This window comes from Phyllostomus hastatus, unplaced genomic scaffold, assembly GCF_019186645.2.
Source record: "Phyllostomus hastatus isolate PE091 unplaced genomic scaffold, TTU_PhHast_1.1 phas_contig_965, whole genome shotgun sequence".
NCBI lineage: Eukaryota > Metazoa > Chordata > Mammalia > Chiroptera > Phyllostomidae > Phyllostomus > Phyllostomus hastatus.
In genome coordinates this window covers 4,155-74,452 of record NW_025333996.1, presented here as the reverse complement: position 1 = coordinate 74,452, position 70,298 = coordinate 4,155, and the positions used below count along the sequence as shown (strand labels likewise).

Genomic DNA, 70,298 nt, shown 5'->3' with positions numbered 1-70,298 from the left:
GACCGGCCGCAGGACGCCCCGGTACATCGTCGTCGGCTACGTGGACCACACTGAGATCCTGCGGTTCGACAGCGACATCCCGAACCCGAACCCGAGGCTGAAGCCGCCGGTGCCATGGTTGGAACAGCCGTGGGTGGAGCAGGAGCATCCACATTTTTGGGACGACTACACGCGGGACATCAAAAACCACGAAAACATGTATGGAGGGCACGTGAACAACCTGCGCGCCTACTACAACCAGAGCGAGGACGGTGAGTCACGCGCTACGGGGACCTGGGCAGGATCGCCTCCAGCCTCCGAGTTTGAGATTCACCCTGAGGTTGCTCATTTTCAGTTTAGGTTTCATGACCGCGGGTTGGGTCCGGACTAGTCGGCCCTGGGGCAGACCGTCCTCCGGGTGGGAGTAACTCGAGGGAACTGACTTTGGAGCCGGGTCAGGGTCACACACCTTCCAGGAAATGACCGGCTGCGTCCTGAGGTCGGATGGGCGCTTCCTCCGCGGGTTCAGTCAGTTCGCCTACGACGGCACCGACTACCTCGCCATGAAGAGGACCTGCGCGCCTGGACTGCAACGGACAAGGTGGCACAAACCGCCTGGCGCAAGTTGGTGCAGGTTGCTGATGTGGACTACTGGAGGGGGGAACTGGAGGACACGTGCGTGCACTGGCTCCTCCAGTTCCTGGAGAAGGGGAAGGAGACGCTGCTCCGAGCAGGTGCCAGGGTGCAGGCCTCCCCAAGGGGGGATCTGTGGGCTGGGGCGGCTTCCTACAAGGAGAGGAGGGGAATGGAGCAGTGTCAGAATGTCCCTCCTCCTTGGGAGAGAGAAGAATCCCCCAAGTCTCCTTCTTCTGTGACTCACCCGTGGGGCCAGCTTTCTCTAAAGGACAGTGAGGGACCCACCCTCTCCCTGAAATACCCGACAGTGGTTCCCTCACACCCTGCAGCACCTGGTGCACCAGGACACTTCCTGGGCTGAAACCATCTCTGGAGGCCTGACTCCTGCTTTACGGAGTCACTGGGCCTTCAATGAGTCTGTGTCTGCCCTTATAGATCTGGACACTCCTACCCTAGGTTCTCACACTGATTCTGGAACTTTCCAAGAAACAGGAGATTAACCCAGAGTCCTCTGTCCAGGCTGGTGTCTGGGTGTTGCTCTCCCTTCCCCTACTCTCACTGTCCTGTCCACTCTCAGGGTGGTCACATGAGCACTGCTGGAGTGTCTGATGACCATGCAGAGTTCCTGAATTTTCTCACCCTCCCCTCAGACCCTCCAAAGACACACGTGACCCACCACCCCATCTCTGACCATGAGGTCACCCTGAAGTGCTGAGCCCTGGGCTTCTACCCTGAGAACATCACTCTGACCTGGCAGCGTGAAGGGGAGGACCTGACCCAGGACATGGAGCTTGTGGGAGACCAGGCCTGCAGGGGACGGGACCTTCCAGACGTGGGCAGCTGTGGCAGTGCCCCCTGGAGAGGAGCAGAGATACATGTGCCATGTGCAGCACCTGGGGCTGCCTGAGCCCCTGACCCTGAGATGGGGTGAGGAGGGGGTGTGGGCACAGAGCCTCTCCTCAGGGTGTCCCTGAGCAGAGTCAGGACTCAGGCCTGAGGTTGACCTCTCACCTTCCCCTCCAGACCCCCCTCCTCAGACCACCATCACCATCGTGGGCATCACTGCTGCCCTGGGTCTCCTTGTAGCTGTGGTCACTGGAGCTGTGCTGTGGGGGAGGAAGTGCTCAGGTGGGCAAAGGGTGGAGCTGAGTTCCCTGTCCCCTGGGAGTCAAGCCCAGGTGGAAGTGTGCTCTGCCTCCTTAATGGGCATTGTGTCCTCACACGGGTGCTTGTCCATCTGGGGCCTATTTCCTAACACTGACTCTTTAGTGAGGCCCGTGGGAAAGTGAGGGACACATTTATCACCTGATGATTCTAGCGATGGGGACTGATTCCCAGCTGCACACCAGGTGTCCCAGGTCAGAAGGGAAGGTCCTTCCTGAGGACAGACATCCAGACAGGTTGTTGGTCCAGTCCTGGAACATGCACTTTTCCCATATTTCCTGATCCTATCCTGGGTGTTCAGTCACAGTTCTGGAACCTTCCCTGTGCTTTAGGAGTGTGGGAATCCTTTAGGGTCACAGGACACAGCCTTCCCCCTGACTTCTCACAAAATGTTTTCTTCCCACAGGTAGAGGCAGGGAGAGCTACGCTCAGGCTGCCTGTAAGTCTGGGTGTTGGGGAGGTGACATCTGGGACCCTTGAGAGAGTGTGGGCTGGATCTGGGGTTGGGGGGCTCTTCCACCCCATAACTCTGCTGTTGTGTCTTCTCCAGGCAGTGACAGTGCCCAGGGCATTGATGTGTCTCTCACAGCTCCTAATGGTGAGGCTCCATGGACAGGAACTGGGGATATTTGAACCAAGGGGCACAAATGCATTTTGGGGATTCTCAGAGTGGAACATTCTGACCATGCGGTGGGCTGTGGGAGAATGTGACCACTTCTGAGACTGACCTGAATTTGTTCACAATAACTTTCTTTTCAGTGTGACAGAGCTGCCTTATAGGGGACTTGGTGCTAAAGCAGTCATTGCAGCCTCCCCTTGGGACTTTCAGGATCCCTGTCTGCTGTTTCTGCAACCGGCATCGGAATGTGCCTGTGTTCTTATCAGTGTCAGTGAGGGGCTGGTGCCCAGGCCACTCTCCCCACAGGGATCTGTGTCCTCTCCTCTGGGGACTGTCCTGTCCTAGCAGAGTCCCCATCATGGTTCTCATTCCCTGTTCCACTGACTTAATGGCCTGTTTCCCAGTTGGAAATCAGTATCTGGTTATGAATTTTTTTTTAAATTTCTTGCTATGAAGGGTCAATGGGTTAAATGCAGAACAACCTACAATGCAAGAGATCAATGACTGAGAACCTGGGAACCTTCTAGAATCTGGGTACTGAGTCTGTCGCAGGTGGGGACGGGAGAGGCTGTGAGGAGCAGGGCACAGCCAGAGCCCAGTCAAACTCCATGTGTTGTGGGCTCTGACATGGTCATTCCTCGTCAGGGTCGTCTTTGTTGCTCCTTTGTCCTTGCTGCTTCAGGAGAACCTTGTCCCACCAGGACCTGGGGTCCCAGGGACTTGAGCGTCACCTGGGCCTTGTCGTGGCTCCAGGACTGTGCTCAGTGAGGGCTTCCTGTGGCCGCATCAGCTTGGGCTCTGGCTGGATCTGGCCCTCAGCCCCTGTCTTTTGTATATTTGTTCTTTGTTGGTTTTTGTAGATATTATACCTATCCTTGGTTTTTATACATTAAATTATTGCAGTGTTAAATTATTATGTTTTTTTATTAATTGTTCAATTACTGGTGTCCCACATTTACCCTCATTGTGCCCTGCCCACTCCCCTAAATTATTACTGTTAGTTTTTTATTAAGTTTATTGTGGTTGGAGCATCATCCCAATATTCCAAGATTTCAGGTTTGACCCCTTGTCAGGGGCCATACCAATGACTGTATGAATAAGTGGGACAACCAATCGACGTCTCTCTCTTTTCCCCACCCCCGTCTCCCCCCAACTTAGTCTGAAAACAATAAATTGCTCTTTGAAAAAAAATTGTAGCCCCACACAAGTTGGTGGTAGGAGGTGGGGCCCTGGCAGGTGCTCAGACCAGGAAGGCGGGGCTTTGGTGAGCAGGCTGAGAGTCTTGCAGAAGGGTTGCAGAGAGAGCCCTGGCCCTTCCCCCACGCGAGGTCTCCCTCCCCAGCCGCAGGTGCTTCCTGCTGTCCACCGCCCTTTCCCGACCCCCATATCCCTCTGCACAGGACGAGCTCAGCCTGCAGGACCATGTCCTCCTCCCAGGAGGTGGGAACTACAACCGGGCAGCTGTGCTCACCTGTGCAGAGTTACACCCTGCGTGCTTAGGTCTCCGTCAGTCCCTGGTGTCCCCACGTCACGCGTGTCACGCTGAGTCACAGTGCTGATAAGTCCCAGGTAGGATGTGGAGGCTAGTGGAGCACAAGGGCTCAGACACGAGAGGACGGGACCTCTGACACTTGTAGGACAGCAGGGCTGTGCCCAGGGTCCACCGTTCCCTTTTCTCCAGGAACCACTGGCAGAGGTGTGTCCCAGGGGCGGGGAGTGGCCTGCCCACCGGTCTCCACGCTCCACTCCGCTACGGGGGCCAGCGTAGTTGGGAGGCCCGTTCCCTGAGAGCCCAGCTCAGTCTGCCAGCGGGTTCTGACTCCCGGTGTGGCACTGTCCCAAGTGTGACCTCGCAGGGCTGCTGACCACCATCCTGTCTGTGCAGGGTGGGTGTTCATGAAGCCCCTCACCTGCGTGGTCCGTCTCTGTGCCCCACAGAAGGTTCAGCAGCTGGTGCGACCACCACGCCCACTGCAGTTGTCTCTGTGTCCCCCACCCCCACCCCTAGGGAGGCACTTGGGCCGCGCTGGTGGGAGGGGGGGTGAAGACGTTGAAGGACCTGCACACCGGAGGCAACCCCAGGAGGTGTGATTGGAGTCCGCGGGGTCTGTGGAAGGGGGTGCGCGGGTCTGTGAGGCTCACTGGGGCTATAGGCAAACGTCCCACACCGAGCCGCGCAGGTAAGCGCCCCGCACAGGAGAGATGGAGTAACTGACGTGTGCGGTTAGAGTCTGGGACAGGGCAGGTGCCTGCGGGATGTCAGCAGGGCTGCTGCACGTCACTGCTCCCCTGAACCATCAAAACGATACCAACAGCAAAGGGGAGTGTTTCGTTTCACCCTCGAAATCCAGTGCAGGCACTGCCATTTTTGTGGTCATGTCCTGATGCCACGTTCATTGTCCTTACGGCCTGGTTCAGCGTCTCCATGGTGCTTCCTCTGCACAGACACCACGAGAGTCTGCAGCACATTCACACCCCCGCAGCCACCACCAATGCGTTCTGGAGACCAGAGTCACCCACACCGTCCTGATGCTGGTGGACACCTGTGTCACCTCCTACGTGCTGAATTCCATGTTTACACTCACATCACTGCCTTTTTACACTCTCATCTGTGGTTGATGCAGAGGCTCAGGTTCTGGTTTCCTGTTTACCCAGTCAGCTCCTCCCTGCTGGTCCTCAGGTTCCTAGAACTCCTAGGTGTGCTCTTGAGCTGTCAAAACCACAGATGAGACAGTAAATATACAGAAGACGGCTTCAATAGTAACCATAACCACTCGATTCAGGAATTATGTCTTCAGTACCATTTATTATGTAAAATCTGTAATGACCTTAGAAGCTCAGTTTGAAACTGGTGCTTCACTGGAAGATCTTCAAGTCAGTCCAGAGTATGATCACCTTGATAAAGATCCATAAAATTATAGGAAATTATGTTTCCCCACTGACCAGGGCAGCTGTTGAAGGGAATCTCCTTTCTTTAGTAACATTGAACTGTTTCCATAAATTTCATTTCAATGTCAATGTGGGCAATACTTGTCCAAAAAACTATGCAAATTTTATCCCCTCGATGAAGACAATCCTAGGAATGGAGATGTGCTTTCTACATTATTTTGTGTATTTTTTCATATCTCTCCCATACTCTGGCATGCTACACATAAAATAAGGGTCATTCCAATGAGGTGCTACTTTTGACTTGGGAAGATTTTTAAAAATTCTCACTTGAAGATCTGTTTACTGATTCTAGAGAGAGAGGGAAAGGGAGAGAGACAGAGAGAGGGAGGGAGACAAACATTCACCAGTCGCCTCTTGTCTGTGCCTGGATGGAGGACCACACCCACAACCTCGTAGGTGCCCTGACTGGGACTCTGATCCACAGCCCTTTGGTGTAGGGAGGACACTCCAATAAACTGAGCCACGGAGCCAGGGTTGAAGTTTTGTTTTGTTTTACACAGTCGACCTTTTGTGAAGTTTGTTGATTGAATGGATGAGGTGCTATTAAGATGCCTCAAAGCTGCCATTTATCGATTTGTTAATAGAATTTTTAGTTTAGTTAATGAAATATAGAAGTGGGGACTTTGTTTGCTTTTTATGCTTTTTTTTTCCTTTTGTGGCAATCTGGTGTTTTTAATATCTTATGTTAGTTACTGGTGTTAAGTTATATCTTTTTCCGTGGTTGTGGTAGCCATTTAAAATGCATTTCCAAAGTAGTATAGTGTAGTTAGGACTGCTGTTGACCATTTCAAAGATTATGTAAGAATTCTACCTATTTCTGTATACCTCCTCAAATGCTTTGAGAAACTAATTTCATGTATTTTTATTCTGTTATTACCCACAACAAATATGATTTCTACCATCATGAGCTAGTGAGCTCTTCCAGAAAATAAGAAATGGAATAGAAGTGTAGATTACCCATGTATCCCCAGGATGGCTAGTTCTGTAAATTACCATATTTCATGTAAATGTGTTATTCATATATACTATAAAGAACATTCCTTAGCTTTTTTTTTTAGTGCAGGTTTTGTCTAGGTGATGTGTTTCCATGTTTATTTACATAAAATTATCTTTATTTCACCTACAGTTTCTCTTATAAAATCATACAAACTACTTTCATTTTCAAAAGAGAGTAAAATGTGACCAACAAAAAAATGTATTTAGCACCAATGAAACTCATCTTAAAAAGTAATTCAATGTCCACAAATGATTTTTACTTTTAAAATACTTGATTTGAAATCATTTCAAATATACATAATGTCCCCCTTCCCCAGATACTACAACTGGTAACGCTTTGCTGTTTTTGACTTGTCCACTGTTGTTCTGAATTGTTCTCATTATTAGTACGTTTTCATCGCGTGAGAGCACCGTGTGCGCATCTGAAGCCCAGGGCGTGGTTTCCCAGACACTGTCACACCACATCTGCACCGCCCTTCGATGTACAAAACCAGCGTCGATGCAACTCGACCGCTCTATCTACACGCTTGTTCCGATTTTCCCACTGGTTCAAAACACCTCGTCTTCTTTTCTTGTTGAGTGTTCCCACCAGGTATATATGTCACATTTCATTTTGGTGGCTCTTTCTTCTTCTTTGTGCGCTGCCCTGAGGAAGTGAGGAGGCCTCCCCACTTCCCCATCATCCACAGTCACAGATACACCAGGTGCACATGACTCTCAGTGCAAACCTTGGCTACTGGATCTTCGTCCAGGTGACAAGCCTGAGTTAGAGCAATGGGTTCAGCGTGCTGGGCAGATTTCATTTCCAGTCGGTGAGAGCTCTCAATTGCGTCCACCATGGAAGTTACTGCATGTCTCTCTCAGTAATGTCCCTGTTCATCCTTCAGATAACATCCCTCTGTAACCAGGTTAAAGCAGCAGCATCAGTAGGAATTTCCTGTACATCACTCCTAGAAACCAGTAGGTGGTCAGTCAGCACAACACACTGTCTTCATGCTGCAAAGGGGGTAACAGGTGCAGGGTTAAGGTGATCACACCCAGTTAAAGTGACATCAGGTGCAGAGATCAAACACTTTCCTAAGAAGCCAATTGACGCACAGAGACGTGTTGAGTGCAATGAAAGGTCAGTAAAGAGTCAGAGGAATGAGGAACATCAATAGATAAAGGAGAACCCATAACCACTTCCTCTGTTTACATAGCCTGACTGCAGCAGGCCGTCCAGCATAGCGTGGGGGCGGGGGGTGCGCAGAGGGTTCTTTGTGCAGGAAGAGGGCTCGTGGCAGAGTCCCGGGTCCCCAGACCTGAAGACTCAAATATTCTCGCTCCCATTGGGTAAAAGAGTTAAAGAGCAGCCAATCAGCGTCACCGTGGTTCCGGGTGTAAAACCTCACCGAGAACCGAAACTCACCTCCCTAGACGCTCCGGTTGGGGTCATGGGGGCGGGAGCCCTGCTCCTGCTGCTCTCGGGGGCCCTGGCCCTGACCGAGGCTGGGGCTGGTGAGTGCGGGGTCGGGAGGGAACGGCCTCTGTGGGGCAGGAGTGAGGGGACCCGGCGGGGGCGCGTCTGCAGAACCCCAGCCAAGAACCAGATCACCGACTCCCTCCTGGACTCACACCTGCCCCTCCCCCCCTTTTCGGTCCCGCTGTTCCCCAGCCCCTGCAGGCCCGACCTCGGACCAGAGACGCGCATCCTTCCAGTCCCCGGGCACCCACAGCCTGAGAATTCTCACCACCACCGTGTACCGCCCGGGCCGTGAGAAGAACCGCTACATGGGCGCTGGCTACGTGGACGACACCGAGATGGTGCGGTACGACAGTGACGCCAAGGGTCCCAGGCTGAAGCTGGCAGCCGCGGGGTTGGTGACGCTGTTGATGGAGTGGCGGCGCGGGGAGGCGGAGCATCGACAGTTTTGGGACGACTACATGCTCAAAATCCAGCACTACGAACAGATGAGCAGTGCGAACCTGAACAAGCTGTGCGCCCACTACAACCAGAGCGAGGACGGTGAGCAGGCGCCCCGGGTCTGGGCACCACCCCCATCCCCACGGGCCTGCCTGGGTCGCCCGGATTCCGGGTCGGAGCGCCCACACGAGGCTGCTGGACCCTCCCTGCCCCCAGTGAGGGAGGACCCCGGGAGGATGTTGATGCAGTTTCATTTTCTTGTTAGCTTCAATCACAGTTGAAGGGCACAGACGGGTCGGGTCCCCGACACACCTGTTCTCGGGGCGGGTCTAATGACCCCCGCCAACCTGGGGGCGGGGTCAGGGTCTCACACCTTCCAGGAACTGAGTGGAAGCGTGGTGGGGTCAGACGGGCGCTTCCTCCATGGGTACAATCACTTCGCCTACGACGGCGCCGACTACGTCTCCCTGACCGAGGACCTGCGCTCCTGGACTGCAGCGGCAGGAATCAGCTGGAGCAAAATTGTGCAGGTCCCCGATGTGGAACGAAGGAGAGCCTACCTGCAGGAAAAGTGCGTGCGCTGGCTCCGCCTGATCCTGGAGAAGGGGAGGGAGACTCTGCTCCTAGCAGGTACCTAGGCACAGGCCTCCCTGAAGAGGGGACCTGTGGGCTGGGGCAGCTTTCTACAAGGAGAGGAGGAAAATGGGGCAGTGTCAGAATGTCGCTCCAGCTCAGGACAGGGAAGAGTCCCCCAGGTCTCCTTCTTTTGTGACTCACCCGTGAGACCAGCTTTCGCTGAAGGACAGTAAGGGGCCCAGCCTCTCCCTGAAACACCCCACAGCAGTTCCCTCACACCCTGCAGCACCTGGTGCACCAGGACACTCTCCCTGGTTCTCAGGCTGAGACCCTCTCTGGAGGCCTGACTGTGGCTTTTCTGAGTCATCAGCTCCCACCTGAGACTGTGTCTCCCCTTAGACACCTGCACACTCCTACCCTAGGTTCTCACTCTGATTCTGGAACTTTCCAAGGAAATAGGAGATTATCCAAAAAAATAAGAGATTATTCCAGGTGCCTTTGCCCAGGCTGGTGTCTGGGTGGTGTGCTCCCTTCCCCCAACCCCATTGTTCTGTCCACTCTCAGGGTGGTCACATGAGCACTGCTGGAGTGTCCCATGAGCATGCAAAGATTCGGAATTTTCTCACCCTCCCCTCAGACCATCCAAAGACACACGTGACCCACCACCCCATCTCTGACCACGAGGTCACCCTGAAGTGCTGGGCCCTGGGCTTCTACCCTGCGGACATCACCCTGACCTGGCAGCGTGAAGGGAAAGACCTGACTGAGGACATGGAGCTAGTGGACACCAGGCCTGCAGGGGATGGAACCTTTCAGAAGTGGGCAGCTGTGGCTGTGCCCCCTGGAGAGGAGCAGAGATACACGTGCCATGTGCATCACCAGGGGCTGCCTGAGCCCCTGACCCTGAGATGGGGTGAGGAGGGGACAGAGCCTCTCCTCAGGGTGTCCCTGAGCAGGGTCAGGACTCAGGCCTGAGGTTGACTTCTCACCCTCCCCTCACAGAACCCCCTCCTCAGACCTCCATCACCATCATCTTTGTGGGCATTGCTGCTGCCCTGGGTCTCCTTGGAGCTGTGGCTGCTGGAGCTGTGCTGTGGAGGAGGAAGAGCTCAGGTGGGCAAGGGGTGGGGCTGAGTTTCCTGTCCCCCCGGGGGCCAAGCCCAAGTGGAAGTGTGCTCTGCCTCGTTAATGGGCATCGTATCCCCACACGGGTGCTTGTCCATCTGGGGCCTATTTCCTAACACTGACTCTTTAGTGAGGCCCATGGGAAAGTGAGGGACACATTTATCACCTGATGATTCTAGTGATGGGGACTGATTCCCAGGTGTCCCAGGTCAGAGGGGAAGCTCCCTGCTGAGGACAGACATCCACACAGATGGTTGGTCCATTCCTGGCACATGTATTGTCCCTATATTTCCTGATCTCAACCTGGTATTCAGTCACAGTTCTGGAAACTTCTCTGTGCTTCAGGAATGTGGGGCTCCTTTAGCGTCAAGGGACCCAGCCTTCCCCCTGACTTCTCACAGAATGTTTTCTTCCCACAGGCAGAGGCAGGGAGAACTACACTCAGACTGCCTGTAAGTCTGGGTGTTGGGGAGGTAACGTCTGGGACTCTTGGGAGAGTGTGGGCTGGAGTCTGTGAGGAGCACTCCCCACCCCCTAAGTCTGCTGTTGTGTCTTCCCCAGGCAACAACAGTGTCCAGGGCTCTGATGAGTGTCTCCCAGCTCTTAAGGGTGAAACTCTGAGGCAGGAAGTAACAGGCATTGTGACCAGGAGGCCCAGCGAAGTTTTTGGTTCTCTCAGAATGGGACATTCTGAGCATGTGGTGAGCTACAGGAAAATGTGACACTTCTGAAATTGACCTGAATTTCTTCATGACAACTTTCTTTCCCAGTGCGACAGAGCTGCCTTGTCCAGGACTTTGTACTAAATAGTCATTGCAGCTTCCCCTTGGGACTTTAAGCGACCCTGACTGCTGTTTCTGCAACTGGCATCAGAATGTGTCTTCTTATCAGCATCAGTGAGGAGCTGGTCACCATGCTACCCTCCCCATAGGGACCTGTGTCCTCTGCCCTGGGGACTACCCTGTCCTAGCAGAGGTAGGGTGAAGCCATCCCCATCCTGGTCATCCTTTGACTGGATCATCTTTGTTGCTCCTTTGTCCATGGTGCTTCCGGAGAAACTTGTCCCCCCAGGACCTGGGATTTTAGGGACTTGAGGGTCACCTGGGCCTTCTGGTGGCTCCAGGACTGTGCTCAGTGAGGACTTTCTGTGGCTGCATCAGCCTGGGCTCAGGCCTGGGTCTGGCCCACAGCCCCCATCTTTTGGGTGTTTGTTGTTTCTTTTTCTTTTTTTCTTTTATATATATTGTACCCTTGTTTTGTAAAAATTAAATTATTTTAGTTTTTAGTTAAATGATTGTGGTGTGGTTTTTAATTAAATCATTGTGCTTGGAGCATCGTCCCAATATGCCAAGGTCGCAGGGTTGATCCCAAGTCAGCAGCCCTGCAAAAGTCTACCGATGAATGTAGGAAGTAGTGGGACCACCAATCAATTTTTCTCTCTCTCTCCCTCCCCCCATCTCCCTCCATCTCTCTCTAAAATCAATCAATAAATTGATTTTTGAAAGAAAATTGTAGCCCCACCCAAGTCGGTGGTAGGAGCTGGGGCCCTGGCAGGTGCTCAGACCAGGAGGGCGGGACTTTGGTGAACAGGCTGAGTCTTACAGCAGGGTTGCAGAGAATGCCCTGGCCCTTCCCCCACGGGAGGTCTCCTTCCCCAACCCTGACTGTGTCCCCCTTTCCAGGGCCCCCCGGCCCCCATGTCCCTCCACACAGGACAAGCTCAGCTGCTGGGACCATCTCTTCCTTCTGAGAGGTGAGAACGCAGGCCCGCAGCTGTGCTCACCTGTGCAGAGTTACACACTGTGCACCTCGGCCCCCGAGTGCGTCCCCGCTGTCCCCACAGCATGGGTCACACAGCGCTGATAATCCCAGGTGAAATACAGATGCTCGTGGAGCACAAGGGGCCAGACTCAAAGGGATGGGGTCTCTGACAGTGTTGTAGGACAGCAGGGCTGTGCCCAGGGTCCTCCGTGTCCTTCGTCTCCAGGAACCACTGGCACCCACGTGTCTGAGTTGCTGGGAGTAGCCTGTCCCTGCGTAGGAAGCGGGTCGGGAGGCGGGGCTGGAAGCCGCATTCCAGGGTCACCCAAGCCCCATCTGCGGGAGGATTCTGACTCCTTTGTGGTGCTGTCCCCAAGCGTGACCATGCTGGGCTGGTGGCCACTATCCCGTCAGTGCAGGGAGGGTGTTGGTGAAGCCCCTCACAGGCGAGGTCGGACTCTGAGAGGTGTGATCGGAGCCCGCGGGGATGTGAAAGGGGGTGTGTGGGTCTCTGGGTTCAATGGGGCCAGAGCAAAGGTCCCACATGGAGCCACGCAGGTAAGCGCCCCCCACAGGAGAGATGGAGTAACTGCCATGTGCGGTTAGAGCCCTCGGACAGGGCAGGTGAGTGCAGGGTGTCAGCAGGGCTGCCGGGAAGGACGGCTATAGGATCAATCCCAGAAGGGAGACATTCATATATAAACGTGCTTAAATGCATGCACACAAACACACCGCTGTTACTTTGAACATACCAATAAAATGAAGAACAATAAACATTTCTACTTTCCCTTGCTCCTTTCTCTATTTAATTTTCTTGAATCTTCATCTAAGGATTGTTTTTCTCCCATTGTTTATAGAGACAGGATTGGAGAGAGAGAGAGAGACAAACTTCCATGGGAGAGATCAGTTGCCTCCTGCACCTGTCCCACCCAGGACTTGAACTAGCAGCCTTGGCCTATCGGAATGATGCTCTAACCAGCTGAGCTACCTAGCCAGGGTGATACATTCTCATAGTAGGCAGGGTGACCATGAACTCTAAGGGGGGGGGGTGCAGGGTGTGTCCCCTGTCACACACTCGCAGACTCAGGACCTGGTATTGAACTCCCACTGTGGGTCAACTGCATTGTTGACCATGACAGACGTGGTCCTGAATCCATGGACCCGACACTCTGGTGGGGAGTCGGAAGATAAAAGTAAATAGAATAAATACACAATAATAATGGGAAGCGGGGTACCTGGTTCAGGTGCATGTTCTCCAGGTAAAGCCATTGCAATGAAGAACTACAGTGTCTTCTGTCTCAGGAGAAGAGCGAGAGTCCGCCCCCTGGTGGTCGTGCAGGAAGACTGTGGCGTCTCCACTGGCATGGCCTCCAGCACACTGAGCAGCTGTGTCCATGTCTTTTCAGGTCAGTGTCCCAGGACCCCAGGGCAGGAGGCTCTGAAAACTATCTTCCTTTGAAGATGGGGGCTGGGGCTGTGGCCTCTGTCATTCTCTTCACTCTTACTTGGACACAGACAGAGGTCGACACACGTGATCCTCACCCACATGGCTGTGGCCAATGCCGTGGCTCCTCTCTCCCTGGGATTCCCCACACAAGACAGCTTTGGTTTTGAGGAGCCCCCATCCAGCCTGGGATGTAACTGTGTCTGATATGTACAGAGAGTGGTCTGTGGCAGCACCCTGTGCTCCACCTGAGTCCTGAGCACCTATGAGTCCTTCACACTCAACCCTGGGAGAGTGGAGTGGCCCAAGCTCAGAGGAAGAGCCCCAAGCTCCTCGGGCCTTCCTGTTGCATCTGCTGGGTGTTCGTTTCTTAATAAATATTTCAGCACCTGTGAACGTCACTGCTCCACAGAGTTGGCAAAACGATACTAACAGCAAAGGGAAATGTTTAATTTCACCCTTGAAATCCAGTGCAGGCATTGCCACCTTGTGGTCATGTCCTGTATCACATTGATTGTCCTCAGGGTCTGGTCCAGCATCTCCATGGTGCTTCACCTGCACAGACACCACCAGAGGCTGCAGCATATTCACACCCCTGCAGCCACCCCCAATGCTCTCCAGTGGCCAGAGCCACTCACACCTTCCTGATGCTGGTGGACACATGCATCACCTTCTACATGCTGAATTCCATTTCTGCTTTTTACGTCACTGTGTGAGACGACCCTCATTTTCAGTGGGTGCAGACCTCCCCTAGTTGGCTTCCTGTTCTCCTGCTCTTCACCTCCCACTGCAGATGCTCATGGATCCTAGAGTTCCTAGGGTCATGAACTGTTAGCAGTTCTAATCTGTGGATGTCAGTGTTTATAATATTTCTAACTACACTGTTCAGTGATCCTTCACTAAATGCCAAAGTTGTACATAAAATCCACCATGAACTTAATTTTTAAGTTAAAATATAACTGACACACAACCTCATGTAAGTGTAAGGTGCCCAATGTGTTTATCTGATGCACTTACATTCACTCATGTGCTGCCTAACGGTGGTGATCCACCCTGAGAAATGTGTGGTTGTGCAATGTTGTGGTTGTGAGAACAGCACAGAGGCATTCGTGCCTGGATGGTCTCCCTACTGCTCACCTGGACTGCAGGGCTCAGCCTGTTGCTCCTGGGCTGCAAGTCTGTACAGCACATTGTACAAAACAATTTGTACAATAATCAACACAGCAGAAGATGTCATCAAGAGATGTGGTAAACACAGGACTTCTGGCCAAGATGGAGGCATAGGTAGACACACTGTGCCTCCTCACACAACCAAAATAAGGACAACAACAATTTAAAAACAAAAAACAACCAGAACTGACAGAAAATTGAACTGTATGGAAGTCTGACAACCAAGGAGCTGAAGTAGACACATTCATCCAGACTGGTAGGAGGGGCGGAGTTGGGGAGCCTGGACAGAGAGGGCTTGCAGCAGGGCAGCTGGTGACCCCAGGCACACAAAGTGGCAGCTGGCAGACATACCGAGGTGGTGGATTGTGGAGGGGCACAGAGCACAAGGTGTCTGGCAGACCAGGTGGTCCCACGTTCACATGCAGATAAACAGGTAAAGCTGGGGAGTGAGACAGACCTTGCAACCCAGTGTCCCCATGTGGGGAAATAAAGTCTCAAAACACTGATTCAAAACACCTGTGGTGTTGAGGTGCCAGGAGAAACTCCCAGCCTCACAGGAGAGTTCATTGGAGAGACCCACAAGATCCCAGGATGTACACAAACCCATCCACACAAGAATCAGCACCCGAAGGGCCCAATTTGCTTGTGGGAGACAGGGGAAGTGACTGAGATCTGGAAGAGAGCAGAGCAAGTGCCATTGTTCCCTCTTGGACCCCTGCCCCACATACAGTGTCAAAACACAGCAATGTGGGTTGACCTGCCCTAGTGAACACCTAAGGCTCCATTCCTTACTACATAACAGGCACATCAAGACAAAAAAAAAATGGCCCAAATGAAAGAACAGATCAAAGCTCCAGAAAAAATATAACTAACCATTGAAGAGATAGCCAACCTATCAGATGCACAATTTAAAACACTGGTAATCAGGATACTCACAGAATTGGTTGAATTTGGTTGCAAATTACATGAAAAAATGAAGTCTACACTAAGTGAAATAAAGGAAAATGTGCAGGGAACCAATAGTGATGGGAAGGAAACTGGGACTCAAATCAATTGGTTCAACCAGAGGGAAGAAAGAAACAACCAAACAGAAAAAAATGAAAAAATAAGAATTCAAAAAAATGAGGAGAGGCTTAGGAACCTCCAGAACATCTCTAACGTTGTTCCAACATCCAAATTATAGGGGTACCAGAAGGAGAAGAGGAAGAGCTACAAGTCAAAAAATCATTTGAAAAAATTATAAAGAAGAACTTCCCCATTCTGGCTAAGGAAATAGACTTCCAGGAAGTCCAGGAAGCTCAGAGAGACCCAAAGAAGTTGGACCCAAGAAGGAACACACCAAGGCACATCATAATTACATTACCCAAGATGAAAGATAAGGATGGAATCTTGGAAGCAGCAAGAGAAAAGAAGAGAGTTACCCACAAAGGAGTTCCCATAAGACTGTCAGCTGATTTCTCAAAAGAGACCTTACAGACAAGAAGGGGCTGGAAAGAAGTATTCCAAGTCATGAAAGGCAAGGACCTACATCCAAGATTGCTCTATCCAGCAAAGCTTTCATTTAGAATGGAAGGGCAGATAAAGTGCTTCTCAGATATGGACAAGTTAAAGAAGTTCATCATCACCAAGTTCTTATTATATGAAATGTTAAAGGGGCTTATCTAAGGGAAAGAAGATCAAAAACATGTCTAGTAAAATGACAGCAAACTCACAATGATTAACAACCACACCTAAAACAAAAACAAAAACAAAAACAAAATAAGCAAACAACTAGAACAGAAACAGAATCACAGAAATGGAGATCACATGGAGGGATAGCAATAGGGGAGTGGGAGGAGGAGAGAGGGGAAAAAGGTACAGAGAATAAGTAGCATAGATGGTGGGTAGAAAATAGACAGGGGCAGAGAAAGAATGATATGGGAAATATAGAAGCTAAAGAACTTATGACACATGGACATGAACTAAAGGGGGGAATGTAGGTGGGAGGGGGTGTACAGGGTGGAGGAGACTGAAGGGGGGCAAATGGGACAACTGTAATAGCATAATCAATAAAGTATATTTTTAAAAATAAAAAATAAAAATCATTAATGGATAAAAAAGAGAGTTGTTAAACACAAGGTGTAGAAGGCCACTGAGGTCCTAACAACACAAACTGTTCTGCAAATGCTGTTCTTTTTACCCCTCACAGGGGATATGTTTATTGATATGAGAGCGGGTGAGAGAGAGAGAGAGAAAGAGAGAAACAGATCAGTTTTCTCTACTTATTTTGCTGAAAACTCCTATTAGCATTGGATTGAGTTTTAATGTGCACAGATGAATGAACAGTTTTACTTTAGTGGTAATTTCTCATGTACAACTTTTAACATTTATAATTTTTCAGTTAATACACATTTACCATATAACTTGTGTATTATCTATATCCACATAATTAATTCTATAGGTTTTGTTTACATGCATAAAAGTGGAGGCAGATGGGGAGGAAAGTGAAGAGCTCAGCTCAGGGCTGACAACGATGGGCTCCATGTCTGGGCTCTGGGCAATGAACTTGCACACCTTCCCCCACTCCTCACTCAGGGCACTGCCCTCTGTGGAGGCCAAGCTGGGTCTTTCCCTTCTTTTGGGGTTTGGTCTTTGGTATCTCAACTCTTTGTTGATCTTAAGAAGTTCGTTTTTGTATTATACATGGCATTTTTAGCTATTTTCAGTGGAAGAATTTGTCCACACCACCTAGCCACCATTTTCAAGAATGAAATTTCTAAGGTAAATGGTTGGTCCTAAAGGACAGGGTCAAAATCTGAATCTTAAATCATGATGTGAGGATGATTTTTGGGGAGATTTAAGTGAAGGGATTTTTTGTAACTTGTTCTTTGAAAACACTATTCATGCACATACAAGAGAATTCAAAAGACTCTCAAGAACACACAAAATTAAATGAGTCCCAATGTCCCCCTGCTCCCTCAGTCACCTAAGTCCTCTACCAGGAAACCATCTCAGTGAGTCACTTGTGATTCCTCCTCCCTGGAAAATCTCCCTGTGCTTTAATGTTGGTGTGATGTCTGTAAAAAGAGCTCAGGTCACAGACTGGGAGAAAATGTTGGCAAATCACTTGTTTTAGACTATATATAACAATCCTCAAACTCAACAATATGAAAACATCAACTCAATAAAAAGTGATCAATATTTTTACAGACACTTTACCAAAGAATTTATATCAGCTGTATCAACTGGAGAGGGGGTGGCTCAGTTGATTGGAGCATCATCCCATGCAGCAAAAGGTTGTGGGTTTGATTCCTGGTCAGGGCACATACTTAGGTTTAGTGTATGTTCCCAGATACAGGAACTCAGGGGAGGCAACCAATCGATGTTTCTCTCTTCCTTCCTCTGTCTCTGAAAGCAATGAAAAAAAATGTCCTTGACCCAGTAAAAAAAAAAAGGAAAAAGAAAAAAAAGAAAGCATACATTTATTTAAAGAAGCGAAACCAAACCCAGAACCACAGGAGAATTGTTTCTCTAAGACCTGGCTCCCAGATGGCTTCTAGGGGATGGATTACACAGGGGATTAAGGGTCTTGGGGTCAAGGTCTCCAGTGATTGGTCAGCACTAGGGTAGGGGGTGTTTGGTCATTATATCTGGTCTTAATTCAGCCATGAGGTTGTTCTGTCCAGTTTCACACATTTATTCTACTGCTCTCCCAAGAGTCTAAATCTTCATGAGCACATATTTAAACACATCAGATCTCCAACCACTTTCCTCACTGCAGACACCTGTCCACAGCCCTCATTCCTGCCACAGGTGACCGGGACCCTGCACACCAGGAGCTGGGCGGACACCCTGGATGTCCTGTACTTCACATTGGACAGCACTGGCTTTCCTCTTCTGGCTCCCCATCACCGAGATACCACATGTTCTTTTTTAGTTTACTTCCTCATTTTCCCCAATTTCCATGGAAGTATTTTTCAAAAGAGAACATGAAAAGTTAACAATTAAAGCTCTAAACACATGAGGAAACTGTAGGCTATCCTAGCTCTTATTCACATCTTGACTGGATATAGAACTCTGTGTTGGAAATATTTTTTTCTTCAGAAATTGGAAGGCATTGCTTCCATGTCTTCTAGTCTCCAGGCCCATATTTGCTGCCTCTTGAAGTTTTCAGTGTGTCTCCCACCCTCTTTCTGAAATTCCATTGTGATATATCACAGTGCAGATCCGGTTTTACCTGCTATGGTAAGAATTTGACTAGGCCACTCAAAATGTAAATTTTTGTGCATAAATTTTGAGAAATATTCTTGAAAAATTTTAACTCATTTAGTACTCATCATTATTTTTAGACAGATGTAATAAATTGATTGGAATCTCTTGACTGATAGACTAATAGGTCTTTTCCTACTTGCCCACACTTTTAGATAACTTAGTGGGAGTACAATTGGAATCTTCCAGTTCACCTTTTGAATTATTCACTTTTATGTTAATATTTTTAATTTCTAAGAGATCTTTCCTATTCTATGGTTGTGTATAATTGTTCTGCCTCAAATGCCACTATCTTTTACATCTTTCAGATAAGATAGATGCCAGTGGAAGGGGACCATAGGTCTCCTGGTTATCTGCTTCTATGATGTCAGGAACCTTTCCCTCACAGCACTGGGTCATGATTATATTTCTGTGTGTCATTTCTGCTAATGACCCATCTCCCCCACGACAGTGCCAGAGTCACAGAGCCAGGGTCCTACTCTGGCTCTCCATTCTGTCTCCACACTCTAACTAACCCTGAGATGGTAGAGGCCTTGAAATCCATGCTGGTTGATGAATTTGACTGTGGTCTGGATGGCCAAGGTCCACAGCCCCTTGATGTCCTCCAGAGCTCTGAGCCAAGCAGCCTCCTATCCCAGAACACTCTGAAACACTGCAACAGTTCACTTTCATGGAGTGCAGAGTCACAGAGAGGCAGGATAGTAAGAAGCTGAGCAAGTGGAGTGGGGAAATGGAGAAAAGAAAATTACAGTTGGCCATAGAGTCTGAACAACTTATAGCCAGCGGGTGAATCGCAAGACCTTATCTCCCCTAACCAAGGACATGTAAGAAGAAATGGTTTGTTCCTGTCTTTCTCCCTAACCAGAGAATACATAGCTTAAATCACTCTGATTGAGGAAAAATAAACAACAGAAAACAAATTAATGACATTTGTGCCAGATGAACCCAAGGACAGATGAAGTCAGGGGAAGAAACAACAACAACAATAAAAACACTAGAGCCACACAGACCAAAGATAAAAATAAAACAGTGAAGCTGGCCAAAGAATAACCCCAATCCCCCTTAGTGCTCATGTTGATGCATCAGCGTATCAAAAACACCCCAAAAGCTGATGAATATTCTGCTGATACCCTCCCCTAAGATTCTCACCCACAGAAGAGAGATAAAAACCCTCCAGACAGAGACCTGGGGCAGCTCCCTCTAGAGCTCACCCTCGGCTCCATTTCAAACATGAACTTGTTTCTCTCCTGGACTGTAAGATGCCCTTGAGATTATCAGCCAGGGGAGCAGAGGGCAGTGGCAGCTTGTCTCAGGCTTATCACCCCATCCTGTCTGCAAAGCCCCCTTTTCCTCTAACTAGTGAGCTGACAGTAGCCCCGCCCTGGCTCACTTCTGTCTCTGGGAGTTTTACTTCCCAGTGAGCTGCCTGCAGCCTGACCTTAACTCACTCCTTTCCTGTAACATTCCCAGGAACCAGAGCAGACCCACCTAGGCTCTCTCCAGTGACTTCTTCTACCCTAAGTCCTTCCTTTTTGTCACTGTCCCCAGTTTTAATAAATGTACTTTCAAAATCCCCTGACTTGGGTTGTGGAATCTTATCCAGAGGAAGTCAAGCACCCACACACCACACACCACACACCACACACCACAGGGTGGCCTGATGCGGAACCACTCAGGCCCTGGCCCATCTGCTAACAACAGCTGCCAAGGGACCCAGTGAAAGTGAGTCATCAAGGCTCCAAGAGACAACGCCCTGCCTTCGCAGCTCTACCACCTGGAACCTCTCTGAGTCTCCTTCCCCCACAAGGATCCCATATTGAGTGCCTCTTGGGTTTGCTCTGAAGATTACACTTGACCCTCTATGTAGATCCCATGATGTCACTACCTGAAGCACGTTAAGCCATCCTCTGTCCATAGTTATCATCATTCTGTGAATTGGAGCATTTAGAGACATTTTACACTTTTGCCTCTATTAAACCAAAATACAAGAAACATTCTTGAATAAATATTTTTGGAGGCATGTGTGATTATCTTCTTAGGATAAATTCCTAAAAGAGGATTTCTGTGTCAAAATGTAAGCACATTTAAATTGCTGAGACCTTTTACAAAAACATCCTTCAGGAGTTTTGTCCCAGTTGTCAATCCCTTCAACCATTACAACAGAATGTGTTCCCTATGCTTGGGCTGATACACCACCATTTTCTTTTGTCTTTGCTGAACTGATTAATTTTAATTTTTATTCTTATTTTTCCTAATCTTCATTCTCATTTTTGTTTACATGTCTTTATTACAAATACGGTTGTTTGACATTTGCATTTCTTCTTTTCCAAATTGTTTTCTAATATTCTTCAATTTAGACTGAGTTGTAAACATTTTTAAATATTAAACTTAAGAAGGAAGGACAAGCAGCCCCAACATCAGAAGGGGTCTGGCACTTAGAGTGAGGTCCAGTGTTGCCAAGAGCCAGCCTGGTCCTCACAGTCTCACAGAACATCAACATCAGACAAGGACATCCTGAGACCACGGTGACATGAGACACAAAACACCTCCACACTGCATGTGGTCTCAGCGCAGACAGAAAGGAGCCATGGTGCGGCTCACACACTACCAAGCAGCTCTCGGGCCTGTGAATAGAAGGACAGAAGGGAAGTCAGCATCTTTCCCATCACCCCTCACCCTCGCTCCAGTCTGCTGCGTCTGAGATATTTCCTTAGATGCCCAGTCACAGACTTGCCCCCTCATCCTGACGATGCCAGTCTAGAGGGGCCCCTGCACCCACAGATCCTTCTGAGATCTCCGTCCAGAGTCCGCGTCTTATCTCACTCCGTCTTGCAAAACTCCTCATGCCCCTGGGGTGCACTCCCCCTCGCAGCAGCCATGCGCACAGCCAGCTGTCTGCCCCAGATGCTCCTCGGGGACTTTGGTGGAAGAACACTGACACACGTTACCTTCCTCTGTCAACATTTTTATGTGTCTTTGTGTTTGGTTATGGGCATGAGTTTGTTTCTCTGGAGCATGTGGTTCACGCAGGAGAGTTTTATGTTCTCCTTTATGGTTTTTTCCATATGAGTCTTGCTCAGAGAATTTTTCATTCCTTAACCGTAAAAACATCATATATATTTTCATCTAGGGGAGAAGGGTCTAAAGGTGATAGGCAACAGAATTGCTGAGTTTTGGAGACAATATGAGGAAGAGCAACACCTAAGGAATTCTAAGGTGGAACTCAAGCTTACATCTTCTGGTTTACAGTTTTGTAAGTATTTTCGGTCCTGCAGGTATTTGGTGTATGTTGTGTCCAATAAATATTTTCTCTTGAGTTATGTAAAGCCTCATGTGCCTGCTTATACTCACCAGGTTCACAAAGAGAACACCAAGGGTCCCCAAATGATGTGCATCAGGACTAGCTGCATTGAGGAGCATTTTTGATCATTTACAACCTTAAGGCATTACATCACATTTTGGTTAATGTCTACACACTAAAGTTGTTAACTACATATTAACTGAACTTTCTTGGACATGCTGTATTTTGAGGATATATTTAGACCCTCACAGAAAAATGAAGGCCCGTGACTTCCATGTGATGATAATTTTAGTATACGTCAAACTGTGAGTCACACAATGTATTTGGGGGTTAGGCAGAGACTTCAAACTAAATACTTTCTAGATAGGCACTGTCTGATATGATCACTACTAGATACTTGTGGCTTTAAATTAAAAGTAAATAAAATGAAAAGTTCAACTGTTCCACACACAGGTCACACTTCAAGTGCTCAACAGCCACCTGCACTGTGGCTGCCATGTTGGACATGCAGACACAGAACAACCCCTTGTTCCAGAACGCTCTATTGGACAGAACTGCTCTTCATGTTATCTGGGCCTCCGGTCACAGCACAAGACCCATGAAAAATGAAAGGGACAACATCATCTCTCCAACAGACAACACCAGATTTCTGTCTGGGACGTGAGTTTGTATTAAGCTTGTGTATAACAGACACAACCAGGTCACCTGTGGGTCCGGTACCTTCAGGCACAGACTGTTCCCAGACTGAAAGGGGAAACACCTGTCCCTCCACCTTCCTTCTGAGACCTAGGACACTTTCTAAAATCTCATCTTCAGGGGGTGAGCTTTATTCTAGAAGAATCCAAGGGCAATGCTTTCAGCAGAGTGTGGGGATGGAGAGATCTCATCTCTGGGAGAAGAAATCAGGAAGACACAAAGGCTGGAACCAGTTGGGAGACTCCCCTTTGTTTATCCACAAACAACCATTCTCAAAGTGTGCTCTGTGGAACATTTGAAGTTTCTGAGACCCTTTCATGTGATCTATGAAGTCAAAACTATTTTCATAGGATTAAGGACATCATTAGTCTTTTCACTGTGTCCACATTTGCACAGAGGAAAATTTAGCAAGAATGGAGGCTGGGACACCCAGCTGCAGTAGCAGGCATTCTTCACCACCACCGCCTCACAAATGGGAAAGCAAAACCAGTGTCACTTTAATAATATGGTTGAAGAATTGAAAATTATTATGTTTAATAAATCAGTATATTTAAAATAACATTTAAAAAATATCTTGGCTTCCAATCAAGGTGTGCGTGCAGGTGAAAGAAATATTCTCATTGCCCAACCAGCACATCAACATTTCAGCTACAGTACAAATAACCATCATTCAGAACCACCTAAAATTTAGTGAACAAAACTCCTACAACCAGGGAGTTTAAAAAGCCACATTGAGACCACCAGAAAGGGTGTAGACCTTGAACAAACTGGTCCCACACTCACAGGTGCAGACAAAAGTCAGGAGAGGTATCTTGGCTACAGACGTCCCCCTGAGGAGTGAGGAATTCCAGCCCCACATGACACTCCCCAGCCAAAACTTTTGGTGCCAGGAAGACAGGTCTCCACAACTTCCAGTTATAAAAACCAGCAGTGATTGTGACTGGGTGGGAGGGAGGCTTCTGGAGTCCCAGGCACTTCCTCTTAAAAGTCCTGCATGCACATGGACTTATCCTGAGCTCAAGTGCTGAGACAGCAGCTCAAGAGTCTCCAGGGACATTTGGAAAGCAACTGAGTTATCTTGCATCAGATTGAGAGCTGAGGGGCAGCTGTCTCCCAGACATAAGTATTGACAGAGGCCGTTGTTCCTTTTCTGAGCCTGCCCCCACTCAGAGCTGGCAGATGGATGCCATATCTGAGCCTCCAAATACCCTGGCTCTCACTCTCTTCCCCACCCTGGTAACACCCTGAAACCCCACCACACTCAACTTAAAAGGCCCACCATGGCTCTTTGCAGTGACATTTCCTTCCAAACAGCCTGTCTTGGCTCATGTTGGTGGATTTTCCTAAAATGTCTCAAAAAGCAGCATCTGGCCTAGGCATGCTTTGTATCTCCAGCTATGTGACCTCAGGTTGGGTCCTAATGGCAGCTGGCCTTGGTGTGTGCACCTTGGACTCTCCTAGGTACCTCCAAGCCCAGGACAAGTAACACCAATATGCATATTGTTTTGTAGGTCATGCCAGTTGGCCCAGGGAAGGCATAAGTGATGGCTGACCATGGCCTCCCAGTCCCCAAAGGGCCCTAAGCCAGCACACCTGATGGACAACTTCAGACCCCAGAAAAGCATCACTCAACCACTTGCACAACAACACACTAAAGGGATGGTCTCAGCACGCACCAGAGCCTCCACGGTGACCACAGCCAGTCCTCACAGCTGATCTGCCTGTGGATAAATCCCTTCACTGCCCATAGCAACTGAGACTCAACTATAACAGGAAGGTGCACATGGCCCACAAGGGGGGAGCCCCTGGAGTACCTAGGTTGGGTGACCAAGGAGGCTGTGCCACTGGGCCCTACTCGACACCTACTACTTAAGGACACTCTACCAATACCAGGAGACATAGCAGCTCTACCTAATGCATAGAAACAAACATAAGAAGGTTGCCTAAGTGAGGAAACAAAGAAACATGTCCTAAATGAAAAAACAGAACAAAACTCCAGAAAAAGAACTAAACAAAATGGAGACAAGCATTCCACCAGATGCAGAGTTCAAAACACTGGTTATAAGGATGCTCAACGAACTCAGAAGAAGAGTAGCTGACATCAGTGTGAACTCAACAAAGAGATAGGACACGTCAAAATGGAGACAGAAAATGAACAGAAAATGTTATAAATAAAAATTCGATTACTGAAATGAAGAATACATTAGAGGGAATCAACAGTAGAGTGGTTGAAGCATAGGATGAAATAAGAGATTGGGAAGATAAGGAGGCAGAAAATACCCAAATAGAATGGCAAAATAAAAAGTAAAAATAAAAATAAGTAGCCTCTGCAACAACTTCAAGCTTAGCAACATTCACATCATGGGTGTGCTGGAAAGAGATGAGAGAGAGCAAGGAATTGAAACCCTGTTCTTAAGAAATAATGATGGAAAACTTCCCTAACCTGGTGAAGGAAATAGACATACCAGTCCAGAAGGTGCAGAGTCCCAAACAAATGAGCCCAAAAAGGCTCACACGAACATACATCATAATTAAAATGCCAAAGATTAAAGATGAAGAGAGAGTTTTAAAAGCACCAAGATAAAATCAATCAATTACCTACAAGGGAGCTGTCATAAGACTGTCATCTGATTTCCCAACAGAAACTTTTCAGGTCAAAAGAGATTGGCAACTCTTCCACTTTTCATCAAAGGACAGATAAAGAGCTTCCTGGACAAGAAATAGCTAAAGGAGTTTGTCACCACCAAACTAGTATTACAAGAGATGTTAAAAGGTCTGCTTGAAGGAAGAAGAAGAAGAAGAAGAAGAAGAAGAAGAAGAAGAAGAAGAAGAAGAGGAAGAGGAAGAGGAAGAGGAAGAAGAAGAAGAAGAAGAAGAAGAAGAAGAAGAAGAAGAAGAAGAAGAAGAAAGAGGAGGAGGAGAAGAAGAAGAAAGAGAAAAGGAGAAGAAGGGGAAGAAGAAGAAGGGGAAAAATAAGGAGAATTTTTAAATATGAGTAATAAAATAGCTATAAGTACATATCTATCAAAAATTACTTTACATGAAAATAAATTAATTTCTCTAATATAAAGACATATGGTAGCTGAATGAACAACAAAACATACCTTATATGTTCTGTCTACAAGAGATTTGATTCAGATTGAAAGACAAACTCAGACTGAAAGTGAAAGGATCAAATAAGATATTTCATAAAAGTGGAAACAAGCATACAAAAACAGCTGGGGCAGCAACACTTACACCAGACAAAACAGACTTTAAAACAAATGCTATATAACAAGAGACATGAAGGACCCAGCAATTCCACTTCTGGATATTGACCTGAAAAAAACCAAAACGCTAAATCAAAAAGACATACACATTCATATGTTCATTGCAATGCTATTCGAAAAAGCCAAGGTATGGAAGCCACCTATGTCAGTGTCCATCAATAGATGATTTGATAAAGAAGTGGTGCATGTATACAATGGAACATGAGTAAGCGATACACACACACACAGAATGAAATCTCTCCATTGGCAATGATGTGGATGGAGGCTATTGTGCTGAGTGAAATAAGTCAAAGAGAGAAACACAAATGCCAGATGACTGCACCTATATGTGGAATCTAAGAAATCAAGTCATCAAGCAAAACAGAACCAGACTCATAGATATGGGAACAGACTAGTGAATGCAAGATGGGAAGGGGGTGAGTGGGATGGCTAAAAAGGTGAAGGGATTAAGAAGTACACATTTGTAGTTAGAGATTAGTCACAGGGATGTAAAATACAGCATAGGGAATATAGTCAATAATATTGTAATAACTACATATGGTGTCTGGTGAGCACTAGATTTCTCAGGGTGATCAGTTTGTAATTTACATAAATGTCTAATCACAGAGTTGGACACCAGAAACAAATATAATATTGTACATCAACTATAGCTGAAAATTTTTAAAAATATTTTTAAAAAGAAGATAAATGTATCTTGAATTCATTATACAAATGGATCGATTTCTTAACTGTTCTTAATAAAAATGGAGAATAAAAAATAAAATATCTCCTATGATGACCGGGAAAGTGCACAAACACACTCTGCTACATCCCCAAGTGCCATGAGCCCAGGAAAGTGACCTGTGAGGGCTGAGTCAGCCTCTTCTTCATGGAACAGCAAGTTCACTTAAGAGAATGAGAGACACAGAACCTGTGATGACTGAGGTGTGGTGAACTGGTGAACACTCTGTCAAATGAACGTGAGCTTCTCCCTCAAGGAGAGTCAAGGGGCAGTTGACACCTGACAGCACTTGTTGTCTGGATGGAATGAAAGCTCTCAGAGGAAAACCAGGGTTCTGGCAAATGTGTGTCTCACCACGGCAGCCAGACAGCTTCCCAGAGCTGACAGCTGTTTCTACAGGAATCTGCGGTAACGTTAACAAATGTGATTTTTGATGGTGTGTCATTAAATGCACCAACACTGGGAGATCTCTATCACTTAGTGAAACGATGCATCACTTTCAAATAATCCTGCATCAGTACAAGAGCCACTCAAGCAATGTAACAGAATAGGAAATATTCAATGGATTTGTTTCAGGTTCTACTTTGCAAAGAGCTTTACAGAAGGTACCACCTGTGAAGCTTTAGTGTATGATCAAAGCTGAATACCCACACTTATATGAAAAGGTTATTAAAGATGCTCCCCCTACATATTTGTGTGAGGTTGTATAAATTTTCATTTATGGCAACCTAAATAACACAAACACAAAAGCAAGTATGAAAATCCAGTGGGCTTCTACTCATACCAACAAGCACTGAGACTTACAAAAACGTAAAATGTAAGCAGATCCACTCTGCTCACTACCTTGTGTATTTAGGAAATAGTTATTTTTCTTAAAAAATTATTTCTGTAAACATATAAGTTATTAATATTGTTCTAAATGAATTGATTTTTTTTCAAACCGCTTTACTCCGTGTATGGTAAATACCGATAGATATAACCCACTTGAACAAAATTATGTTGGGGATCCCCCGTATTTTGTAAGACTGTATAAATGCTGTGAAACCAAAGTGTGTGAGAGCCGCTGAATAAAACAGCCCGTGGGCTGGGACACGATTAGACAGCGGGACAGAGAGTTCTCCGCGCAGGAAGAAAGGTCAGGTCTAAGCCCCCAGGCCTGGCTTGCAGGACGTCAGCCCCCAGACCAAGTCTGCGGTGGGGACTTCCAGTGTTTGGGTGTCCCGTTAATCCCAAAATTCCCGGCTCCATCTCGCAGATCCTTCGGCCTGGATACTCATGACGATAATCCAATTCTCACTGCCATTGGGTATCTGAACTCGAGCGAAGCCAATCAGCATCACCGTGGTTTAGATATGAAGTCCTCACCTAGAATCCGAATTCCTTCTCTGTGTACGCTGAGGGTCTGGGTCATGGAGCCCCAAGTACTGGTCCGGCTGCTCTCGGGGGTCCTGGCGCTGACCAAGACCTGGGCCTTTGAGTGCCCCTTTCTGAGGAAACGGCCCCTGAGGGAGGGGAACGAGGGGACTCTCCGTCTCCAGGGCCCCCAACCCAGACTTCAAACCCTCGACCCCCGCCTCCGCCCCCACCCTCCCGTTTCTCTCACCCCCTCCTCTCCATGACCTTTTTCCGTCCACGGGGGCCCCGGGGCCCTACAGGGCCAATCGAGAACCCAGGACGCGCGTCCTCCCCGCTCCGAGGCCCACACACGCTGAAATATTTCAGCACCATCTTATCCGGACCCGGACGCGGGAGGTACCGGTACCTGGTCGTGGGCTACGTGGAGGACACGGAGGTCGTGCGGTTCGACAGCAACGGCGCGAGTCCGAGGCTGGAGCCGCGGGTGCCGTGGCTGGAGCAGCGGTGGGCAGAGCAGGAGGACGCCCATTTTTGGGAAGAGCAGACCCACGCCGTCAAGGACTACGGACAAAGTTTCCGAGCCATCCTGAACGACCTGCGCGCCCACTACAACCAGAGCGAGGACGGTGAGCCCCGCGCGCCGGGTCTGGGCACCACGCTCATCGCCACGGACCGGCCGGGCTCGCTGCGAGTCTGAGGGTCCAAGGGTCACCCCGAGGCTGCGAGATGCACACTGCCCACCAACCCTGTGTGGGGCGGGGGGAGGCCCTGGGGATTGTGACCCGGTTTGATTTTCATTCAGCTTAAATTTAATCACGTGCGGACGGTCGCGACTGTCCTCCGTCAGGACTAAGTGCGCCTTGTAACCGTGGGGTCCGGGTCAGGGTCTAACACCTTCCAGGATATGAGCCGCTGCGTCGTGGGGTTGGACAGGCGCCTTCTCCGCTTGTACAGTCAGTTCGCCTACGACGGCATCGAATACATGGCCCTGAACGTGGACCTGCGCTCCGAGACAGCGACGGACGCCGATGTCCAGATCACCGCCAATCGCAATCTGGTGCAGAATCCCAATGTGGAAGGCTGGAAGCTCTGCCTGGAGGGGCTTTGCGAGTCCTGGCTCCACCTGTTCCTGGCGAAGGGGAAGAAGACCCTGCTCCGAGCAGGTACCGGGACAGGAGCCCCCCTGAGGAGGGCATCTGTGAGTTGGGGCGGCTTCCTACAAGGAGAGGAGGGGAATGGGGCAGTGACAGAATGTCCCTCCTGCTCCGGAGAAGAAAGAGCTCCCCAGAGTTCCTTCTTCTGTGACTCACTCGCGGGACCAGCTTTCTCTAAAGGACAGTAAGGGAACCAGCCTCTCCCGGCAACACCTCACAGCGGTTCCCTCACACCCTGCACCACTTGGTGCACCAGGACGCTCTCCCTGGTTCTGCAGCTGTGACCTTCTCTGGAGGCCTGACTCTGGCTTTTCTGAGTCTTTCAGCCTCCACCTGAGTCTGTGTCTTCCCTTAGAGACTTGGACACTCCTGCTCTAGGTTCTCACCCTGATTCTGGAAATTTCCAGGAAATAGATTATCCCATGTGCCTCCTCCAGGCTGGTGTCTGGGTGTTGCTCTCCCTTCCCCCACCCCAGCTGTCCTGTCCACTCTCAGCGTGGTCACATGAGCACTGCTGGAGTGTCCCATGACCATGCAAAGTTCCTGAATTTTCTCACCCTCCCCTCAGACCCTCCAAAGACACAAATGACCCACCACCCCATCTCTGACCATGAGGTCACCCTGAAGTGCTGGGCCCTGGACTTCTACCCTGCGGACATCTCCCTGACCTGGCAGTGTGATGGGGAGGACCTGACCCAGGACATGGAACTTGTGGACACCAGGCCTGCAGGGGATGGAACCTTCCAGAAGTGGGCAGCTGTGGCTGTGCCCCCTGGAGAGGAGCAGAGATACACATGCCGTGTGCAGCACCAGGCACTGCCCAAGCCCCTGACCCTGAGATGGGGTGAGGAGGGGACATGGGCACAGAGCCTCTCCTCAGGATGTCCCTGAGCAGGGTCAGGACTCAGGCCTGAGGTTGACCTCTCATCTTCCCTTCCCAGACTCCCCTCCTCAGACCACCAGCACCATCGTGGTCATCGCTGCTGCCCTGGGTCTCCTTGGAGCTGTGGTCACTGGAGCTGTGCTGTGGAGGATGAAGCTCTCAGGTGGGCAAGGGGTGGGGCTGAGTTTCCCTGTCCCCCTGGGGGCCAAGCCCAGGTGGAAGTGTGCTTTGCCTGATTAATGGACATTGTATCCCCCACTTAGGTGCTTGCCCATCTGGGGCCTCTTTCTTAACACTGACTCTTTAGTGAGGCCCGTGGGAAAGTGAGAGACACATTTATCACCTGATGATTCTAGTGATGGGGACTGATTCCCAGCTGTCACAGGTCAGAGAAGAAAGTCCCTGTTGAGGACAGACATCCCTGTCCATGGTTTATCCAGTCCCCACACATGTACTTTCCCCATATTTCCTGATCCTACCCTGGGTGTTCAGTCACAGTTCTGGAACCTTCCCTGTGCTTTATGAGTATGGGGCTTCTTTAGGGTCAAGGGACCCAGCCTTCCCCCTGACTTCTCACAGAATGTTTTCTTCCCACAGGCAGAGGCAGGAAGAGCTACGCTCAAGCTGCCTGTAAGTCTGGGTGTTGGGGAGGTGACATCTGGGACCCTTGGGAGAGTGTGGGCTGGAGTTTGTGAGGGGGGCTCTGCCACCCTTAACTCTGCTGTTGTGTCTTCCCCAGGCAGTGACCGTACCCAGGGCTCTGATGTGTCTCTCACAGCTCCTAAGGGTGAGACCCTGAGGCAGAAAATGGGTGGCATTGGGACCAAGGGGCACAGCAGGGTTTTGGGGACTCTAGGAGTGGGACACTCTGAGCATGTGTTGGGCTGTGGGGGAATGTGACACTTCTGAGACTGACCTGAAGTTCTTCATGACAACTTTCTTTCCCAGTGTGACAGAGCTGCTTTCTACGGGATCTGCTAAAATAGTCACTGCAGCCTCTCCTTGGGACTTTAAGGATCCCTGAGTCCTGTTTCTGCAATCAGCATCTGAACACGTCTGCATTATATTAAGTTAGCTATATATTTATATACATAGTCTAAACAGAAGAGACTTAGATTAAGAGCTCCAAGGTGTATTGTTTCTGGTAGGTGTTATTGTGTCTCCATCTTCAGTCTATTTGTTAAGTTGTTCTAAGTCACTTTACCTTCACAAACTTACCATGAGGTTTGGAGACAACCCAAGAGGGACAGACTGTCTGCCACCGGACAAAGGGACCACATGGCTCCCCACTGATGTTCCCTGTGACCACCTGTGCTCCATGGACAATTAAGGGTTTCTTCTTGCACATCTGAATATGACCTTCTGGAGCCTCTGGCTTTGGCTGGTTGAGTCCCCTGATTCTAACAAAGTGCTACTTTGTTGCCTAGGAGCCACCCCAAGCTTCCTGGACTGCCTCTTATAGACCTCAGGGGTGTCTGTGTGGGGCTCAGAGAGTTGACCATTCTGAAGGTGAGAGCACCTGCTTAAAGCAGGAGCGGTTCCAGCGTCCACTGTCCTTAATCCACTGCAGACACTGCTCTCATTCTGCAGATGCTGAGTCCTGGAAGGTCATGGCCAAGGAGCTCATGTCCTTAGTGGCTTCCTCTGAGAGTTCCTCCCTAACAGAGAGCTCTCAGGCCACATGGTCAGTCTGGCTGCAGAGCTAAGGACAGAATCAGGACACAGAGGACCAGCGAGGCAGGAGGGAAAGGTGTGGGGAAGCTCCCACGGTTCCAGGCTGCAGGTGCTGGGTGTTCTGACGGGGCTATAAGTGGTGGAAACAGTGGGAAGGGACTGGACACTGAATACATTTGGAAGATGGATTTCACAGCATTTCCTAAGGATTCAATCTGGGGTGTGGGAAAGGAGTCAAGGAGGATACCCAACATTTATAGTGTGCCAGCAGAAAGATGGGGTTATATATCAGCAGAGAGGGGGAAGACTCTGTCAGGAGCATGTGTAGGGGAGAGGTGGGCATTTCAAGCTTTCAGAGGATGAGTAGGTCAGGTGAGATATGTGTTAGACACACCAGTGAGGTGTCAGTTTGGACAGATGAGTGTGGGGACCTTGAGGAGAAATGTCTGGGCTCAAGACATAGGTGTGGAAGTGATGCTATAAGAATGACATTTAAAGCTGTGAGTGTGGATGAGGCCACCAAGGGAGCCAGGCCTGTGGAAGAGGAAGAACAAGGAGTGGACACTGTACCCACCTGTCTGGACAGTGGGAACATTCATCCTGGTAGCTCATCAGGTTGGTGAGGACCAGGTCTCCTTGGCATACAGTCACCATTTGGTGTTTGTCATTCATTAGTAATTTACAAGGAGATATTCTGAGATTGTCCTGCTGTGCTCTTCACCACTTCTACACTCACCCTCCTTAGCCCCTCTCATAACTTCCGCCCAAGTCAAGGAAAATATAATCTTTGTCCTGTATCAGCCCTGGACACTTATGAGTAGGGTGTAGAGTACAACACAGGGAACATAGTGAATAATATTGTCGTGAGTTCATATGGTGTCAGATGGGTACTAGATATAATGGGGAGAGTATTTAATAAGCTGTATACACATATATGTTCAATCACTCTGTTTTACAGCTGAAACTAATATAGCATGTTAAGTGTAACTGAAAAATTAAAAGAATTAACTCACGGACACAGATAACAGTGTGGTAATTGCGTGGGAGAGGGATGGGTGGAGGTGGGAGAGTGTGGGGGGGGTGGTAAATGGTAATGGAAAAAGAAAAACATAATTGTCTTAAGTTTAAAAAAAAGTGCTAAGTTGACCAGTATGAGGTACTTGAGAACAGAGTTTGGACAAGAGTAGGAGCTGAAGGAAAGAGCCCAGCGAGAAACACCGAGAAGGGAGCTCCTGGTCCAGATGTCCCTGCATCCCAATGACATGTGATTCTAACTCAGCTTGTCCCCAGGAAGGGGACACTTTCTCTGCCTCCTCCCCACTGCTCCTGAGGGAGCCATGGGCTCCCATTGACTGGGGGCAATGGCCCCCATTGCACCCTGCTGACTGGGGGCAATGGCCACCCATGCCCCCAGTCAGCAGACATACCTGAGGGTGATCTGCATGGGACAAGTTTCCTCTACTTTAGAGATGCCCCAGGCTCCCCACACAGACAGTGTCACTGACACAAGAGGCAACGTCATAGTAGCATCTCTGTGGGGAGGTCAGGAGCACTCACTCTGTCCCTGGAACTGGGGTTGGGAGCCGCCCTGCCTGAGGAATCCCTGCACAGAGCCGTGGAGCTCAGACCAGCCATGTAAGGGCTCCCTCCCATCCACTTTCAGGGCAGAACCAGGAGGGGTCAGCCCAGGAGGGACTGGGACCTGTGGGAGGGCAGCACCGTGGGTGGGACTGCGCTGAGCTTGTCTGGTCCTGAGCTGCCCCTCCTGCCTGGGCTGGGCAGGTGGGAGGTGGAGAAGTGTTTCACGTGGGGCCAGACTCAGGAGGGTCCCTGCAGGTCCCTATGCCCTGGAGTCCCCTTAAGTGAGGGAAAGGGGTTGGTCCCTTGCAACCTGGGCCCAGACTTGTATGGCCATGGACTTAGGGTTGGGTGTGAGGACGGGAGTGTGAATTAATGTGCAGAGTTTGGGTTATAACTTAAGAATCCTGGGTCATGAAATGAGACCCAATGATAGACACACACGCAGCTACAGACAGAAGGACACAGAGAAGTGTCTGCCCTTCAGTGACACCCCCACACACACTTGTCCTTTTCCAAATCCCCCTGCAGGAGGTGCTGGCCTCTCAGGAAATTCTGCTGGGACGTTGTCACCCTCCCGTGTGGTTACTGTGTGTGTGAATGTCACTCACATTTCTGTTTCTGTCATTGAATGAGGATGCCCCTCTGACCTCTCTTACCCTGAGGCAGCAGGGAAGGAAAAAGAATTTGGAGTGAGATGAAGTCCCATTAATTTCAAAGTCTGCCAGAATGGGTTCATGTGGTGAAAATAACTAATATATGACTTTCTAAAAATGCAGTTATGAATAAGCCAATTCCTTCTCAAGTAATTCAACAGTGCGGTTAACACTTGGAAATATAGTGGACTGAATGCACCTTGGGCCATGCTGTGGTCTGCATGTTTGTGACCCTAAACCCATATTTTGAATTTGTAACCCCCAGCCCTGGCCGGTAGCTCAGGTGGATGCGGGCTGGATTCCAGAGGCATGAATAAGTTCAACAACCAATCAGTGTCTCTCTGTCTGTCTGTCTCTTCCCATCTGTGTCTTCCTCCCTCCCTCTCTCTATCAAATAAATTAATAAATTGCTTTTTAAAAGAGAAATTATAATCCCATGCACGTTATAAGAGGTGGGGCCCTGGCAGGTGCTCAGATCTTGAGGGCAGAGCGTTTGTGAGTGGGATGCGTTTCTTCCAGAAGAGGCTCCGGAGAGAAGTCCTGTCCGATGTGCTCCGTGAAGTGACGGCAAAAGGGCACAGCCCACGACACAGGAAGGCCCCCGCCTGAACCTGACGGGCTGGAGCCCTGATCTGGGACTCACAGCGTCCAGAACAGTGAGCCACACACGGCTTTGCCTCCAAGCCACCTGGTTGGTGGTATTTCGGTTCATCCACCCGAAGGAACGAGGACAGGCCAACACAGAGCGGGACCTGAGGGCCATGCCCAGGACACCCTCGGAGGCCGCACTGAGGAGAGGTTGTGCAGGTCCACACTAGAGCACAGCCCTTCCCCATCCGCCTGCTCTGAGGCTGCCCCTCGGTCCAGGGCCCGCCTCCTGCGTCTGCTGCCCTGGACACAGGATGGACTCTGCAGCAAGGCTTTTCTGTCCTCCCAAAAGGGCGACCGCCGTTAGGTCCCTGGCTGTAAATGTTACCATCTCCCTTCACCTTCCTGACAGAGGCAACTGAAAGGATCATAAAGAATATTTACTGGCCTGGCCGCGTGGTGCAGTTGGTCGGAGCAGGCCCTGTGCACCACAAGCTCGCAGGTTCGATCCCCGCCAGGGGGCGCACGCAAGGCAACAGATCCCTGTTTCCCTCCTTCACTCCACCTCCTTTCTTATCTATAGTCATTAAAACCTATCCTTAGGTGAGGATTCAAAAAGAAAATTTAAAAACAAAAAAGAGAGAAAGCAAACGCACAGGGATTGATGGGTCTTTATTCCAGAAGGTTTCTTTCCAACGCAGCGCTAGCCCCAGCCGGGGCGGGGTGGGGGGGGGGCGGTGTCCGTTAGACACGCAGCTCTGCGCAGCAATCAGAGTCAGAGGGAGGCGGCGCCCCCGCCCAGGGTCTGCTGCTCCGCATTCCGGCCCCTCGGGCGGGGCCCGGGTGAGCTGCTGTCTGGGTTCCTGCTAAGGTGTCAACACTTACACGTCCTGATGTCAGGACTCTTAGAGAAAAATTATATACAAATTTTATACACACACACACACACACACACACTCACATATGCACACAGGAAGAGAAACAAAAGATTTGATGTCGAATTTATTTTGTAATAAGTGAAATATTCTCCATCCTTTGAAATGCCTAGTTCAGGTGTATGTGTGGACACAGTCTGTGATAATCTGTACGCTAATTCTGAAAACCTGCAGCAGTCATGCTCTCTTTTTCCATGCTGAGTCCACACTAAAGGGAAGAAAAGTCCTTCATCAACTAAGCAAAGAGCTTAATGTAGAGAGAACGCCTGTCATGACCAAGGGCCAGTTCCAATGATGACCGTTCCTTGTGTCCATGAAATCTGATGTAATCGGGGACCCGGGAAGTTCCCCAGGAAAACCCGAGGTGTGGAGTGGATGACAAGAAAGTGAATGAGTCGTGGGCCCCTGCAGTGGCCCCGAGGGGTGGGGACAGAGCTGACAGATGATCTCTCTTTCCACAGTGAACGTGACCTTGGATGTGGACACGGCCAACAACCACCTCTACATCTCCGAGGACCTGCGGCGAGTCCGCTGTGTGTACGAGGAGCAGAAGCGCAGGGCCTGTCCTGAGAGGTTCAGCGCCTCCCTCTGTGTGCTGGGCTCCCCGCGGCTCACATCCGGCCGGCACTACTGGGAGGTGGACGTGGGCACCAGCACAGAGTGGAACCTCCGCGTCTGCAAGGAGTCTGTTCCTCGGCAGGAGGAGGTCGTCCTTTCTTCAGAACGTGGCTTCTGGATTGTGAGCTGCAGGGAGAAGGACACCTTCCGGGCCAGCACAGGCGGGTGACAGAGCTCAAGGTCAGTCCCGGCTTACACCGCATTGGTGTTTTCCTGGACTTTGAAATGGGGACAATTTCCTTTTATGACGTGGGCGATGGCTCCCACATTTTTACGTCCCCTCCCCCATTTCTGTGGCAGAACCCCTCCGTCCATTTTTCTCTCCTGGGACTCAGACAAAGAACAGTGGGAGCTTCATGACGCTCTGTCCCGGGTTCAACCCCAGTGTGGCCAGTGAGGCTGGGCAAGGCCATGGGACTCTGAGCACAGCAGGTACAGACACACCCTGCGTGCCCACAGCCATGGACACCAGCCCCTCCGCTGGTGATCCAGTGCCCTGAAAAACATGGGACAGCTGTGAATCCCAAACACAAATTATGGGGAACTTCCACTTTCCATATTAAATCCTGTTATGGTTGTTTTTGGGGGGGGACTTCCTTGTATAATTGCCCAATAAATATGTTCTGAGCATTCCCATCAATTACCAAATGTTTTCCTTTTTATTTTGTAAAAGGTTTACTGGGTGTGACATGGAGGCCTGAGAGAAAATAAAAATTTGTATGTGACTGACAGATTTCCTCTGTGATCAGAAACCAGACCTATAGAAGCAGATCAAATACAGATGCATCCTGGCCTCAGTGGCTCAGTTGATTGGAGCATTGGTCCCTGCACCAAAAGATTTCAGGTTTCTGATGCCTGGTCAATGTACCACTGGCAACTGATCAATGTTTCTCTCTCAAATGGATGTTTCTCTCTCTCAAATCAATAAACACATCCTTGGATGAGGATTTAAAACAAGCACTCAAACCAGAAGACCCCCTCCCCACCCCTGAGATGTGTGTGTGCCATTTCTCACAGCAACGGAAACACATTTGTTCCAGTGCCCAGCAAACGTCCCTGAGACCCTGGAGGAAGGCAGGAGGACTTCAGGAGCAGCTGGATACAGGAGGGTCATGAGCCCAAATAATCGTCATTTTCACTTACAATGTTCACAGCCAGTGAGGCTTCATTAGCTCTCGGCTTCGAGTGATGAGAACTGACAAGGTCACAGAGGACATTCCTCAGGTGACCCAGGGGTGACTCTGTCACAGTCCCCCTACCACCCCGCCTGTACTGGAGGTTCCTCCCCCTTCCCCACAGCAGGGTTTCCCCCCACCAGCACCACCGCTGCTCGCTCAGCTCAGCTCCCACCAGAGGGTCTGGGTCCTCCTTGGAGTAAGACTCACAGATTCTTGAACGGGGCGGGGCTACGATGGCTGCAGGTGCAGCGGGCGTGCTGAAGTGCCTGGTGGCGGACAGAGGGTGGGACGTCAGCACCCTGGCGGGGTGAGAACACCCTGAGAGTGACAAGTCAGACACTGTGATGCTCCCCGCACAAGCCAGTTTGCAATACCCACCACGAATCAGAATGGGCGGGGGATGGGCCGGGGGGGGGGGTGGACTCCAGGTTCTGCTGTCTGGGATTCCCCCTGCAGTGCTCCTGACGACCCGCAGAGGGCGCGAGGGCAGAAGTGACACCTAGGCCTGGGGAGCTGCTGCCCCAATGTTGTGGCTAAAACCAGGGACAGAGTCAAGGATGCCCCAGTAGCTCAGCGGGCCTGGGAGCTACGGGTACAGGAGGCATAGAGAGCCGCTGAACTGAACTAACAGACGGGAACGCGGGGAGAGTAAACACTGGAGACACAAGGCGACGAGAAACCAAAGGTAAACTCACTGCAAAGAGTCCTCGTAGGTCAATAATCACCTGAATGGACACGGACCGAACTCACCAAAAGCTAGTGCACAGACAAGCTGAGTGGGTGGAAAACAAGGCCCAACTCTATGCTGCCCGGAGGAGACCCATCTTAATCCAAGGACACAGGGGCGTTCACAGGGAAGGGGGAGATGAAACAATCCGATTTTACAATGGGCAGCCCCCACCTGGAGAGTCAGTGGGTAGGAGCATCTTCCAGTCCACCTGAGGTGGCTGAGGGTTTGATTGGAGGCTTGGACCAGAGGCAACCGATTGATGTTTCACTCTCACATCAACATTTCTATCTCTCTCCTCCCTTCCTCTGTCTCTAAAATCAATAAACATATCCTCAGGTGAGGACTGAAAAAAAATGGGCAGAGGACTGGAACAGACACTTCTCCTAACAGGACTTACAGATAGTAAATAGACATATGAAAAAATACTCAACATCACTAATCATCAGAGACATGCCAATTAAAACCACAATCAGGTATCACTTCCTACTTGTGGGAAAATCTATCTTCAGTAAAGCAACAAACCAGTGCTGGCCAGGATGTGGAGAGAAGGACCCTCATGTGCTGTCGGTGGGAATGCAGACTGGTGCAGCCCCTGTGGGAAACCGTGTGGAGTTCCCTCAAAATATTAAATATGGAAGTGTCTTTTGACCAGTGATCCCACTTTTGGGTATTTATCTGAAGAGATCCTGAACACTAATTTGAAGTAATATGTGCCCCTATGTCCACTGCAGCATTATTTACAATAGCCAAGCTCTGGCAGCAGCCCAGGTGCCCATTAACAAAGCAAATAAACACAGCAAACAGAAAGAAACTCACAGACACAGACAACAGGATGGTGGTAACCAGAAGGGGAGGTGGTGGCAGAAGACAGGAGAGGGGGTCACATACGTGGGGACAGAAGGAGACCAGAGGTCAGGTGCAGAGCATTTTTATTTTCCCTCGAGGGACCATAGCTGGATACTGCACAGAAGCCCTAGATGTCCCACCTGCCTGTCTCAGCTTGAATGACCCCTGTACATAAAGTGACAGGTCCATGTGTCCAGTGCACTGGCCATGGCAGAGGGAGTGGCAGAAACAGTGGACTGTGCCCCTTGCTCCCCAGGGTGTCTCAGAAGGATTTCGGGCCAGTGTGCTGGTGGGTGGAGCTGGTTTCTAAGATGTGATTATCAACTGGCATTTCTTATTATCAATGGAATATTGCACTGATCAATTTTAATGTTATCCCCCTATATGACCACATCACTGGTTTGTCCTAATCCCAGTGTGTATGAGCAGGAAGGCTTCTCCCCACAGTCATCATCCAGAACACGGGGACAGGCTGGTCCAGTGAGAAACTCCAGCACAGGGCTCCATGGGTGATGGAGAGGTAACTACAGTGTCCCTTAGGGTCCCATGGACAGAGGGAGATTCCAGGCCCTGAGCACGAAGACATTGGCTTCAATTGGGGGTATTTTCCAGACTAAACACACCTGAGACATTGAGCAGCAGAGCTGTGGGACTTGAATGCACAGGAAGACCAGCCTCAGGTCACAGGGGATGACCAGTGTGAGGGACTTTAGGGACAGAGCCCTGAGAAGAGAAGGAGCTGAAGGAAACGGCCCAGTGGGAAATGCTGTGACTGGAGCCCCTGGCTGACAACGTGACTCTAAGTCAGCTCCTCCACAGGGAACTGGGGACACTTTCTTTGCCTCCTGCCTGATGCTCCTGAGGGCGTTTCAGTAATGACCATCTCTGTCCCCACATCCCAGATGTGCCTGAGGCTGCCATCTTGTGGTCATGCCCTGATGTCACGTTCATTGTCCCTGTGGTGTGGTCCAGCCTCTCCCTGGTGCTTCACCTGCACAGACACCACCAGAGGCTGCAGCACACTCACACCCTGGCAACCGGCACCAGTGCCCTCCAGAGCAGAGCCACCCACACCGTCCTGATGCTGGTGGTCACCTCTGTCAGCTCCCATGTGCTCAGTTCCTTTTTCACTTTTTACATCACTGTGTGAGTGGGTCCTTGTCTCTGGTGGGTGCAGACCTCTCCTAGTTGACTTCTTGTTCTCCTGCCCTTCACCCCTCACTGCAGATGCTCAGGGATCCTAGAGCTCCTGGGGTCATGAACTGTTGGAAGTGACCCTTGACTATCTAATCTGTGGGTGTCAGTGTTTATAATATTCTTAGTTACACTGTTTAGTGATCTTTCACTGAATGCCAATGTTGTACATAAAATCCACCATGACCTTTATTTTTAAATTCAAATATAATTGACACACAACCCTGTGTAAGTGTAAGGTGCCCAGTGTGTTTATTTGATGCACTTATATTCACTCATGTGCCACCTAATGGTGGTGATCCACCCTGAGAAGTGTGTGGTTGTGCGGTGTTGTGGTTGTGCAAACAGCACAGAGGCACTCACACCTGGATGGTCTCCCTACTGCTCACCTGGACTGCAGGGCTCAGCCTGTTGCTCCTGGGCTACAAGTCTGCACTCACTTATTGTACAAACCAAGTTGGGTTTAAATCACCACAACAGAAAATGACAACATCAGGACACCCAATAAACATGCATATGAGGCTGCTGCAGCCACAGCAAGGCATACTGTCCTACAGTAAGCCTTAAAAAATGGTCACCCAAAGGGATGTTCATTTACTTGAGAGAAAGAGAGTGTGTGTGAGAGAAGGAGAGTCAATTTGCCTCCCCTAGGCACTCTGACCAGGGATCAAACCCACAACATTCTGGTTCTTGTGATGACCCTGTAACCAACTGAACCACCTAGACAAGATAGGCGTAAATTCTTTCGTGGGTAAGTCTGTTTAGAATTTTGATAATTTTTATTGAGTTATTGCTTCCTTATTGTTGAGTTCGAGGGTTCTTATGTATATTCTAAAAGAACTGAATTACAAACATTATCTCCCAGTCTGTGGCCTGAGCTCTTTTTACAGACATAACAGCGACATTAATGCACAGGTAGATTTTCCTGGGAGGAGAAATGAGAAGTGACTCACTGTGAATGTTTCCTGGGAGAGGACTTAGGTGACTGAGGGGGAGGAGGACAATGTGGCTCATTTATTTTGTATATTTCTGAGTGTCTTTTGAAACCTCTTCTATGTGAATGAATAATGTTTGCAAAGAACAAATTACATAAAATCCCTTCACTTATAAAACTCCTGACAGACCATCCTCACATCACAATTTAACGTTCAGATTCTGATCCTCTCTCTGGGACCAACCGTTTTTGTCTTAGAAATTCCATTCCTGAAAAACTTGGCTGGACTCTATGGACAAATCCTCCCATTTCAGAAAATAGCTCAAAATGCCATGTGTAGTACAAAAACCAACTTCTTCAAAGCAACAGAGAGTTGAGGAGATATGAATGACCACACCCAGAAGAAGGGAAAGACCCTGCTTGACCTTCCACAGAGGGCAGAGCCCTGAGTGAGGAGTGGGGGAAAGTGTGTAAGTTCACTGCCCAGAGTCCAGACATGGAGCCCAGCACTGTCAGCCCTGAGCTGAGCTCTTGACTTTCCTACTCATCTGCCTTCCCCTCTCTACTTGTAAACAAAGCTTTTTAAATTAATTATGTGGATATAGATAATCTGCAATTTATATGATGAATGTATATTCACTACAAAAATGATAAAATGTTAAAAGTTATAAATGATAAATATTGCTAAACTAAAGGGGTTCGTTCATTCACCTGTGCACATTAAAGCCCAATCAAATGCAAACAGGAATTTGCAACAAAGAAAGTAAAGGTTTAGCCCTAGCAGGTGTGGCTCAGTTGGTTGGAGCATCGTCCTGTAAATGAAAGGTTGCAAGTAGATCCCTGGTCAGAGCACATACCTAGGTTGTGCATATGATCCCTGGTCTGGGTGCCTATGGAAGGAAATAAATTCATGTTTTTCTTTCACATCAATGTTTTTCTCTCTTCCTTCCTCTTTCTCTGTAAGCAATGAAAAAATAATGTCCTTTAAAAAAAAGAAATAAAAAGAAAGTAAATGTTTATTTAAGTCAGTGGCACCAAACCTGGAGTCACAGGTGATTTGTTGCTCTCAGACCTGGATCTCTGATGGCTTCTAGGGGATGGTTGCATGGGGGACTGAGGGACTTAGGGCCAAGGTCTCCATTGATTGGTCAGCACTAGGGTAGGGGGTGGTTGGTCATTGCATCTGGTCCAATGTCAGCCATGGGGTTGTTCAGTCAGGTTTCACATGTTCATTCCACTGCTCCTCCCAGAGTCTACATGTTCATGATTATGCATTTGAACACATGCAATTTCCAACCATTTTCATCTCTGAAGACACCTGTCCACAGCCCTCGGTCCTGCCACAGGTGGTCTGGGTCCCTGCACACCAGAAGCTAGACAGACACCCTGGGTGTTCTGTACCTCATCTTGGGTAGCCCTGGCCTCTGCTGTTCTGGATCCCCTATCACCTGGATCCCACATGTTCCTCTTTTTTGGTTTACTTCCTCATTCTTCCCACTTTGCCTGGTAGTGTTTTCCAAAGGGAATGTGAAAAGCTAACTATGAAAACTCTAAACCCATGAAGAAACTGTAGGCTATCCTTGCCCTTATTCACATCTTGACCTGATGTGGTACTCTGTGTTGGAAATATTTTTTTCTTCAGAAATCGGAAGGCATTGCAACAACATCTTCTAGTCTCCAGGTTCATATTTGCTGCTTCTTGAAGTTTTCAAGGTCTCTCCCACCCTCTTCCTGAAATTCCATCGTGATATGTCCCAGTGTGGGTCTGTTTTTATCTGCTGTAGAAGCATGTGATTAAGCCATTCAAAAATGTAAGTATTTATCTGTAAACTTTAAGAAATACTCTTGGAAAAATTTTAAATCATTTCCTACTCATCATAAATTTATTTTTATTTTTCATACTGTTTTAAAACTCTCTTTTTTAACTTGTTGTAATCTTATGACTGACAGACTAATAGGTCTTTTCTCCAGCTCACACACATTTTTCCATTTGTATGACTCAGTAGGAGAACAGCTTGAATCTTCCAGGTCACCTACTGATTTATTAATTTCTATGATGGTATTTTTAATTTCCAAGAGATCTTTCCTGTTCTATGATTGTGTATAATTGTTCTCTTTCAGATGCCATTATCTTATATGTCTTTCAGATAATAGTGAGACCACAAGAAGGAGACCCGTACATCTCCTGGTTATCTGCTTCTGTGATATCAGGAAACTTTCCCTCACAGCACTGGGTCATGATTACATTTCTGTTTGTCATTTCTCCTAATGGCCCATCTGCCCCACGACAGTGCCAGAGTAACAGAGCCAGGGTCCTACTCTGGCTGTGCATTCTGTCTCCAAACTCTAATTAATCCTGACACAGTGGAGGCCTTAAAATCCATGCTGGATGGCAAACTTGAAAACAAAAGGAATCCCATGAGTTAACTCCTTTGAGTTGGGCTGCACATGGGTTAGTTAGCAGTACCTGGTAAGGTCCCTCCAATGAGGTCGGAGAGAGTCCTTGATTTGATGTCTTTTCCAAGAGACTACATCTCCTGGTTGTAAGCCACGATCCTTGAAAACTGTGTCTCCCAGAAGTGCAGTGTGCAATGAATGCGTTACCAATTTATCAGTTTCTTTAAGCTGGTTAATCATCCCTCAACAGTGATGTAGAATATCTCCTTTAAGCAAAATTGGTTCATAGGCCCCTTCATCCAGATGCACAGGGAGGCCAGAGACCAATCCCGAAGGAGAAGGTTCATGTTCACCAAAGGGCATGGCTCTTGGGCTGAGTTGCACTCTAGGGAGAGCTTCTGTCCAGGGCACAGTGAAGGCTTCTGGAGTTCTGTCCAGTTGAATTTTGATGTCCCATTGGTGCGTCCCCCAGTCCAGAGGGCAGGGGTGAGGGGCACATGAAAGTGCTGCAGAAGGGGCAGAAGGTTCCAGACCGGTTTTTTGGCTTATCCAGTGAAATGAGTCCTCAGTCATGATGTCACTCAGAGGGAACTCTGCAATGGGGAGTTATTCTTTCTAACAAGAATTGCCAGTCATTAAGGCTGCCACTCTCCTGCAAGGCAATGCCTCAACCCAGTGAGGAAACACACAAGTCATCACTCATGTACATTTGTGTCCCTGACACGGTGACATTTGATGAATTGCCAGTCCTCACATGGACCCACAGGAAGTGGGAGATGTCCTTGGGACCCAGGGAGTGGGTTCCCGGGCTGCACTTTGGACAGATAGGACGTCTGCTATACTTTTCATGAGCTACAGCAGGAGAAGGTCTCCAGTGACATTGTTCACTCCATGAAACCACCTTTCCAGGACCCCAGTGTGGTGGCTCATGTACAGGTTCAAGTGCAGGGAGTTGGGCCCCTACAGGTAAGACAGGTTCTGATTGCGTCCAAGCCACCTCTCTCTGCCTGGGTCAAAGTTTCCCCCTTTTTCTTGCATATTCTCTTTTCTCCCTCCTTAGCTGTCTGTTGAAACTGTAAAAGATAATTTTTTATTCACTTAATACAAAGAAGGTACATTCTTGGGTCTGGATAGTTTTTCTGTTCAATGCTGCTTGTCTAGTTTCACTGTCGGCAAAATGACTTCCTTTCACTCCCATGGTGGCAGCTTTAGAATGCCCTGGAGTTTTTGATAGTCACCTATTGTTTTTGGTTCCTGTGCAGAATCTAATAATTCCACAACCAGTTTTTCATGTATATTGGCTGCTCTGAGGTAGTAAAGAGGCCTCCCTATTTCCATATCATCCCACAGTCATGGCTACACCAAGTGCACACAATTCTCAGTGTAAACATTGGCTACTGACCTTTGGACAGGTGACAAGCCCCAGTTAGAGCAATGAGTTCAGCTTGCCAGGCAGGTTTTACTTCCAGTTGCTGAGAGCTCTCAATTATGTCCACCAGGGAAGTTACTGCATATCCCTCTCAGTAATGTCCCTGTTCATCCTTCAGATGAGATCCCTCTGTAACCAAATTTAATCAGCATCATAAATAGGAGTTTCCTGTAAATCATCCCTAGGAACCCATCAGTTGTAATTACTCTATTCAGTACCAGGTTTGACAAGTTCTGAAGCTGACAAGAACCTAGGTACCATTGTACATTGGAGGCCTTGAAATCCATCTGGATGATGAACTTGACTGTAGTCTAATTAGCTGGGGTACACTGTCCCTTGATATCCTCCTGAGCTCTGAGCCCAGCAGCCTCCTATCACAGAATATTCTGGAACTTTGCAACAGTTCACTTGCATGGAGTGAAGAACTATAGTGAGACAGGATAGTAAGAAGCTAAAAAAAAATTCCTAGGCAAGAGGAATGGGGAAACTAAGACAAGAAAATTAAGCAAGCCCAAACAATTTGAACTCACAGCCAGCTGGTGAATTTCAAGACATTATCTCCCCTAACCAAGGACACTTGAGAACAAATGGTTTGTAGCTCTGCTCCCTAAGCAGAGAATACACAACTTAATTCACCCTGACAGGGAAAAACAAAGAACAAAGACCCAATTAATGTCATTTGTGCCAGACAAACCCAGAGGACACATGAAGTCAGGGAAACAAATAGAAAATAAATGTCCATTGGAACCAGACAGACTCAAGATAAAAATAAAATAGTACAACAGACCAAGAATATTCCCCAAACCCCACAATGTGCTCATTCCCACACATTATCATATTAAAAATGCACCTGGAAAGCTGGTGAATATTCTGCTGAAGCCCTACTCTAAGGGTCTCACCCACAGAAGAGCTGTAACACCTTCAGGACAAAGACTCAGGGTCCCCCTCACTCTAGGGCACACCCTCGCCCCTTCCTGGGTGTGAGCTCCTTACTTCCTCCTACACTCTACAGCTCCCCTGGTGGGGCACGTGCAATTAGGAGAGGAGGGGCAGTTCCTCCCTGGCTAACCGGCCCATCCAGCTCCTAGCTCCCCTTTTCTGATATCCCAGAGGCAAAAGCAGTCCAGCCCTTTTTTCTTTGTGACCTTTGTTCCTGGGAGGTAACAGCAGCCCCACCTTGGCTCACTCCTTTTCCTTTCTTCCCTGGGGAGCCCAAGTACAGCAGCACTGAGTCTCTCCTACTGCTTTTTCCACCCTAAGCCCTTCCTTAGTGTCACTGTCCCCAGCCCCCACCCCAGGGAGGACTGCTCAGGCTGGGGCACGTCCTGGGACATCAACTGCCAAGGGACCCAGTGAAAGTGATTGGTTGTAGATATGTCTAAAGAGAATTTAAGAAGGCAGGAACAGCAGCCCCAACATCAGAACGGGTCTGGCGCTGAGAGGGAGGCCCAGTGTTGCCAGGAGCCGGCCTGGTGCTCACTGCTAGGCAGGGTTCTTCCCGGGTTGCATTGTACCTGGTCTCTCAGAACATCAGCATCAGACAAGACTGTCCCGAGGCCTTGGGGACATAAAACAGACCAACACCACACTGCGTGTTGTCTCAGCACAGACAGAAACGAGACACGGTGCAGCTCACACACTAACAAGCAGCTCCCAGACAGGCGAACAGAAGGGAAGGCAGCCTCTTTCCTATCACCCCTCACCCTCGCCTCTGTGTGCCACATCCCTAGGTATTTCTTAAGATACCCAGTCACAGACTTGCTCCCCACGTCCTGACAACCCCAATCAAGAGGGCCCCTTGTGCCCACAGATCCTCCTGAGATCATAGTCCAGAGTCCACATCCTGGGACAGATCCCTGTCTCATGCCCCCAGGGGTGCATTCCCCCCTGCAGCAGCTGATGCACACAGCCCACTGTCTGCCCTCAGGCATTCCTCTGGGTCTTTGGTGGAAGAACACTGACACATGTTACCTCTCCCTGTCAACATTTTTATATGGTTAATCGCATAAAAGCTGCAGCATGATTTCATTTGCTGACCTGTGATTCTTTCTGTGCTCCTCATCACCCACCCCCATTCAGGGAAAACACTGAATAGCAGATTCGTGTCAGAGGATGCAGTGTAAGCCACAACAAGCTACAGTACTGAGAACAGTGACAAGAACAAAAACAAGTGCCTCACTAAGACCAGTGTTTCTAGTAGCCATGAGGTTAGTTTAGTACAAATCAGCACCAAAGAACCCCTCTGGTTGTTTTGTCTCAGATACCACTTCGTTTCCTTGCTTTACTTTATGCTCCAGGGGCTGTGAATTATCAGGCAGTTTCAAAGAGCAGAGCCCTTTAAATTCTTCCCATCAATGATTATGTTTAAAAGGAGAAAGTCCATACTAGCAAGATTCTCTAATGCTGCTTCTCTAACTTGTCCCCATTCTTGACTAAGGACCCTTATGGCCTGAGAGGTGGCACTCAAAGCATTTGCCACCACACAGGCTGATCTACGTATTTCTATATTCAGTGAGGTCACCATGGCTGACATTAGAAATATCGTCAAAGACATGTATTCAGTGGAGCTGAAAAAGTGCAAATCACTGTTACAATCAGGTGCCAGGGAGAGTTCCCATTGAGCCCAGGGGGTGTGGCTTCTGAGGCATAAACACCATCCTTTTCCCAGAGAGCGTGGTCCCCCAGCGCTGTTTTCAGGAACATGGGAGTAACAGTCCTTCTGCGTATTATTGACAGAAACCATCCTGCAGGCAATTGGACGTGGCCAAAGCCATAAGACACATTAGTGGTGGTGATGCAACTCATCTTCACGTCTGCGGAAAGCGCAAAATGGTTTTTTGTACAGGTGACAAAAGCTGCACCCTCCCTGGCTGGGGCTGCATTAGTGACTTTTAAGGGAAACATTTTCTTGTCCTTTAGAGTGAGCGCAGGTCTCTGATTATAAATATCAGAAATAGGTTATTTTCTTGCTGGTATGCTGAAACAAAGCATGATTTTCTATGGCTCTCCAGTGGGGTACAAACACCTACAAGACCTGAAGTGAAAGTCTGACACAGGTTCCTCTTACAACACAGAAGTCAGAGGTATTTAGGGCTCTTTTTTTGCTTTTGCTAAATATACCCAAATATTTTAATGTGGTTTGAAAGGATTGTTTTCCATAGCATAGGGTTAAATAAAAAGTAATAAGAAGAATATAAACCATGGCTTTCAAAAAATGACCTTTAGGTCTCCCTGTGGCCACTGGTCCATCGTTATTCCAGTGCTTTCTTTACTCAGGTGTCAGGAGCCCAAGGTTCATTCCTGCTGACATCAGTGACATGGGGTTGGTGAAGAGCATGTCCCAAAGTCCAGCCCACTTTTCTTGTAGGAAGCTGTCTGCCGATCCTGTCATCCAAGGTCTAAGTAGCACCTTATCTCTAGACTCAGAGGAATGTAGGGAACCTGTGGGGCAGAGGTCCCTAGTACAAGCAAGCTCATTAGTTACAGCTAAGTTCTGACTTAAATGTTCTACTTATTTCTTTACCTTCACTGCTGGGTCAATATTCATGTCTCCCAACCCAATCATAGCCTGAAATGGTCACCCGTAAACACTCTTATAAAGACTCAGCTGAATCCCACTTCCAGGAGCCACCCTTATCCAGAGAAAGGCAATAGGCAAAGCTTGATCACAATGGACATGAATTTCTTGGCACAGCGTGGCCATATTTTTCTTCAATGTGTGATTCACCTTTTCTACCTTCCCAGAAGCCTGAGCTCTCCATGCCATGTGAAGTCTCCACTAGATTCCTAAAAATTTACTATCCTCCTGTGTAATTTCTGAAATGAATGCAGGTCCATTATCACCCTAGATGCTGCCATGGAGGCCAAAACAAGGGGTTATTTCTCTCAGTAAGGCTTTTACTGCCTTTGAGGATTTCTCTGTTCTGGTAGGATAGGCTCCTACTCATCCTGAAAAGGTATCAACAGAGACTACCAAATATTTCCACCCTTGGACCCTTGGCATCTGGGTAAGGGACTATTTGCCAGTCCTCAAATGGGCTCTTTCTTTGGTATTATTTCCCTTCTTTCTTTTGATGGAGATCTGCTTGGGGTTGTACTTCTGGCACACAACACATCCAGCAATTACTTATTGTGTGGCCTTAGAAAGTCCAGGACCTGTGAGCCACAGTTTGACATAGGTGGTTAATGAGTCTCTTCCACAGTGAGTGGCCTCATGCAAATGCTTCGTGACTGGCTCTACTAAATGTTCAGGAAGCAGTGTGACTCCTTTCTTATTCTCTCTCCATCTCCTGTCAGGACCTTCTTCATCAAAACCCCAGCTCTTGTCTTTCTCTAAGTCTGCAGTCGAATATTCAAGGTCAAATTGTGACAAGTCTAGAAGAGGTACCAAAGGCATTGTAAGTGTTCCTTTAGCTGCCTCTTTTGCTGCTCCATCAGTCAGAATGTTTCCTCTAGCCATTCCAGTGTCCTCTTTCTAATGTCCTGGGCACTGCATGACTGCCACCTGAAAGGTACCTGAGCAGCCCCTAATAATTTTAAAAATTTCTCCTGCATGCTTCATCTCCGTTTTTACCGGAGGTCAATAGTTATCTTTCCTTCCAGATGGAACCTTGTGAAAACCAAATCAGGACAGTGTACCTCATGGAGGCACACCCATTCACTCTCTTTTCATGTGACACTTCCAGCGTCCCTCCTCAATGCAATCAGTGCAGCTTTCTGAGCAGAGGGTCCTGGCAGCTAGTCCTGGGCTTCCACTCCTCCTTCAAACCTCACTACTGCATACCCAGCCTTTATGTTTCCTGTGTCCATGTATCTGCTTCCATCTGCACAGATAGTCCAGTCTGCTTCTTCTGGAGGATGGTCCTGTACATCAATTCTGCTAAAAGACACTTCATCAGTGATCTCAGTTAAGTCACATATTAGCACAGCCAAGTCAGGCTCTGGGAGAAGAGAGGCAGGGTTCAACTTAGTTACTGTTTTGAGGGAGACATTGTGGTGGTCAAGAGGAATAGTCTGGTACCTGCCCATTCTTCCAGCAGTGAGCCACAAATTTCCCTTTTGCTCCAGCAGGCTCAACACTTGGTGGGGTCAATAATGGTGAGAGGCTGCCCCAAGGAAAACTCTTCTACATCTGGGTCACCAGAATTGAAACCAGAGGGTAACCGAGTCCGGGGCTCATGCTGTCTGTCACTGCTCAGCCAAAAAGAAGAGACAGGGATTATTTATAATTGTGCTTTTAATATCAGAGGCCAGCAATCTGAGAAGGGGGTGGGATTAAAACCTTAACATCTACCTTATCTTGACCTTTCAGAAGTAAGTTTATATGGGGGGGAAATGTGGGAATTGGAAGGGGGAAATTCCTGGGAGGGTTAGGGGGGGGGGTGAGTGAGGTGCTCTTTCTCTTGGCACTAAGGGGAGGAGGAGCTGAAAGGGGAGTCCTCAGTGTCTTCCCAAGCTCCCTCCCTTTGTGCCACTGCTGCCTCTCTGCAACACTTTCCTCCTCCTGTCTTCCCCTGAGTCCTGTGGTTTATGGCCAGGGAGGAGAACCTAAACCCTTTGCTCTCAGTGTCCTTGGTTAGGGAGATAAGGTTCTGTAAATCACTAGCTGGCTGTGAATTGCTCACACTCCTTGGCCTTATTTAACTTTCTTGTGTCAGTTTCCTCATCCCACTCGTCCAAGAATTATCCTACCTCCTTACTCTCCTGTCTCATATCTAGTCCTGACAACAAGCCCATTCAGTCAAACCACCGAGTCTCATTTCAGGAGGTGGAGATGCAGATGGGCTTCTCAAGAGAGGCCTCTAGTGTGGGCACAAGCAGCCAGGTAAACACGGTCATTGGCATACGCCCCATGAAAACAGGAAGAACACAGAGGTTAATGAACACAGAAAGTCCTCACCAGTTTCTGAGTCTGCAAGTCTGTCAGAGGAGAAGAATTCCAAAGCAAGGCCTTTGCTGGAATGACAGTGAGCAGTGACAGTGTGACAGATCCTCCCTGTGTGCAGTTTAAATGTCTGGAGATGTCATCAGTTGTGCAGGTGAATTCTGTATGGCTGGCATTGCATCAGTGGTTCTCAATAATCCCAAGTCAAAGAATGAGAGAAAAATAAAACATTCATTTGAAAGACAACCGGGAAAATTCAGGATGTAATTCAGTTTGTAGGTGAAAAATAAAAAATTTAACTGGAGCCCAAGACCCACAATTGAGTGTTATGATTTCCATAGAAACACAATTTCCCTCCCTTACAATTGCCCTCTTTTTGTTTTATCAAAGAGACTGCATTAAGTCCAGGGTTAATTTGGCCTAATTATTTGCACAAACCCAACAAGAATAGTAATTGAGCCCTGGCTGGTGTGGCTCATTGGATTGAGTTCCAGCCTGTGAATTGAAGGGTTGCTGCTTCAAATCTCAGTCAGGGCACATGGGTTGTGGGCCAGGTGCACATTAGGGAGTGTGGGAGAGGTAACCACACATTGTTGTTTCTCTCCATGTCTTCCTCCCTTCCCCTCTTTCTAAAAATAAATAAATAAAATCTTTAAAAAATAGTAATTGATCATATAGACTTTCTTAAATCTGCCTTGCTGCAATGCTACAAGGAAATTCTATTTTGACCTTGAATTTGTTCCTCAGGGCACAGAAGCCAAGACACACAGTTGCCATCAGGGAAAATGTTAATCATATACAAGCAATTTTCCTAGCATTCTTTCATCTGTTGACCTGTGATTTTTTATTTGTGTCCTGGGTGGCTCAGATATGATCTTGATTGCTTGCAGTCCCCCTGGGGCACAAAGATGGAATCCCTCTGTTACCTGGGTTCAGGTTGGTGGTTCCTTCAGTGCCTGAAACAACGGTGTTTTACAGGCCCTCATTACTAAGCTTATTAACCGTTACCTAACACTAAAATTTTCTCAACTCCTGAGTTCCCCATCAACAGTTACCATCATTCTATTGATTGGAGCATTTAGAGACATTCCATCCTTTTGCTTTTATAAAACCACAATACAAGAAGCACCCTTGCATATATATATTTGAGAACATGTGTGATTATCTTCTTAGGGTAAATTACTAAAAGGGAAATTTCTGTGTCAACATAGCAATCATAACTCAACAGCAACAGCTGGGTGCACACAGCACACAGCAGGGAAGGTAGACACCAGGAGTGCCCAGGTCGGGTGAACAGGGAGGAGACCACACCCCTGGGCCCTACAGGACACCCACTGCATGGGGACACGCTACCAAGACCAGGAGACGGAGCAGCTCTACCTCACAACAGAAACAAACACAGGAAGGCAGACTAAATGAGGAGAGAGAAGCATGTCCTAAATGAAAGAGCAGAACAAAACTCCAGGAAGAGAACTAACCAAATTTTGGGCAAGCAATCAACCAGACGCAGAGTTCAAAATACCAGTTATAAGGATGCTCAATGAACTTAGGGGCAGAGTGGATGAACTTAGTGTGAACTTCAACAAAGAGACAGGAAACATAAAAATGGAGATAGAAAACATTAGAAATAAAAAATGCCATAACAAAAATGAAGAATACATTACAGAGAATCAACAGTGGAGTAGATGAAGCACAGGATGAAATCAGAGTTTGGGAAGGTAAAGAACCAGAAAACACACAATCGGAACAGAAGAGAGAGACAGACAGAGAGAGAGAGAGAGAAAGAGAGAGGAGGGAGGGAGGAAGGGAGAGGGAAGGAGGGAGGAAGGGAGAGAGAGGAGGAAAGAAAGAGAGAGAGAAAGAAACAATAAAAAGAGCACAACAAAAACAAAAATGAGGAGAGCATAAGGAGCCTCTCAGATGACTTCATGCATACCAACATTCATATCATGGTGGCACCTGGAAGAGAAGAGAGAGGGCAAGGAATGGAAACCCTATTTGAAAAGCAATGACAGAAAATTTTTATAACCTGCTGAAGAAAGTAGACACACTAGTCCAGACTGCGGAGTCCCAAACAAGATAAACCCAAAGAAGCCCACTCCAAGACACAACATAATGAAAATGACAAAGGTTAACATGAGAAATTTTTAAAAAGCATGAAAGAAAATGAAAAATGTTAAAGACAAAGAGAGAATTTTAAAAGCACCAAGATAAAAGCACTTAATTATCAACAAGGCAGCCCCCATAAGATAGAAAGATGATTTCTAAACAAATACTTTTCAGGTCAAAAGAGATTGACAAGAAATATTCAAAGTAATGAAAACCAAGGAGCTATCACTTTTAATCAAGAGACAAATAAAGAGCATTCCAGACAAGAAAAAGCTAACAGAGTTTATTACCACCAAACCAGTAGTACAAGAAATATAAAGGGTCTTCATTAAGAAGAAGAAGAAGAAGAAGAAAAATAAAACAAATATGAATAATAAATAAAATAGCAATAACCACATATCACAAATTTAAAAAGTAAAAATAAAAATAATAAAAATATATTAGTATAAGTGCAAATGAGTTAATTGCTCTAATCAAAACACGTATGGTGACTGAATGGATAAGAAAATAAGGTGCTCACTTATGCTGCCTATAAGTGACTCAATTCAGATAGAAAGACACACACAGACTGAAAGCACAAGGATGGAAAAAGATATTTCATGAAAATGGAAACAAACAATTAAAGCTGGAGTAGCAATACTTATACCAGAAAACACAGACTTTAAAACAAAGGCTATACCAAGAGACAAAGAAGGACCCAGCCAGTCCACTTCTGGGTATTTATCTGTAAAAAACCCAAAACACTAAATCAAAAAGACATTCATATCCATGTGTTCACTGCAGCATCATTTGCAAAAGCCGGTATATGGAAGCAACCTAAGTGTCCATCAACAGATGATTTGATCAAGAAGTGGTGCATATGTACAAGGGAATATGCCTCAGCCATAAAAAGAATGAAATCTTGCCATTGGCAACTACAGGAATGGAAGGTATTGTACTGAGTGAAACTTGTCAGATAGAAAAAGACAAATGCCAGATGATTGCACTTCTATGTGGAATATGAAAAATAAAGTAATCTAGAAAAACAGAAACAGATTCATGGAATAGATGCTAGCTGCCAGATGGTATGGGACTGGAGGACTGGGAGAAAAAGGAGAAGGGATTAAGAAGGACACACTGGTGGTTACAGAACAGTCATGGGGAAGTAAAGTGCAGCACAGGGAATACAGTCATTAATATTGTAATAACCACAAAAGGTATCAGATCATTACTGGATTTATTGGGGTGATCAGTTTGTAACTTACATAAATATGTAAATACAGAGTTGTACAGAACCCGACTTAATATTGTAGATCAACTGTAATTGAAAAATAAAAAATATTTTAAAAGAAGATAGGTATATCTTGAATTCATTATACAAATGGATTAATTTCTTAACTGTCCTTAGTGAAAATGGAGAATTAAAAAGTAAAATATATCCCATGATGACCAGGAAAGTGCACAAACACACTCTGCTACATTCATCCCCAAGTGTCATGAGCCCAGGAAAGTGACCTGTGAGGGCTGAGCCAGCCTCTTCTTCATGGAACAGTAAGTTCACTTAAGAGAATGAGAGACACAGAACCTGTGATGACTGAGGTGTGGTGAACTGGCGAACACTCTCCCAAATGAACCTGAGCTTCTCCCTCAAGGAGAGTCAAGGGGCAGCTGACACCTGACAGCACTTGTTGTCTGGATGGAATGGAAGCTCTCAGAGGAAAACCAGGATTCTGGCAAAGGTGTGTCTCCCCAAGGCAGCCAGAGAGCTTCCCAGAGCTGACAACCATTTTTCCTGTCAGCAAATAAAAATTAATGAAAAGAATATAAGCCATGGCTATCAAAAGATGATTTTAGGTCTTCCTGTGGTTCACTAGTCCATCATTATTCCAGCTCTTTCCTTTCTGGTGTCAAGAGTCCAAGGTTCAGTCCAAGGCTGACATCATTGAGGTGGGACTGGTAAGGAGTAAGTCCCAAAGTCCAGCCCTCTTTTCTTGTAGTAAGCTCTCTGGTGATCCTGTCATCCAAGGTCCAAGTACCACCTTATCTCCAGACTCAGTGGAATGTAGGGAACCTGCAGGGCAGAGATCCCTAACACAATAAATGTCATTAGTTACAGCTAAGTTCTGACTTAAATGTTGTACTTATACTTTACCTTCATTTCTTCATCAGTATTTATGTCTCCCACCCCAATCATAGCCTGAAATAGTCGCCCATAAACACTCTCATAAAAACTCAGCCGAATCCCACTTTGAGGAGTCACCCTTATCCTGAGCAGGGTAATAGGCAAAGCTTGATCCCAATGGACATGAGTTTCTTCACATAACATGGCCACATTTTTCTTCAAGGTGTGATTCACCTTTTCTACTTTCCCAGAAGCCTGAGGTCTCCATGCTGTGTGGAGTCTCCACTAGATTCCTAAAAATGTACTAACCTCCTGTGTAATTTCTGAAACAAAAGCAGGTCCATTATTGATCTGGATGCTGCCAGCGAGGCCAAAGTGAGGGATTATTTCCTTCAATAAAGCTTTTGCTCCCCCCCAAGAATTTCTCTATTCTAGTAGGATAAGCTTCTATCCATCTTGGAAAAGGTTTCAACAAAGACTAGCAAATATTTCCACCCTTGGACCCTTGACATCTGAGTAAAGTCTATCAGCCAGTCCTCAAATGGGCTCTTTCTCTGGTATTATTTCCCTTCGTTCTTTTGCTGGGGATCTGTCTTGGGGCTGTACTTCTGGCACACAACACACCCAGCAATTACTTTTCCTTGGCCTTAGAAATTCCAGGACCTGTGAGCCACAGCTTGACATAGGTGGTTAATGAGTCTCTTCCACAGTGTGTAGCCTCATGCAAATGCTTTATGACTGGCTCTACTAAATGTTCAGGAAACAGTGTGACTCCTTTCTTATTCTCTCTCCATCTCCTGTCAGGACCTTCTTCATCAAAACCCCAACTCCAGTCTTTCTCTAAGTCTGCAGTCGAATATTCAAGGTGAAATTCTGACAAGTCTAGAAGAGGTACCAAAAGCATTGTAAGTGTTCCTTTAGCAGCCTCCTTTGCTGCTCCATCAGCCAGAATGTTTCCTCTACCCACTTCAGTGTCCTCTTTCTAATGTCCTGGGCAGTGCATGACTGCCTCCAGTAAAGGTACCTGAGGATTCCCTAATAGTTTTTAAACTTCTGCTGCATGCTTAATCTCCTTTTTACTGGAGGTTAATAGTCCTCTTTCCTTCCAGATGGAACCATGTGCAAGCCAAATCAGGACAGTGTACCTCGAGGAGGCACACCCATTCACTCTCTTTTCTTGTGACAATTCCAGCATCTTCCTCAATGCAATCAGTGCAGCTTTCTGAACAGAGGTTCCTGGCAGCAAGTCCTGGGCCTCCACTCCTCCTTCAAACCTCACTACTGCATACCCAGCCTCTATGTTTCCTGTGTCCATATAACTGCTTCCATCTGCACAGAGAGTCCAGTCTGTTTCTTCTACAGGATGGTCCTGTACATCAATTCTGCTAGAAGAATCAGTGATCTCAGCTCAGTCATGTATTAGCACAGCCAAGTCAGGCCTTGGGAGAAGAGAGGCAGGGTTTAGCTTAGTCACTGTTCTGAGGGAGACATTGGAGTGGTCGAGAGGAATAGCCTGGTACCTGCCCATTCTTCCAGCACTGAGCCACGAATTTCCCTTTTGCTCCAGCAGGCTCAACACCTGGTGGGGTCCATACATGGTGAGAGGCTGCCCCAAGGGAAACTCTTCAACATCTGGGTCACCAGAATTGAGACCAGAGGGCAACTTAGTCCGGGGCTCGTGCTGTCTGTTACTGCTCAGCCTAAAAGAAGAGAGAGGGATTATTTATAATTGTGCTTTTAATATCAGAGGCCAGCAGTCTGAGAAGGTGGCAGGTTAAAACCTGAACATCCACCTATCTTGAGTATTCAGAACTAAGTTTATATGGGGGAAAACATGGGAATTCAAAGGGAGACATTCTTGGAGGTGGAGGGCATTGAGGTGCTGTTTTTCTTGGTACTAAGGGGAGGAGCTGAAAGGTGAGTCCTTAGCATCTTCCCAAGCTCCCTCCCTTTGTGCCACTGCTGCCTCCCTGCAACAGACTCCTCCTCCTGTCTTCCCAAGTCCTGTGGTTTACGGCCATGGAGGAGACCATAAACCCTTTGCTCTCAGTGTCCTTGGTTAGGGAGAAAGGTTCTGTAAATCACTAGCTGTCTGTAAATTGTTCACACTGTTTGGCCTTGTTTAATTTTGCTGTCTCGGTTAACTCATCCCACTTGTCCAGGAATTATCCTACCTCCTTACTCTCCTGTCTCACAACTAGTCCTGACAACAAGCCCATTCAGTCAAACCACTGAGTCTAATTTCAGGAGGTGGAGATGCAGATGGGCTTCTCTACAGAGGCCTCTAGTGTGGACACAAGGAACCAGGTAATGAGATCATTGACATATGCCCTATAAAAACAGGAAGAACTCAAAGGTTAATGAACGCAGAAAGTCCTCACCAGTTTCTGAGTCTGCAAGGCTGAGTCAGAGGAGAAGACTTCCAAAGCAAGGCCTTTGCTGGAATGACAGTGAGCAGTGACAGTGTGACAGATCCTCCTTGTGTGCAGTTTAAATGTCTGATGATGTCGTCAGGTGCGCAGGTGAATGCTGCATGGCTGGCATTGCATCAGCGGTTTTCAATAATCCCAAGTCAAAGGATGAAAGAAAAATGAAACATTCGTTTGAAAGAAAACTAGAAAAAATCAATATCCATTTCAGTTTGTAGGTGAAAAATAAAAATTTAACTGGAGCCCAAGACCCACAATTGAGTGTTATGATTTCCATAGTAACACAATTGCCCTCTTTTTTTATATATCAAAGAGACTGCATTAAGTCCAATGTTAATTTGGCCTAATTATTTGCAGAAACCCAACAAGAATAGTAATTGATCCCTGGCTGGTGTGGCTCATTGGACTGAGTGCCAGCCTGTGAACTGAGGGTCACTGGTTTGATTCCCAGTCAGGATACATACCTGGGTTTTGAGCCAGATGCCCATTAGGGAGTGCGGGAGATGTAACCACACATAGATGTTTCTCTCCATCTCTTCCTCCCTTCCCCTCTTTCTAACAATAAATAAATAAAATCTTTAAAATAATAGTAATTGATCATATATAGGCTTTCTTAAATCTGCCTTGCTGGAATGCTACAAGGAAATTCTGGTTTGACCTTGAATTTGCTCCTCAGGGCACAAAGCCAAGCCACACAGTTACCATCAGGGAAAATGCTAATCATATAAAAGCAATTTTCCTGGCATTCTTTCATCTGTTGACCTGTGATTTTTTTATCTACGTCCTGGGTGGTGGCTGTGCCTCCCTGGAGCACAGGGCTCAGATATGATCTTTTTAAATATATTTTATTGATTATGCCATTACAGTTTTCTCATTCCCCTCTTCACTCCCCTCCACCCCGCACACCCCCCCACCCACATTTCCCCCCTTTAGTTCATGTCAATGGGTCATAAGTTCTTTAGCTTCTACATTTCCCACACTATTCTTGCCCTCCCCTGTCTATTTTCTACCTGCCATCTATGCTACTTGTTCTCTGTACCTTTTCCCCCTCTCTCCCCCTCCCACTCCCCTGTTCATAACCCTCCATGTGATCTCCATTTCTGTGGTTCTGTTCCTCTTCTAGTTGCTTGCTTAGTTTCTTTTTGTTTTTGTTTTAGGTGCGGTTGTTAATCATTGTGAGTTTGCTGTCATTTTAGTAAACATGTTTTTTATCTTCTTTTTCTTAGATAAGACCCTTTAACATTTCGCAAAATAAGGGGTTGGTGATAATGAACTCCTTTAACTTGACCTCATCTGAGAAGCAGTTTATCTGCCCTTCCATGCTAAATGAAAACTTTGCTGGGTAGAGCAATCTTGGATGTAGGTCCTTGCCTTTCATGAGTTGGAATATTTCTTTCCAGCCCCTTCTTGCCTGCAAGGTCTCTTTTGAGAAATCAGCTGACAGTCTGATGGGAACTCCTTTGTAGGTAACTCTCCTTTTCTCTTGCTGCTTTTAAGATTCTCTCCTTATCTTTAAACTTGGCTAATGTAATTATGATGTGCCTTGGTGTGTTCCTCCTTGGATCCAACTTCTTTGGGATTCTCTGAGCTTCCTGGACTTCCTGGAAGTCTATTTCCTTCACCAGATTGGGGAAGTTCTCCTTTACTATTTGTTCAAATAACTTTTCCACTTGTTGCTGTTCCTCTTCTCTCACTGGTAGCCCTATAATTTGGATGTTGGAACATTTAAAAATGTCCTGGAGGTTCTTAAGCCTTTCTTCATTTTTTTTGAATTCTTATTTCTTCATTCTTTTCTGAGTGGATGTTTCGTTCTTCCTTCTGGTCCACACCATTGATTTGAGTCCCAGTTTCCTTCCCATCACTATTGGTTCCCTGTATATTTTCCTTCAGTTCACTTAGTGTAGTCTGCATTTTTTCATGTAATTTTCAACCAAATTCAACCAATTCTGTGAGCATCCTGATTACCAGTGTTTTGAACTGTGCATCTGATAGGATGACTACCTCTTTGTTGGTTAGTTGTAATTTTTTTGGAGTTTTGATCTGTTCTTTCATTTGGGTAATTTTTTTGTCTTGGCATGCCTGTTAGTAGTGAGGGGCGGAGCCTTAGGTGTTCCCCAGGGTGGAGCAATTCAGTTGCTGGGTTGTGATGCTGTATGTGGGGGCAGGGTCCAAGAGGGAACAGTGGCACTTGCTTTGCTCTCAGTCAGATTTCAGCCCCTTCTGCTGTTTTACCCAAGTAAACTGGGTGTTTCTGGTGTTAATTCCCATGTGGGTGGCCTTGTACACATTCTAGGACCTTTTGGGTCTCTCCAACACACTCTCCTTTGAGGCTAGGAGTCTCTCCCTGTGTGTCAACCCCCACAGGCGTTTTCAATCAGTGTCCTGAGGCTCTATTTCTTGGTGCTGGGACCCTAGGTTGTGTGGTCTGTCTCGCTCCCCAGTTTTGCCCGGTTTATCTGCCTGTGAATGTGGGATCACCTGGTCAGCCAGCCACCTTGTATGCAGTGCCCCACTTCACAATCACTGCCTCACTGGGTCTGCCAATTCCCACCATGCACCCGGGGTCTCCCAGCTGCAGCCTGCACACCCAGGGTCTGCCCATTGCAGTCTTGGGTGCCTGGGATACCTTATGCACCTGGTGCCACCACTTTTTGTGTTGTGACCCCTCTCTGCCCAGCTGCCTGACTCCACCCTTCCTACTGTCTGGATGAATGTGTCTATTTTAACTCCTTGGTTGTCCGACTTCCATACAGTACAATTTTCTGACAGTTCTGATTGTTATTTTGCTTCTAAGTTGTTGTTGTCTGAATTTTGATTGTGTGAGGAGGCACAGTGTGTCTACCTATGCCTCCATCTTGGCCAGAAGTCCTTCAGATATGATCTTGATCACTTGCAGTCCCCCTGGAGCACAAAGATGGAATTGCTTGTGTTACCTGGGTTCAGGTGGGTGGTTCCTTCAGTGCCTGAAACAATAGTTTTTACAGGCCTTCATCACTAAGCTTATTAACTGTTACCTAACACTAAAATTTTCTCAACTCCTGAGTTCCCCATCAACAGTTACCATCATTCTATTGATTGGAGCATTTAGAGAAATCCATCCTTATGCTTTTATAAGACCACAATACAAGAAGCACCCTTGCGTGTGTATGTATGTATATGTACACACACACACACACACATGTATATATGTGTATATATACATATACATATACATACATACATATATACATACATATACATATATATATATATAATTGAGAACATGTGTGATTATCTTCTTAGGATAAAGTCCTAAAAGAGAAATGTCTGCATCAAGATAGCAATCATAACTCAACTGCAACAGCAGGGTGCACACAGAGGGGATGGTGGACACCAGGACTGCCCAGGATGGGTGAACAGGGAGGAGACTGCACTACTGGGCCCTACAGGACACCCACTACATGGGGATACACTACCAAGACCCAGGGGATGGACCAGCTGTACCTCACAATAGAAACAAACACAGGAAGGCAGACTAAATGAGGAGAGAGAAGCATGTCCTAAATGAAAGAGCAGAACAAAACTCCAGGAAAAGAACTAACCAAATTTCAGGCAACCAATCAACCAGAGGCAGAGTTCAAAACACTGGTTGTAAGGATGCTCAATGAACTTAGGGGCAGAGTGGATGAACCTAGTGTGAACTTCAACAAAGAAACAGGAAACATTAAAATGGAAATAGAAAACATTAGAAATCAAAAATACCATAAGTGAAATGAAGAATATATTACAGAGAATCAAAAGTGGAGTAGATGAAGCACAGGATAAAATCATAGATTGGGAAGATAAAGTACCAGAAAACACACAGTCACAACAGGAGAGAGAGAGAGGGAGGAAGAGGAGGGAGGGAGGAAGGAATAGGGAAGGAGAGAATGAGGAGAGAAAGAGAGAGAAAGAGAGGAAGGAAGGAAGGAAGGAAGGAAGGAAGGAAAGAAGGAAGGAAGGAAGACTGAGAATAGCATAAGGAGCTTCTCAGATGACTTCATGCATACCAACATTCATATCATGGTGGCGCCTGGAAGGGAAGAGAGAGGGCAGGGAATGGAAGCCCTATTTGAAAACCAATGACAGAGAATTTCCCTAACCTGATGAAGAAAGTAGACACACAAGTCCAGAGTGCAGAGTCCCAAACAAGATAAATCTAAAGAAGCCCACTCCAAGACACAACATAATGAAAATGACAAAGGTTAAAATGAGAAATTTTTTAAAAAACAATGAAAGAAAATGACAAAGGTTAAAGACAAAGAGAGAATTTTAAAAGCACCAAGATAAAAGCATTTAATTATCAACAAGGCAGCTCACATAAGATGAAAAGTTGATTTCTAAACAAAAACTTTTCAGGTCAAATGAGATTGACAAGAAATATTCCAAGGTATGAAAACCAAGGAGCTATCATTTTTAATCAAGAGACCAATAAAGAGTGTTCCAGACAAGAAAAAACTAACAGAGTTTATCACCATCAAACCAATAGTACAGGAAATGTTAAAAGGTCTTCATTAAGGAGAAGAAGAAAAATAAAACAAATATGAATAACAAAATGGCAACAACTACATCTCTATCAGAAATTAGTATAAATGCAAATTAATTAATTGCTCTAATCAAAAGATATATGGTGACTGAATGGATAAGAAAATAAGACCCTTACTTATGCTGCCTGTAAGTGACTCAATTCAGATAGGAAGACACACAGAGACTGAAAGCACAAGGATGGAAAAAGATATTTCATGAAAATGGAAACAAACAATTCAAGCTGGAGTAGCAATACTTATACCAGAAACCACAGACTTTAAAACAAAGGCTATACCAAGAGACAAAGAAGGACCCAGCCATTCAAATTCTGGCTATTTATCTGAAAAAAAAAAACACGACATCAAAAAGACATACACAACCATATATTCACTGCAGCATCATTTACAGAGGCCAGTATATGGAAGCAACCTAAGTGTCCTTCAAGAGATGAATGGATGAAGAAGTGGTGCATGTGTACAGCAAAATATGACTCAGCCATAAAAGTGCATGAAAGCTTACCACTGGTGACTACATGAATGGAAGGTATTGTGCTGAGTGAAATAAGTGAGTCAAAGAAAGACAAACACCAGATGATTGCACTTCTATGTGGAATATGAAAAATGAAGTAATCAAGCAGAACAGAACAGACTTACAGATTCATGGAACAGATGCTGGTTGCCAGATGGTATGGGACTGAAGGGACTGAAGGGAGAAAAAGGTGAAGGGATTCAGAAGGACACACTGGTGGTTACAGAACAGTCATGTGGAAGTAAAGTGCAGCACAGGGAATACAATACAGTCATTAATATTGAAATAACTACAAATGGTGCGAGATGGGTACTGGATTTATTGGGGTGATCAGTTTGTAATTTACATCAACATGTAAACATAGAGTTGCACAGAACCCAATTTAATATTGTAGATCAACTGTAATTGGAAAATAAAAAAATATTTTAAAAGAAGATAAATATATCTTGAATTCATTATACAAATGAATTAATTTCTTAACTGTCCTTAATGAAAATGGAGAATAAAAAAATAAAATATCTCCTATGATGACTGGGAAAGTGCACAAACACACTTCTGCTACATTCATTCCCAAGTACCATGAGCCCAGGAAAGTGACCTGTGAGGGCTGAGTCAGCCTCTTCTTCACAGAACAGCAAGTTCACTTAAGAGAATGAGAGACACAGAAGCTGTGATGACTGAGGTGTGGTGAACAGGTGAACACTCTCTCAAATGAATGTGAGCTTCTCCCTCAAGGAGAGTCAACAGGCAGTTGACACCTGACAGCACTTGTTGTCTGGATGGAATGGAAGCTCTCAGAGGAAAACCAGGATTCTGGCAAACGTGTGTCTGTCTTCCCACGACAGCCAGACAGCTTCCCAGAGCTGACAGCTGTTTCCAGTGGGATCTGTGGCAACGTTAACAAATGTGATTTTTGATGATGTGTCATTAAATGTATCAACACTGGGAGATCTCTAATGAAATTATGCATTAATTTTAAATAATCCTACATCAATACAAGAACCACTCAAGTAATGTAACAGAATAGGGAATACTCAATGGATTTGTTTCAGGTTCCACTCTGCAAAGAGTTTTTCAGGAACTACCACTTGTGTAGCTTTACAGTACAATCCAAGATGAATATCCACACTTATCTGAAAGGTTTAAAAATCCTCCCCTACATATTTGTGTGAGGCTGTATATTTTTAGTAAACTACAACCAAAATAGTAGATTAAACGCAGAAGCAAATATGAAAATCCAGAGACCTTCTAACGAGGCAGACAAGCACTCAGACTTGCAAAAGTGTAACATGTAGGCAGACCCACTCTTGTCACTACTTTTTATTTGGGGAATAGTTATTTTTTATAAAAATATTATTTCTGTTAACATGTCATAGGTTGTTAAAGTTATTCTAAATAATTTTGTTCAAACTGTTTTTCCTTATGGTAATACTGACAGCTATAACGCACACAAACACAATTATTCTGGCCGTCCTCCCTATTTTGTAAGGCAGTACAGATATTCTGAAACCAAAACGTTTGAGACGCGATGAATAAAACAACCTCGTGGTCCGGGACTCAGGGAGACAGAGGGACAGAGACTTCTCCGTGTAGGAGGGGGCTCAGTGCAAAGTCCCGGGTCCCCAGGCCTAGCTGCAGGGTCTTAGCAATGAGACCTGAAGGACCAAAATGGGGTGAGGGGGGTACTCACAGGACTGAGGAGTCCCCTTCTCCTGTGGGTTTCACTTCTCCCTCTTACAACCTACGTCAGATACTTCCTTCCGGATACACATGATGCTACCGCATGTCTCACTCCCATTGAATGTCTGAACATTAGAGCAGCCAATCAGTGTAACGGTGGTTCTGGCTATATAAAGTCCTCTCTGACAACAGGAACTCTCCTGGAGAGTCATGGGGCCCCCACCGCTGCTCCTGCTGCTCTCGGGGGCCCTGGCCCTGACCGAGACCTGGGCCGGTGAGTGCAGGGTCGGGAGGGACGGCCTCTGCGGGGCAGGAGCCAGGGGACCAGGCACGGACACAGGACCCAGGAAAAGCGCGCCTCCAGCACCCGCGACTTAGACCGCGGACCGCCAACTCCAGCCTCCGTCCCCCTTCCCCCTCCTCTCACCACCCACCCTCTTTCCTTTCCCGGGACTCGAGCCCTTAACCGCCCGACTGCCAAGGACAAGTGTCCTTCCAGCCCCCAGGGCCCCACAGCCTGAGAATTTTCTCCAGCTCCGTGTCCGGACCGGGCCGCGGGAAGTCTCAGTTCAAAGTCCTCGTCTACGTGGGCGACACGGAGATCCTGCGGTTCGACAGCGACGCCCCGAACCCGAGGCTGGAGCCGCGGGTGCCGTGGATGGAGCAGCCGTGGGTGGAGCAGGAGCACCCACATTTTTGGGACGACTACACGCGGGTAATCAAAAACTACGAGAAGATGTATGGAGGGAACCTGAACAACCTGCGCGCCTACTACAACCAGAGCGAGGACGGTGAGTCACGTGCCCCGGGGGAACCGACGCGACCCTCATCCCCACGGAAAGGCCGGGGTCGCCCCGACTATCCGGGTCCCAGCGTCGCTCCGTGGCTGCGGGGTGCGCGGGACATCCAACCCAGAAGGAATCCATGGGGACTTAAACCCGTTTGAATTCTCAGTTGGGGTTCAACACCGCGAGCCGGGTCCTCACCTGTGCGGTCCCGGGAGACTCCTGCTCCCGGTGGGAATAAGTGGAGGGACCTGACCCCGGGGCGGGGGTCAGGGGCTCACACCTTCCAGGAAATGAGGGGCTGCGACGTGAGCTCGGACGGACGCTTCCTCCGCGGGTACACTCAGTTCGCCTACGACGGCACCGACTTCATCGCCCTGAACGAGGACCTGCGCTCCTGGACCGCAACCGACATGGCGGCCCGGATCACCTGGCGCAAGCTGGTGGAGCTCCCTGCGGCAGAGCAAAGACAGGGAGTCCTAGGGCAACTCTGCGTGCACTGGCTCCGCCTGTTCCTAAAAAACGGAAAGGAGACCTTGCTCCGAACAGGTACCAGGTCGTGGGCCTTCTGGAGGAGGGGATCTGTGGCTTGGGGTGGCTTCCTACAAGGAGAGGAGGCAAATGGGCTAGTGTTAGAATGTCCCTCCTGCTCAGGACAGGAAGAGTCCCCCAGGTGTCCTTATTCTGTGACTCACCTTTGGGCCCAGCTTTCTCTAAAGGATGATAATGGACCCAGCTTCTCCCTGAAACACCCCACAGCGGTTCCCTCACACCCTGCAGCACCTGGTGCACCAGGACAGTCTCCCTGGTTCTCCACCTGAGACCTTCTCTGGAGGCCTCACTCAGGGTTTTCTGAGTCATTCAGTCTCCACCTGAGTCTTGTCTCTCCTTAGAGACCTGCACACTCCTACCTTAGCTTCTCGCCCTGATTCTGGAAATTTCCAAGAAATAGGAAAATATCCCAGGTGCCTCTGCCAGGCTGGTGTCTGGGTGTTGTTCTCCCTCTCCCCCGCCCCCACCACCACCGTCCTGTCCACTCTCAAGGTGGTCACATGAGCACTGCTGGAGTGTCCCATGACCATGTAAACTTCCTGAATTTTCTCACCCTCTCCTCAGACCCTCCAAAAACACACATGACCCACCACCCCATCTCTGACCATGAGGTCACCCTGAAGTGCTGGGCCCTGGGCTTCTACCCTGCGGACATCACCCTGATCTGGCAGCGTGATGGGGAGGACCTGACCCAGGACATGGAGCTGGTGGAGACCAGGCCTGCAGGGGACGGGACCTTCCAGAAGTGGGCAGCTGTGCTCGTGCCCCCTGGAGAGGAGCAGAGATACACGTGCCATGTGCAGCACGAGGGACTGCCTGAGCCCCTGACCCTGAGATGGGGTGAGAGTGTCCCTGGGCAGGGTCAGGACTCAGGCCTGAAATTGGCCTCTCAAATTCCCCTCACAGACCCCCCTCCTCAGACCACCATCATCATCGTTGGCATCACTGCTGCCCTGGGTCTCCTTGGAGCTGTGGTGACTGGAGCTGTGCTGTGGAGGAGGAAGTGCTCAGGTGAGCAAGTGGCAGGGCTGAGTTTCCTGTCCCCCTGGGGGTCAAGCCCAGGTGGAAGTGTGCTCTGCCTTGTTATGGGCATCATGTCCCCACATGGGTGCTTGTCCATCTGGGGCCTGTTAGCTAACACTGACTCTTTATTGAGGCCCTTGGGAAAGTGAGGGACACATTTATCACCTGATGGTTCTAGCGCTGGGGACTGATTCCCATCTGCCAGAGTCCAGAGGGAAAGGCCCCTGCTGAGGACAGATGTCCAGAGTGGCAGTAGGTCCAGTCCCCACACATGTACTTTCCCAGTGTTTCTGGATTCTAACATGAGTGTTCAGTCACAGTTCTGGAACCTTCCCTGTGCATCAGAGTATGGGGCTTCTTTAGGGTCACGGGACCCAGCATTCTCCCTGACTTCTCACAGAACATTTTCTTCCCACAGGCAGAGGTAGAGAGAGCTATGCTAAGGCTCCCTGTAAGTCTGGGTGTTGGGGAGGTGATGTCTGGGACCCTTGGGAGAGTGTGGGCTGGGTCTGTGAGGGGGGCTCCCCCACCCATAACTCTGCTGTTATGTCTTCCCCAGGCAGCAACAGTGCCCAGGGCTCTGATGTGTCTCTCACAGCTCCTGATGGTGAGACAGTGGGGGCAGGAAGTGGGGGACCTTGGGACCCAGGGACCCAGCTGGGTTTTGGGGATTCTCAGAGTGGGACATTCTGAGCATGTGGTGCTGTGGGAGAATGTGACCCTTCTGAGACTGACCTGAATTTTTTACGATTACTTTCTTTCCAGGGTGACAGATCTGCTTTCCACAGGACTTGGTGCTAAAATAGTCACTGCAGCCTCCCCTTGACACTTTAAGCTTCACTGTCTACTGTTTCTGCACCCAGCATCAGAGCCTTATTTAATCATCTCAATGTCCCTGAATTATTTTAATATTAATGATATATATATGTAAATAGATCAAAAGAGATGTAGATTCAAAGCTCCAAGGTGTATTGTTTCCGGTGGGTCTTATTCTATCTATACCTTCATCCTGTTTATTAAGCTGTTTTAATAAACTTTACATTTATAAATTCACTGTGAGGTATGGAGACAACCCAGGAGGGACAGACTGTGTGCCATGGGACAAGGGGACTTCATGGGTCCCCAGTGATGTTCCCTGTGACCACCTGTGCTCCATGCACTATTCACAGTTTCTTCCTGCACCTCCAAATATACCTTTTGGAGCCTCTGGCTTTAATGTTTTTACTTCCCTGATGCTAACCAAGTGCCACTTTGTTGCTTAGGAGTTATTCCAAATTTCCAGGGCCCCATCTTGTAGACCTCAGGGGTGTCCATGTGGGGTGCAGAGAGCTGACCAATCAGAAGGTGAGAAACACCTGCTTAAAGCAGGAACTGTTTCATCATCCAGGATCCTTAATCCACTGCAGACACTGCTCTCATTCTGCAGATGCTGAGTCCTGGAAGGTCATGGCCAAGGAGCCAATGTCCTTAGTGGCTTCCTCTGAGAGTTCTTCCTCAAGGGAGAGCCCTTAGGCCACAGGGTCAGTCTGGCTGCTGGGCTGAGAACAGAATCAGGAGACAAGGGACCAGCCAGGCAGGAGGGAAAGGTGTGGGGAAACTCCCATGGTTCCAGGCTGCAGGTGCTGGGTGTTCTGACAGGGCTGTGAGTGGTGGAAACAGTGGGAAGGGACTGGACACTGAATGCATTTGGAAGATGGATTTCACAGCATTTCCTAAGGATTCAATCTAGGGTCTGGGGAAAGAGTCAAGGAGGGCACCCCACATGTGTACTGTGCCAGCAGAAAGATGGGGTTACATCGCAGAGATGGGAAAGACTCTGGCAGGATCATGTGTGGGGGAGGGGTTGGCATTTCAAGCTTTCAGCTGAAGAGAAGGTCAAGGTGAGATGTGTGTTAGAAACACCAGTGAGGTGTCAGGTTGGACAGATGAGTGTGGGGACCTTGAGGAGAAATGTCTGGGCTGGAGACATAGATATGGAGGAGATGCTACAAAAATGACATTTAAATCTGTGAGCGTGTATGAGGCCACTGAGGGAATCAGGACTGTGGAAGAGGAGGAACAAGGACTGGACACTGCACCCACTTGTCCCAACAGTGGCGACATTCAATCTGGTGACTCCCCAGCCTGTGATGGCCATGTTTCCCCATCAGAGATTCACCATTTGGTGTTTGTCATTCATTAGTTATTTACAGGGAGATATTCTGAGATTGTCCTGCTGTGCTCTTCACCACTTCTACACTCCCCCTCCTTAGCCCCTCTCATACCTTCTACCCAAGTCAATGACAATGTGCTGGTTGTCCTATATTAGCCTTCAACACATTTTAGAAGGGTGTGAAGCACAGCTTAGGGAATATGGTCAATAACATTATCATAATTATGTGTGGTGTCAGATGGGACCTAGAATTATCAGGGATATTACTGAATAAGCCATATACATGTTTAATATGTATATATTTAACTCATGGACACAGACAACTTGTAATAATATGGGGGCAGGGGTTGGTGCAGGTGGGAGAGGGAATGTGGGGATAAATATTGATGGGAAGATAAAAAGAAAAATATTTTAAGTTGAAAAAGGTACTAACTTGGACATCATGCCCAACATTCTGATAGCACTCTTTGAGGAGAAATTTGAGTAGATCTTGACAAGCCCACAAGCCATCCTGATCTCAGATAGATTTTGAACCATGCAATTCTGTGATGTGGTAGGGCCCAGGGTGGGGAAAGGACTTAAATGCATGTTTAAGGGTTTTTTGGTTTTTGTATTTTTTTGGGTGGGAAAAGGTCATTCACATGTTGTCACATGATATGAAAGGCACAGCGTTTTCTCTCCCATGGGGTAAAGTCAAGCAGAAGATTGAGAAAGTGGCTCTCAGGTCAACATAATGAAAATCTCAGAATGCACGCTCTCTGGGATTACCCCCTGAGTGATTTCTGGAGCTTAATGGTCCCTAATATTTTCTAATCAAAACATAAAAGGATTTCTATGTGGGATTTGGGGGCTCACTCTGTTTCAGGAAAAGCCACAGACCAGATCTGAGGTGTGAGCAGCAAGAGCTGTGGGACTAGAACCCACAGGAAGACCAGCCTGGGTCACAGGGATGACAGTGTGAGGGACTTGGGGATGGGGTACTGAGAAGAGGAGCTGAAGGAAAGGGGCCACTGAGAAACACAATGACATGAGCTCCTGGTCCAGATGTCTCTGCACCCAAATGACATGTGACTCTAACTCAGCTCCTCCCCAGGGAACAGGGGAGACTTTCTCTGCCTCCTCCCCACTGCTCCTCAGGGCATCTCAGTACTGACCATCACTGTCCCCAGTCACCAGATGTGTCTGAGGGGGATCTGCATGGGACAAGTTGCTGTAATTTAAAGACACCCCAGGCTCCTCACACAGATGATGTCACTGGCAGAACAGATGACATGATAGTGGCATCTCTGTGGGGAGGTCAGGACCACACACTCTGTCCCTGTAACTGGGTTCAGGAGCCACCCTGCCTGAGGAATCCCTGCACAGAGCTGTGGAGCTCAGACCAGCCAGGTGAGGGCTGCCTTGTGTCCACTCTCAGGGCAGAACCAGGAGGGGTCAGCCCAGGAGGGACTGGGACCTGCAGGTGGGCAGCACCCTGGGTGGGACTGTGCTGAGCCTGCCTGGTCCTGAGCTGCCCCTCCTGCCTGGGCTGGGCAGGTGGGAGATGGGGAAGTGCTGGGGGTGTTTCAAATGGGGCCAGACTCAGGAGGGTCCCTGCAGGTCTTTATGTCCCCAGAGTCTCAGTTAGTGAGGGTAAGGGGTTGGTCCATTGCAACCTGAGTGCAGTCTTGTATGGCAGGAGCCATGGAGCTCCTCAACCCTGAACAAAATTCCACTTTTCTGAGACTTCCTGGGTTTAGAGTTGGGTGTGAGGACAGGAGTGTGAATTTCCATGATGTATTCGGTTGTGACTTAAAAATCCCG

General features: G+C 47.8%; 3 protein-coding genes, 1 long non-coding RNA gene and 2 pseudogenes across 5 annotated transcripts; 5 read left to right on the top strand and 1 right to left on the bottom strand.

Annotated features, from left to right (window-relative positions):
- Window positions 1-3,311, top strand: part of LOC123828152 — a 3,651-nt pseudogene extending 340 nt beyond the window's left edge.
- A 4,404-nt stretch (window positions 3,312-7,715) lies between these two features.
- LOC123828150 (class I histocompatibility antigen, B alpha chain-like) lies at window positions 7,716-11,238 on the top strand. The gene is made up of 7 exons (XM_045852796.1): window positions 7,716-7,840; window positions 7,998-8,348; window positions 8,610-8,876; window positions 9,460-9,735; window positions 9,825-9,935; window positions 10,367-10,399; window positions 10,509-11,238. The coding sequence occupies exons 1-7, from the start codon at window positions 7,777-7,779 to the stop codon at window positions 10,667-10,669; spliced, it is 1,263 nt and encodes a 420-aa protein (XP_045708752.1). The 5' UTR covers window positions 7,716-7,776; the 3' UTR covers window positions 10,670-11,238.
- Window positions 11,239-27,963: 16,725 nt separating this feature from the next.
- Window positions 27,964-31,031, top strand: LOC123828151 (patr class I histocompatibility antigen, A-126 alpha chain-like). The gene is made up of 8 exons (XM_045852797.1): window positions 27,964-28,028; window positions 28,253-28,539; window positions 28,798-29,076; window positions 29,636-29,911; window positions 30,009-30,124; window positions 30,562-30,580; window positions 30,690-30,737; window positions 30,899-31,031. Exons 1-8 carry the CDS (start codon window positions 27,967-27,969, stop codon window positions 30,901-30,903), a joined length of 1,092 nt encoding a protein of 363 aa, XP_045708753.1. The 5' UTR covers window positions 27,964-27,966; the 3' UTR covers window positions 30,904-31,031.
- A 4,715-nt stretch (window positions 31,032-35,746) lies between these two features.
- LOC123828148 lies at window positions 35,747-39,903 on the top strand (annotated as a pseudogene).
- A 14,012-nt stretch (window positions 39,904-53,915) lies between these two features.
- Window positions 53,916-64,060, bottom strand: LOC123828153. Its single transcript, XR_006787432.1, has 5 exons — window positions 63,994-64,060; window positions 60,073-60,193; window positions 57,695-57,785; window positions 57,183-57,338; window positions 53,916-56,501 (listed from the first exon to the last, which is right to left on the bottom strand). It is a non-coding gene; the product is annotated as an uncharacterized LOC123828153 (long non-coding RNA).
- A 71-nt stretch (window positions 64,061-64,131) lies between these two features.
- On the top strand, window positions 64,132-67,396 carry LOC123828149 (patr class I histocompatibility antigen, A-2 alpha chain-like). 2 transcript variants are annotated; one of them, XM_045852795.1, is made up of 8 exons: window positions 64,132-64,257; window positions 64,490-64,774; window positions 65,042-65,317; window positions 65,885-66,160; window positions 66,227-66,331; window positions 66,762-66,794; window positions 66,903-66,950; window positions 67,109-67,396. In XM_045852795.1, the coding sequence occupies exons 1-8, from the start codon at window positions 64,194-64,196 to the stop codon at window positions 67,111-67,113; spliced, it is 1,092 nt and encodes a 363-aa protein (XP_045708751.1). In that variant the 5' UTR covers window positions 64,132-64,193; the 3' UTR covers window positions 67,114-67,396. The 2 variants fall into 2 exon arrangements, with proteins under 2 accessions (XP_045708751.1, XP_045708749.1); XM_045852793.1 differs by having other exon boundaries at window positions 65,885-66,331.
- The last annotated feature ends 2,902 nt before the right edge of the window (window positions 67,397-70,298 follow it).

Coding starts and splice junctions, on each gene's coding strand:
- LOC123828150 (XM_045852796.1), top strand. CDS start 7,777: ATGGGGGCGGGAGCCCTGCTCCTGCTGCTCTCGGGGGCCCTGGCCCTG. Junction 8,877..9,459: donor GGAGACTCTGCTCCTAGCAG/GTACCTAGGCAC, acceptor CCCTCCCCTCAG/ACCATCCAAAGACACACGTG. Junction 9,936..10,366: donor GTGGAGGAGGAAGAGCTCAG/GTGGGCAAGGGG, acceptor TTCTTCCCACAG/GCAGAGGCAGGGAGAACTAC.
- LOC123828151 (XM_045852797.1), top strand. CDS start 27,967: ATGGAGCCCCAAGTACTGGTCCGGCTGCTCTCGGGGGTCCTGGCGCTG. Junction 29,077..29,635: donor GAAGACCCTGCTCCGAGCAG/GTACCGGGACAG, acceptor CCCTCCCCTCAG/ACCCTCCAAAGACACAAATG. Junction 29,912..30,008: donor GCCCCTGACCCTGAGATGGG/GTGAGGAGGGGA, acceptor TTCCCTTCCCAG/ACTCCCCTCCTCAGACCACC.
- LOC123828149 (XM_045852793.1), top strand. CDS start 64,194: ATGGGGCCCCCACCGCTGCTCCTGCTGCTCTCGGGGGCCCTGGCCCTG. Junction 64,775..65,041: donor CTACAACCAGAGCGAGGACG/GTGAGTCACGTG, acceptor GGCGGGGGTCAG/GGGCTCACACCTTCCAGGAA. Junction 66,332..66,761: donor GTGGAGGAGGAAGTGCTCAG/GTGAGCAAGTGG, acceptor TTCTTCCCACAG/GCAGAGGTAGAGAGAGCTAT.